At 46.4% G+C, this 68,184-nt stretch overlaps 2 protein-coding genes across 7 annotated transcripts; both read left to right on the forward strand.

The window, feature by feature from the left end:
- Nucleotides 1-4,430: 4,430 nt before the first annotated feature.
- Nucleotides 4,431-47,763, forward strand: FAM117A (family with sequence similarity 117 member A). 4 transcript variants are annotated; one of them, XM_012789719.2, is made up of 8 exons: nt 4,445-4,733; nt 29,570-29,739; nt 38,501-38,596; nt 40,023-40,133; nt 40,559-40,693; nt 41,845-42,046; nt 43,225-43,375; nt 46,531-47,763. In XM_012789719.2, exons 1-8 carry the CDS (start codon nt 4,538-4,540, stop codon nt 46,829-46,831), a joined length of 1,362 nt encoding a protein of 453 aa, XP_012645173.1. In that variant the 5' UTR covers nt 4,445-4,537; the 3' UTR covers nt 46,832-47,763. The 4 variants fall into 4 exon arrangements, with proteins under 4 accessions (XP_012645174.1, XP_012645173.1, XP_075850598.1 ...); XM_012789723.2 differs by lacking the exon at nt 4,445-4,733 and adding an exon at nt 18,024-18,071; XM_012789720.2 differs by lacking the exon at nt 38,501-38,596 and having other exon boundaries at nt 4,431-4,733.
- A 2,768-nt stretch (nt 47,764-50,531) lies between these two features.
- SLC35B1 (solute carrier family 35 member B1) lies at nt 50,532-56,617 on the forward strand. 3 transcript variants are annotated; one of them, XM_012789724.3, is made up of 9 exons: nt 50,532-50,782; nt 51,469-51,572; nt 52,122-52,285; nt 52,567-52,597; nt 53,165-53,322; nt 54,265-54,391; nt 55,125-55,231; nt 55,416-55,569; nt 56,030-56,617. In XM_012789724.3, exons 1-9 carry the CDS (start codon nt 50,568-50,570, stop codon nt 56,080-56,082), a joined length of 1,113 nt encoding a protein of 370 aa, XP_012645178.1. In that variant the 5' UTR covers nt 50,532-50,567; the 3' UTR covers nt 56,083-56,617. The 3 variants fall into 3 exon arrangements, with proteins under 3 accessions (XP_012645178.1, XP_012645179.1, XP_012645180.1); XM_012789725.3 differs by having other exon boundaries at nt 52,155-52,285; XM_012789726.3 differs by having other exon boundaries at nt 50,643-50,782; nt 52,180-52,285.
- The last annotated feature ends 11,567 nt before the right edge of the window (nt 56,618-68,184 follow it).

A 68,184-nucleotide genomic window follows, 5' to 3' on the forward strand; every position in this document is an offset into this window, starting at 1 on the left:
ATCAAAAGTCTAAGCATTTGCTGTTGGAACTCCATAAGGCAAATACGTCTCCTATAGGTGAAAAATAATTTACTAACATACTTGGTATATGTAATCCTCCACTTTTGATGTTTTTGGGTGCCTTCCTCCAACCCAGAGTCCCTGAAAGCAGGAACCAGGTCATGTTTCTCAACTGAAATAGCATCTAGCCCAGTGCTATTTCTGTATACATGCTTCAAGGCCTGCTGGGCTGTGAATTTAAGGTAGAGACCATGTCTCTGGACATTATTGTGATTCCTTAATGCCTAGCTCAGTGTCTGGCACATAATAGTCACTTCAATAAATTTGTGATGGGTGAATTCATTAATGGCAATATTGATAAGGATGACAGTGGGGACTGTGACAAAGGTTTTCTCACAAGCTGCCCTGTGATGTAAGGAATCTGCCTTAGCAGTACACAGCCTCCCCAAAGCTATGACTTCTTCATTGGAGGAAACAGGGGATGATCTCCAGATGAAGTCCTTCTCCTCCCACCATGTGCTTGCCAGGAGAAGCTATCAGTGATAGCGAAGGGAATAAGAGACAGCTGGCTGGGCATGATACCTAGTTAGGAGAAGAACGAGTTCTATGCGTGTCTGCTTCTCACTCCTCCAGCTGGGATCAACTTTACTGTCTTTTGCCAGCAACTTATCAGGAAAGACCATGACTTTATGGACTCAGAAGATCCATTTCTTCAGCTGTGTCACCTCCACTAGCTCTTTTTCTACTGTACACGTCCTAACTTTCTGGTACCTTGGCTTTGGAATAAAGTTTAAACCTTGTATCTTTGTTTGTTTGTTTAAGACAGAGTCTCACTTTGTTGCCCAGGCTAGAGTGAGTGCTGTGGCGTCAGCCTAGCTCACAGCAACCTCAATCTCCTGTGCTCAAGCAGTCCTACTGCCTCAGCCTCCCGAGTAGCTGGGACTACAGGCATGTGCCACCATGCCCGGATAATTTTTTTGTATATATATTTTTAGTTGGTTGATTAATTTCTTTCTATTTTTGGTAGAGACAGGGCCTGGCTCAGGCTGGTTTTGAACTCCGGACCTCTAGTGATCTGCCTGTCTCGGCCTCCCAGAGTGCTAGGATTATAGGCGTGAGCCACCGCGCCCCGCCTAAACCTTGTGTCTTTGGAACCACACACATTACTCTCCTTTCTCTGAGAGAAGAAAGCATATGTACAATATATCATTTTATCTTTTGAACAAGTCTGTGAGGTTGATGGAGCAGGAATGATTCTGACACAGAGGGGAAATCAGTTGCCCAAAGTGTTTTGAGAGTCTTCATCTCAGGGCTTTCCCTCTAACACACGTTATATCACTTAACCAATAAAAACCACTCATCTCCTAAGACTGAGAATTTACATGTTGAAGGGTCCTAAAATAGTGTAAGTTGTCAGGCAAGAACTCATTTCAAAAGACCAACTAGCTCATGCTTTTGCTGTCAGGCAGGGCCCATGGTCTAGAATTTGAGTGTTGGTTGAGAAAGTACTTGAGTCTGGAGTCAGAAGACCTGGGATGTAAGTCCTGGGTCCACCAATTACTAACTGGATGCTCTTGGGCAAGTCATCTAGCCTCTGTGACTTAACCTCCTGAAAAATGAGAACAGTAATATCTGCATTTTCCACCTTACATGCCTATTGTGAGAATTAAATGAAATGATGTGAGTGAAAGCAATAAAGCTTTCTAAACAAATGTTAATTTTAACATTTTGGTCAGATTTGCATCTTTAGAGATTCTCTCTTTTTTTTTTTTTGAGAAGAGTCTGGCTCTGTTGCCTAGACTAGAATGCTATGGCATCAGCCTAGCTCATGGCAACCTCTAACTCCTGGACTCAAGCAATCCTCCTGCCTCAATCTCCCCAGTAGCTGGGATTACAGGCACATGCCACCACTCCTGGCTAATTTTTCTATTTTTAGTAGAGATGGGGGTCTCACTTTTGCTCAGGCTGGTCTCGAACTCCTGAGCTTAAGGGCTCCTCTCACTTAAGCCTCCCAGCGTGCTAGGACTACAGGTGTGAGCCACTGTGCCCAGCCACTTTGGAGATTCTTTATAGAAGATATAAATAGTAATCTTTCTGTGTTCTTAAGGAAGTTTTACAAGCATAGAGATTAGGAGCTCAGCTCTGGAGTCAGGCTGCCTGAGTAACCTTGGGCATGTTACTTCTCTCTCAAGCCTCAATGAAGAGGAGATAATACCCATTTCACAAGTGTGATCTTGAATATTAAATGAGATAATGTATGCACTGTGCTTAACATGTACCTGACATGGAGAAAGTAATTCAAAGAATGTTAGTTGCTACCATTACTGATTTTATTAATGGCGATATGAAGCAATATGATGTGATAGAGATCTGAACTACGAATAAAAGGACTCACCCTTTGAACCTCAGTTTCCCTACCTGCACCACAGTAAGAATCCATGTTTTTCCTCTTTCAGATTGTCATGAGAATTTTTTTTTTTTTTTTTTTTTTTTTGAGACAGTCTCACTCTGTTGCCTGGGCTAGAGTGCTATGGAATTAGCATAGCTCATAGCAACCTCACATTCCTAGGCTCAAGCAATTCTTCTGCCTCAGCCTCCTGAGTAGCTGGGACTACAGGCATGTGCCACCATGCCCGGCTAATTTTTTCTATATATATTTAGTTGTTCAATTAATTTCTTTCTATTTTTATTAGAGATGGGGGTCTCACTCTTGCTCAGGCTGGTTTCGAACTCCTGACCTTGAGTGATCTTCCCACCTCGGCCTCCCAGAGTGCTAGGATTACAGGCATGAGCCACCATGCCTGACCATGAGGATTTTTTTAAGTATATGAAGACTGAACTAGTTGAAATTAAAGAACAATATATATGCAATATTTTTTTTCAATTAATTTGAGTTTATAAAGACTGACTTTTTCTTCATTCCTCTCTGCCTTTAATTAGGTTGTTCTCTTTGCGGAAAAGAAGTACAGCGTTTCTTTAATCAATAAAAAAATGTTCAAATGTCAGATCTTGAAGTAAATCCTTCAAACTCACAACAGTACTTTCTTTGCAAAGAAAACTTTCCTTGAGTATGTTCCATTGCCTCAATTCATTCAGTGTATGTAGGCTAATTTTAATATTCAACCAACTCTAGAATTTCTACTTTGGGTATTATCTGCTTTCAATATTTAATCCCAGAATGACCTCTCCTTGCCTTGCAGTGTGCTCCCAGATTACCTCCTTTTCTCTGATTAGCTAGTATGGCTTCAGGGAATATCTTCCTTTTAACATTAAACTGGGCAAAAACAGAAATAGTAAGATAAATCTGTAGCAAGATCAAAAATAGAATTCATAGCTAAATATAAATCTGGAGGGAATTATCTAATTATTTGGATGGCCCCTTACCGCAGGCAATCCAGGGTTGATTGACGTTTGCTTTTTCCACATATAGAACAAAATCGTTAGCAAATACCAAGAGTAATATTTTTTTTCTTTTGAAGAGTAGAAATTTTTAGTAGTACCTTAATTTCTTTCCCAAATGCCTTTCTCTATATTATGGTATGTGATTTTCACAACTACGTGCATTCTCTTTGGGGACCATCCAGTCTCATTTTGACTTGTAGGTCAGAAAGCATTGAACTGGGAAGACCAGGATTTGCTAATGGAGTCACTGTGCAAACTCGGGCAAGTTTCTCAGCCACTTTGTTCCTTCCACTCTGCTGAGCTAGACTCGAATGGACGACTCTGAAGGGAAATTCCCCGCGCCTTTTCAGAGTCCCAATTTAATTTACAGGCTAGCAGCTGTTTTGTTAAGGTTGGATCAACACCAAGTAGGGACTTGGAAACGTGGAGAAAGACAAATGTGGGTGTCACATGAGGCAAGGTAGCCATTAAGTGCACAAATATAATGCAAATTGCATGCAAATGACATGCAAACTTAGCATTAATTTGTAGGATCTTAGTTTGGAGCTTGCAAGCAGCACTGAGATCCTGTGAGGATTTAAAACTAATGTTTTTAGGTTAAACTAAATGTAATGTTTTTTGAAGTTATCCCTTTCTCCATACTGCTGAGATTCAACTTCTTGAAGTTTGACACTCCTCTCTACCCCCGTCCCCCATAATGATTTCACTAATGTTTGATTCCAACCTACAACCAGCACCGCCCCTAGTTCGGGCTGACGTCACGTGACATATTTGCATACTACCTGGGACTGGGTGTGACGCTCCCCTTTTCTGCATCTTATCATTGGTGGTGCTGGAGAACCAGCCCTCTTCCGGACGAACCAATCAGCGGCCCTTGGGACGTAGGAAAGCAGAAGGGGGCGTTATGAGGGTGGGATCTTGACTTGGATCGCTAGGCGTGCTGACCAATCATCCTCAGGGAAGGGAAGAGTAAGCCGCGGATTGGTTGGGGGGGAGGTCTGGGTCTCCGTAGGCCAATGACAGTTCTGGGCTGAGGGGCCGGTCTCCGCCCCGTAGGGCAGATAAGCAGCGGCAGCGGGGGTTGGGGGGCCGTGTGGTGCTAGCTGTGGGGCCGAGGCGGGTAGTCGGGCGGGCGATGGCGGGGGCCGCAGCAGGCGGCAGAGGCGGAGGTTCCTGGGGGCCAGGGCGCGGAGGGGCCGGGGGGCTCCGGCGGGGCTGCTCTCCTCCAGCCACCGCCGGCTCCCCCCGAGCTGGGCTGCAGCCGCTCAGGGCCACGGTCCCCTTCCAGCTGCAGCAGCCGCACCAGCGCCGGGACGGGGGTGGCCGCGCAGGTGAGCTGGGCCTGGAGCGGGTGCCGGGGGCGGAGCCGTTGGGGGAGGGGGGGCGCGTGACGGGGGGAGGGGGACTGCAAAAAGTGTGAGGGGAAAGTGGATGGGGGCGAGGGATGAGAAAGGGGTCGCTCAAAGTCTGCTAGGGCGGTGGGAGCGAGACGAGGAGCCGCGAACGTCGGGTGCACCGTCGGGACAGAGAGTGCAGGGAGTCGGGGCCCGGAGGTGAGGGGAGGGACCTGGCAGATGGAGGCTGGCTTTGGGGGCGTAACCAAAAAGTGGGCAGAGGTGTCGTGTGGGGGTGAGTGGTAGATGCAGGGGGTGGGAGCGAGGTGTGAGAAGGAGTGGCGCGTGGTGGGGGCGCCCTGCGCGGAGGGCTGGCTCTGGGAGCGAGGAGCCGGTGGGCGCTGGACGCCTGCACCGGAGGGGGAGGGGCATGGAGGAGAGCCCCGTGGAGCCATGTGTTACTTCTCCAGCTTGAGTTTGGCCCCAGCATCCCTCTCTGCAGCTCGGGAGTTCCATTCACCACTTCACGTGCGCTTCCCTTTATGCCACCTCCTGGAGCTGATTTCATCTCAGCCCGTTGGAATAAGTTAGTTTAACGGCTTTTGCCGCGGTGCAAACGCTACGTTCCCGATTCCCTACATTCTTCTCCGTGTGGCCCAGAAGTTGTATGTTCCCAGATCATTGACCTGCTTAATATGGCTGTCTCATTCCAACCATTGCGTGTGTGTATAGGACCTGGGCAGTTTGCCCCCTGCCTTTCCCTCCTCCCCCACCAAGGCTGTTTTATCCTGTGCATTGCCAGCCAACGTGGCAGTGAGGGTGAGGGCTACAATCGAGTACACTGTGGCAAACACCCCACTTTCTGAACAGCACTCGAACGGTTTTTTAATAACAGCTTGATGTGGTGGGTGTGGGGAAACCAGGGAGGAGCAAGCCTAACCTTGCTTTCACACACTCAAAGCTGTGACGGATCCCACAAATGCAAGTACTTAGGAACGGAAAAGGAACCTACTTGCATGAGGAGGCTGGCAATAAGTTGAAAGTGAGGCTTGCATTTGATTCACACCAGATGTGAAAAGATCACTGAACACTTCCACAGCCGGAGTCTCTCCCAAATGTACAAAAGTCATGGTCCCTGCCATCTTAATGGTTAGTGACATTCTCTAAACTGGAGTCCCTTGAGCTTTTGGTGATTACTAAACTTAGTTGCTGCACGTCCACCTCTTGCTGCTACAGTGCTACTATAGGTTCTTGCTTGGTAGAAATGGGATTAAGAGGGTCTCTGAGGTAGAAAACCCCCAAGTCTATCTGGACATCACTGTATATGTTAGCCTCACATCTTGGAACGCAGAAACTTGGTCAAATCTGGCAGCAAGATGGTGACCAAGTAGTCAAAGTATGTGTAGAATCTAGTGGTGTAGAATAAGACAATGCCCAAACTCATGCCTATCATGAGGTATAAAACAAACCACAAGGCTACAAACCTGTTGGTTTTGTTTGGGCTCCCTTGGAACCCAGAGAAGTTAGCAGAACAACAAGCACCAGAACCTTAGTTACTTTCAGTAGAGATCAACAGAAAGCCTGCCTGTGTAGTAGCAAGAAATTGATCAGTAGTCATTAAGAGCAATTATTTGGGGTCTACTATAGAACTAATATTAGAAGGACAAACACTGGTAGATGCTGTGGAAGTGGGGAATGTGGCCTGCTCCTTTTATAGGGCCAGAGGCCATAAGATACTGGTAAACATGTAGAAAGCTAGAGAGTTCTGTATAACTCGTCAGGTGATTTAGGGCAAGTAGGGTGGATTATTGCTTATGGAGTGGGCTGACCGATCATTTCTGCACCGATTAATATCCCAGAGGTGTTAATATGGCATTTGCCTAGGGGGTAGTGGGATTATCTGTAGTTTTTCAGGAAGGCAGGAAAGAGGAAAAGTGGAAGGAAAGTGGCCTCGGTTGTCTGAGCATGTGGCTTTCTTTGTGGTCAAACATAAGTAGAATGTATCTGGCCTTTGGTTTGGGGGCACATCAGATCTTCTACATGTTAACTTCAGCCTTCATGTGTGTTCAGATTATTTCCATTCCTTGGCCTTGGGAAGCAGCAGGGGTGGTTTTCCCTAGGACATAGGATATATGGGCTAGAGGGAAACCCCTTGCAGTCAGGAATCCTTAAGAGAATGGTGCTGGGAGCCAGAATGCCTGGGTTTTAAATCCAGGTTCTGCCATTTACACCTTTGTGTGGCTTTGAGGAAGTTACTTCTGTGCCTCAGTTTCCTCATGTGTGGATAAGAATATCTACATTATAAGAATCCAATGAGTTAATAAAGTGCTTAGAACAGTGCCTGATACATGGAAGGTGCTATAAAAGTGTTTGCTGCTGCTGCTATTATTATTCCCTCCACCTAGCTAAGGTGAGAGCACTGTTGGCCAGAGCCCATTGCCTTTTCAGGCTTCAAAGAACAAATCCAGATTGATCTGAAACCAGTACTGCAGGTTTCAGAATTTCAGGGCCTCCTCTTGCATTTTTATTCCCTCATCTTTTAAAATGAGCTTTCTAAACAGGGCTCTAAAACCCAGCTGTTTAAAAAGGCATGGGAGCTGGGACTGGGTTTCAGGAACAATTAAGTGTCGTCACTGGTTCTCTTGCCCATCTCAAAGTGATGTAACACTGAGGGCTGTGCCGTTATCTGCCCACCACACACCCTGCTATGTTCTTGACAAGATATAGTAGACCTTGTGAAAAGGGTTATGGTGTGAAGAGTGGCATCTATCTTCAGTAACCCTGCATCCATGAGGATGTCTTCATAAAGTGGGGAACAACTTCATTTTTGAGCCTGGGCTCAAGAGAGTGGAGAGAAAAATGAAGGTCAACTATAAGAAAGCTACTACTAGTGGGTAGTAGAGGCTGCTAACTTTTATGTTCTTGCAGGACCACTGATGATAGACAAAACAGGACTAGGAGGTGAATTGTTCTGGGTTCCAGTTTTACCCATCCTGTTTAGAGTCTCTGTCTCCACATCTCTAGAATGAAGATAATGTTTAATCAAGCTTTGCAAATTATTTCTCCAGTGGACCAGCCCCACAGGGGCCATCTGAGTACCAAGGAAGCCAGTGCTACCTCGGAACCTCCTCCACCCACCAGAACCTTCTTAAACCAAGGGTTAGCAATTATGGCCTATAGGCCATATCTGGCCTTCTGCCTGTTTTTGTAAATAAAGTTTTATTGGAACATAGCCACACTCTATTTCGATATTATTTATGGCTGCTTTTGTGCTGTCAGTGGCAGATTGAGTAGTTGTGATGGAGACCATGTGGCCTACGAAGCCTAAAATATATACTATATGGCACTTTGAAGTTTGCCTACCTTTGTTTTAAACAATGTGCCTGATCATTATTCCTATAGAAAGATCAGTTTTCAATGTGTGTAATATACACCTCCTCAGAAAATCCTAAGAGAGTAAAGAAAACTAACAAACCTGCATCCCCACTCATGTTTTAGGGAAAAAGAAAAGAGGTCATCTGCTTCCAGTCAGTTCGCAATCTTTGTGGAAGATCATCACGTGTGAATCCAGACTCCCCACCCCCACCATTGTCAGGTGACATGTGTTCAGTAGACATAAGCTAATTTGAATTTACATAAAAGCTTAACTGTTAGGCAAATTTGCTCCCCCTCCTTTCTTATATTCCCCCTTCCCCCAACCTAACAACCCACAAGTACAGTGAATACAGTTCAAAATCAGATAGAAATTACTTTAGGTTCATTTCCTGTTTTGAATTTTTCTCCATTACCTTTTATTTTTCTGAACAGATCTTTGAGAGCTGGCAGTAGTTATGGTTGCCCTAAAATATTGGCTTCCCCACAGGGACATAGGAAAGATAGTTTATATCAAATGTTGACAAGGTTCCCTGGATGGCTGTTTCATGAATGTAAGACGGCATTGTTATTAGCAATGCTATTGATAATTATTAAACTCACTCCCCTTGCAATGCTTTGAAAACTTAGTCCTTGGGGGATGGGTATTTAGATAGGTCTGGAACCACATAAAGGAGGTTGCATATTAGAGGCTCTGAGAGAAAGTTCTCATCAAACTATGGTCTCTGTGGCCCCTGGTGCCAGAAACAGCCTGGAGATTCCAGCTTTTCTATACCAGAGGAGCCATCTTGCTATAATGAGGCTTGGGGGTACAGTTAAAATCCTTTAAGAACTATAGTTGTCCTAAAACCTGTGAATGAGGCAACTTCTATTTGGGAAACATTAAAACACCAGGCACTTCCTAGCCCAACACTGCTAACTGTTGCTTTGACAGCTCTGCCAGCCCCAGGCACATGGTCAGCAAAATGTACTGCTGAAGCATCTGACTCTTAAATGTTATCACCAGCGATGACATCCTTGAAATTGGGGGCTAGTTGCCTAATTGCTTTATCTCTTTCGTACCCGAAGGAGTATAGGTCCCTGTATTCTTCAGTCTTTTGGCTAGCAAAGGATTATATAGTATGGGAAGATTGTCACTTATGTACCTTAGAGCTAAGAGATCTTAAACCATTCCAGGTCAGTGGAGGAGGAGTAAGAACGACAGTGGGCTGTGGTGGCAAGAGGACATCATTCTCTCTGCTTTCAAATGTAGGTCTATAGAAAATTTGAGGAAGGATTGCAGAATTTTTATAGTGATGGTGCTAATTTGGGTGTCACCAAAGTGGTTGGTGAGATTTAATAGCCAAGAGAACAGCATGCCTGCGTTTTCTGTTGAATTCCGTTTATATGGAATGACATGATAGGCACCAGGGCCTCACTACTCCTTGATCTTAATAGAACTATTAGAAATAGAGTGTCCTCCAGATTCTTACAAAACTCATGTAGAGCTTTCCTGCTGAAGGATTCAGACTTCAGGCTGTATCATATTCTGGGGCAGGTCTGGTTTTGAAATTCTTATTGACACTATCACATATATCAAATGCTATCTGCCACTAGCTCAAGTGCTCTCACTAGACCTACTTGGGCTTATTCTTACTCCAAGGGTGGTTTAGAGCCCTTTTAAGGGGCTAGAGGAGAAAACCTTGTGTTTCTTTTCCCAGTTCAGAGCGAAAGAGGATGCCAGCCAGCAAGTTGCTTTAGTGAGAGTGGACAGTCTCTTCTTGGGTTAATTAAGCTCTGCCGTCTTCTGAGATGGATGTTGCCCTTCTCTGTCACAGAAGAGGGAACAGGGAAGAGCAGAAGCAAAGAAAGGATGGACAGGAAATCTGGCCAATTTTCCCCCATGCCTAAGTTGAATCTTTCCAGAGGGCTCCTGGAATAATTTGGTTTTCAGGGTATGAATGAACAAAATATTAGCCAAATCAATTCGCAGTGTTGGGTCAAAACCAAATCTTGATCTCAGAAAGGAAAGAGTTGTGGATGCTTGAAGTTTATGATTTATCTGTGCTCCAGTTTTTCTCCAGTCGTGAAAATGGAGCTTGTGAAGGGGCCCTTGTTCTTGGGAACAGCTGTATGGTGGGAGGTTCTCGTAACAGCTGGCTGCTAACACTCAGGCTCCAGCTCACAGTCCCCACCGAACCTCTTGGTCTGGAAAACTCTTCCTGGTACTTTGCTTTCCCCTCAGGGTCACTACAAAGCTGAGTGCCCAGCTTTGCAGTCATTTTAATGCTTATCCTCAGGCTCAAATAAGCCTCACTTGACTTTTACTGTGTGGGAGCACTGTAGCCAATCAAGGGTGGCTTTAATGAACTTAAAAGAATGCTATCAAAGTATTTCATAATAGGAAAACTTCAAGTCCAGCCCCCAGGGGACCTGGAACCAAAGTCTGGGCCATGTACAGACATTTACCCTGCCCTGCTCAGGCGCACAGGTTTGTGGGTTTGCTCATGAGCCCGTGCAGCTGACCTGGGGGTCAATGGCACGCCTTCAGACCAGCCCTGGCCTCGTGTTAGCAGTTCGAGCTCCCAGCTCCCTAATAAAAGGGGTGGAGGTTGTGGGGGAAGCCTGGGAAGACTCCTCCCAGGGTTTTGGTTGCTCTGAAGCAGCTGGCCTATGATTAGGGCTTGAGGAGTTTTCTTTCAGCGGGTGCCTGAATGTGACTTCTTAGAGAATGGACAGTATTTGGTAGGGCAAAGTTGTAAATTTGGGGTGCCTCCTCTCTGACCCCTGAGCTCCCTATCCTGTGAATGGCAGGCTCCTTTGCCAGGGGAGCCATGCTTGTTAGGGGACAACCTCGTCCACCACTGGCTCTGCGCTTGCCTCCCTTATCATTTGATCCTAGATGATGACACGCAGGAGAGCACTGAGGTATCACCTCCTTAAAGGCCAAGGTAGGATTAAATGTACAACTCTAAAAGCAGATCGCTAGCACATCCATATGTGAATAAAATATAAATTGAAGCTGGAGGAGGCATAGAATGAAGGAATATTCAGTATTTGGTGAGGCTACTTAGAGAACTACTGGGATGTTTTGAGTAGACTTTTTTTTTAATCGGCCAATGTATTATTCTCCCTAAGGTTAAATTAAGTTTTTATTTCCTTTTCTCCCTTCCCTTTCAAAAGTGACATTGTTGTAGCCTTGTCTAGTCAGCTATGTTCATTAATTTTCTCAAACCTCATGAGTCCCTCCTGCCCATTTTGGAAATTGTGTGCCTGCCTTTTTAAGAGGTAGGCACCTCATGTTTCAAGTTCAAGAGCAATGGAACTCACCCTGCAGCTTGAACAGATTTGAGTGTTTTTGCAGAGGGAGGGCCAAGGCAGTTGAGGAGTGTCATGCTCAATAAACACTTGTTGGATTGAGTTGCTGGAAAGGCAGTGGAGTGGGGAGAGTGAGCCACACCTCCCCCAGGCTCACTCCTAATGGTCTTTCCCACTTCTGGTCCCCACACGCTGTTCCCCCTCAAGACAAAACCCCCCAAAGTGTTAGTATTCTCTCTTTCTTTAAATCACTGGTCTCCTATTCATCCTGGTCATTGGGCTTGAAGCCCAGCTGGTGGCAAAGACGTGGCATTTCCATGGATGTCATTGGTAGGCCTGTAGGTTCTCTTCCTAACACACTTAGAGCCAGAGGGTGAGCTTGAGTGGTTACCAGGTTGATCCATGGAAACAGCCAATGTGTAGGATTTTGTTATGATTTTGTTAAAAAGCCAGACTACCTGGCTTTAGGCTTAGAAGTGGATACGGGTGAGAGGCCAAGGAGACGGCAGTGAATGCCGGATGTCTTTTCACTCCATGTTGATTTGTACTAACTTCCTAGTAATGTTCTGCTGTATAGCAAGGGGACAAAGGAAAAAAGAAATCTGCATCAGTGACTTTTCTAGGCCAGGGAGCAGAATTATCTGTTGGCCCTAGGGTGGCTTTAGAGGTGCCATCAGGCTGGAAGTCCACTCCTCCCAAGCCAGGCACCATCCTGTGACACCAGGCACTGCTCTTTGTCCTTCTCCCCCAGCGAAATGGGGAAATGCAGGAGAGAGATGCTGATTATCATTCCCCAAGTCCTGGACATTTACCCTGTCATCCAGAGTCTGTGTTCCCTGCCCTTAAGGTTGCCAAGCACGGGGTCTGGTGGCTTAGTGAAAATGGTTTTATTAACCTGCCCGACTAGGTGTAGCTTTGAAGAGTAAAAATGTGATTGGGAGGCTAGGCAGCTTATCCTACCCCTTCTCCCTCCTCCTCTTCCCCACCCCACACTCCCTTCCCTTTAAGAGTTTTCTGTGCTCTGTGCATGTCTGATCGCCCACACAGCTTTGAGAGAACCACTGCTGATAACACGTGCGCTCCCTACCCCACAGCTGCAGGCTGGCAGAAAACTGCCACGCAGCCCCTTTTGGGGGATTGTCTTTTTTAACTCGTGCCCATCAGATATGACATATAAGCCTGGGGTGGGGTTGGAGTGGGGGTGGATGGTTTTTGGCATGGTAGAGGGGATGCACCCAGCGGGCTTTCACAATGTTCCATAGTCTGGATTTCGAGACTGGGGAGAAGAGGGCAATGTGAGCCTCGTCCATGGGGGATGCGCACAACTCAATGCTGAGAGCAGCACCTAGACTTTCCTCACTGGATCTGCAACCTGGGTAGTTATGTGTTCATAGGGGAAGACTAAAATAGCTGCTTCCATAGAAAGAGTGTGACTCCCAACGCTGGAAGGCCCCTCCAATTTATTTATTTATTTATTTATCTTTTTAGTCAGAGTCTCACTCTGTTGCCCGGGCTAGAGTGCTGTGGCTTCAGCCTAGCTCACAGCAACCTCAAACTCCTGGGCTCAAATGATCCTTCTGCCTTAGCCTCTTGAGTAGCTGGGACTACAGGCAAGCGCCACCATGCCGGGCTAATTTTTTTTTTTTTTTTGTATATATATTTTTTAGTTGTCCAGCTAATTTCTTTCTATTTTTAGTAGAGACGGGGTCTTGCTCTTGTTCTGGCTGGTTTCAAACTCCTGACCTTGAGCGATCCTCCTGCCTTGGCCTCCCAGAGTGCTAGGATTATAGGAGTGAGCCACCACGCCCAACCTAGGCCCCCAAATTTATCTATATTTTTCAGGGAAATTGAGAAAATAGATAGCTTAGTTTTGACAATGTGTTCCATTGTTTAGCTCATTGGTGCTTCTAATCAGAACTTTCAAATATTTCTCGTGCATCCTCACAACAGTCCTGCAGGTGCAGGTGGCATTTCCTTGTTTTTGCAGATAAGGAAACTGAGGCCCTGGAAGGAAGTAATTTTCCTAAGACCATGTGACTAATAAAGCCCCTTTGCTTTATTAGGCAAAGGGCTCTTCATATATATATATATATATATATATATATATATATATATATATATAATCCATTGTGGGTTTCATCCCAGGCTGACATCTGCTGCTGCCTGCCCAGCATACCTCCAGCCTTTGTTTCCCTTCTATTTATATACCTATATTCCAGGAGCAAAGACTTGTGTGTTAAATGACCAAAAGAGATTGGAAAAGGGGCTGGAAAGAAGTCTGTTTCTTCCTTTAACATCCCAAAGTGACTGTCCATACCATAGGTACTCACTTGGAAAATGATAGTTACTACATTATTTTATGTATGATATGGTGGTGACCTTGAGTATTTCCAACTGTTTTGTTTTTTTTTTCCAGCATATTATGGGGGTACAAATGTTAAGGTTACGAATGTTTCCCATGGCCCCCCTCCCCCCCTAATTTTCCAACTGGTTTAAGATATGCAATTTCCACATGGAACGAGTAGCTAACCAGGGACAGAGAGGGCACAGGAAGCAGACGGGGTGTTTCTGCCTTTATGGGGTCGTTCGTAGTCATGGTTACTGAGCTCAGGGTCATGTCAGGGAGACATGCTAAGATGGAGGAAAGGATGTCTTTCTTATGTGTGATGTGAAACCCAAAAAAACATCTGGGAATAAATGTGGGTGGTGAATTCCTATGGCAAAGAGTAGGTTCAAGTGGCATTATACCATCATGACAGTTTAGTCTTCCGTATAGGGGACCCCTGGTGTACCCCCTCCCACTTCTGGTGGAAAAGAAGCCTGAGGGGCGGGGCATGTTATCGATCTTAGCATATCTGTCTCTCTGAGCTTTAGGCTCCCTGGGAGTGGGGTATTGTGATATGTGACAGTGCTCTTCTGAGACAGGCATGTGCCAGTAAGGGGAGTAGCATGGACTTGAGCTCTGGCAGAAAGTTCTATCTAGGGACTTGGTATCGTAGAGAATTGCCTAGCTTGCCTCTTAGAGGTTATCTAATTCTCCTGGGAGGCTTATGTATAGAATTCTTTAATGTTTCAATAACCATATGTTTGTGTGAAACCTTTTTTCCCAGTTCTTCCCAACATTATAAGGTAAAATCCCATTATAACAAATACTACAAAAACACTTCTGTATAATAAAGCTTATTTCCATGGTTCATATAAATGTTTTGTTGTTGTTTTTTTGTGGGGTTTGTTGTTTAAAAAACAAAAACAAAAAGAAAAGAATAACCAACAATCTTATGTAACCACTACTTTTTCTGGTCCTTATCTGTATAATAGTTCATCTGTCGAGTAGAACACTTGAGTGTTTGCCATTTGCATTGTAGACACAAAGATGGGAACAGAACTGTGGAACCATCACCAAGTGGTAATGCCTCTTGTGCTTTCTCTTCATCTCGAACCTCCCACCCTCTTATGGTTCCTGTTCTTTTCAAACAGAACACTACACAGAACCCAACAAAGTAGTGTGTGTGTGTGTGTGTGTATCTGAGTGTAATTGTGTGTTTGAGTGTGTCTTGAGTGTGAATGTTTAGGTGTTTAGTAAGAAGTGCATGTGAAAGAAAGCAAACAGTAATGCAAATGGGCAAATATTAATAGGTAATCTGAGTATAGATTATGTAGGTGTTCTATGTGCTATTCTTTTTCTCACATCTATAAATTTGAAATTATTTCCAAATAAAATGCTTAACAAATGAATATATGCTAGACTAATTTGACATACCAGATGTTCTTTAGAATGGAGGTTTTCCTCTACATCCTCATAACATCTCTTATTCTCCCCCATTTAACAGATGGAACAACTGACATCCAGAGAAGTTAAGTGACCCATCTGAGTTCACTGAGTAGCACATTGGGGCGGAGGCAGGATTTGGGCCCAGGTATTGACCATTATAGTAGGTCACCTCTCAGGAGACTGCAGCTCATCCTTACTACTTGAGCTGGACAAAGTTGGCATCAGATTCTGAGAACTGATTGGGTGCCCGCTGCCATGTGTCCGAGCCCAGTCCATGCCCTACATTGACCCAGCAGTGGAGTCAGCAGGGTTGCAGCATTCTGCTGAAGCACACTGAGCATATTCAGGATGTCCAGGTACCGTCTAGGTAAATCTACTACTTTAAGAAGCGCTGTCTCACTTTGCACTCAGCTCTCTTGGTTTCTTTTTTTTTTTTTTTTCTTTTTTCTTATATTTTTTGAGACAGAGTCTTGCTCTGTCCCCAGGACTAAAGTGCAGTGGCATCATCATAGCTCACTGCAACCTCAAACTCCTGGGTTCAAGGGATCCTCCTCTTCAGCTTCCCAAGTAACTTAGAACTACAGGCACACACCACTACACCTGCCTAATTTTTCTATTTTTTTGTACAGACGGAGTCTTGCTCTTGCTCAAAGTGATCTTGACATCCTGGCCTCAATCCCCCTGCATCGACCTCCCAGAGTGCTAGGATTACAGGCGTGAGCCACCTTGCCCAGCCCATTTCTGGAAGGCTCTGCTATACCAGAGCCATGGAATACTATTACTTCATATGTACATAGTAGAGATCTGAGGGGAAAAGGAGTTGAGTTTGCCTTAGAAAGTGATGGCAGGTATGAGCCTAGGACAGACTGCTTTTCTCTGCAACTTGCAGTCAGTCGGATGTGCCCACCGCCTACCCACAGGAGCCTCGGGGGAAAAGGGAGGTGTTTGTATGGTTTAGCACAGCATATTGTCCCAAGTGGGTCAGGAGTTACAATTTCGTGCGCAATGGGATGGCTCACTTTTAGTCAGTGAAACCCTTCCATTAACCATAGGGCCCAAGGAGGGGTGGATCTGGTAATCATTGCTAAGCAAAGAGTTAGAGGTTCAGACTCTGATGTTTGGGCGCCAGCCCTCTCTTCTCACACCAAGCCACATGTTACACATCTGTCTGTGCTCCCTGAAGGCCCTCGAATTATTCTTGTCATTTTTGCTTACTGATATTTTCCCTCAGCTTGCAGAGTTGGGTAAGGGAATGAGCCCTACTCTACTTCTTTTTTGTTTGTTTATAGCAGCCTCTCACATCTTGACTACTACTTAACATAGAAAAAACAGTTTTTTGAAAATCTTTAGTTTTAGCATGTGTCCTTTATCTGAAACACTTACCTGTAGCCACCCTAAATTTAATTAGTGCTAACAGTGGTTAACTTGTCATCAAAAGCTTTTTTTTTCATGGGCCCAGCCAGTTTGATGAAATAGATGCATAGATGCATGAGCATTTATTATATTATTACACCAGCTTTTATATTTAGATTGTTTTTCTTTAGGCAGCTGTGCAGTTATACAGACTGATGCTTCAGGCTTTTTCCGACCCCAAAGTAAATGCCAAGTAGATGACATCCAGAATCAGGGTAAGATGGAGGAGGAAGAGAAAAGGTTGTCCCCAGATTGTTGTTGGGTTGTCTGAAGCTTAGGGGCCTGTGTTGGAGCTGCTACGCAAATGCAATGCTATCTGCTTAGAGAAGACCATGGCAGCTGAGCCTGGATTTTCCAGTCCATGGAGGCTTGGATAGGACTTATTGGCAATTAATGTCTCACAGTTTCCCTGGATCAAATTCTCCTTCTGCTTTATCAGGGATAAGCCTTTTCTTTACCTGATTTATAAAAGAAGGTAACATTACCATTAAGCAGCTCCTGATTTCAAAGCAGATCCAAAGCCCGTCGTGTACGGGGGAAGACAGTGTAACTTACCTTCCAGTGATGTGTTGCCACCCCTCTCTTCTGCCTCTTCCCCTGCCTCTAGAAGCACAGGAGCGGTGACCTGACTAGCATCCTTCTGATATGAGGCCATCAGTGGTCTCGGGCACATACTGTGGGTATGAAGGATCTTTCCAGTGTGATATGTCCAAGGCCCTTTCGGGAAGGGCCATCTAGTCTTGCTTTTCAGACTAGGTGTGCCCTGGAGGCACTGCGCAACCTTCGAGCCTCCCTGAGGAAATCTGAACAACTGGCAAGGCCAGGGCTTCAGAGCAGGGGCTGCCCTGGAATGTTGCCCAGCACACTTTGGGGTTTTTCCACAGCTAGGGCACAGCAAGGGAATTTGCCACTGATCTGAGGTCAGTCCCAGAATGTCATGGCCTAGGTAGGGATGTAGTGGATTCTTAGGTATCTCTCCTTTGAAGGTGGGGATGTAGGAGAGCTTGAGTAAGGAGGTGGAGATGATCAGAGAAGACTTTCTGCATGTGGGTCAAGATGGTTCACACAGGTTTTTAAGGATGTGGTGTTGAAGAGAGTAACCCTCCTAGGATCTTTGACCCTGAAGGCAGAGCAAACTCTGACTGTGACCTTCCTGGCCCTGAGGAACCTAACTGAAAAATTCTTCCTTGTAAGTGCCCTCCCAACCCTACCCCCTAGCCCAGAGCAGAATGGATCAGAGTCAGGGTTAAGAGCAGAGGGTCCTGACAGAGTCCAACCTAGTGAGGTGTAGCAAGTGAACAAACCTGCCCTCTGAGCTCTGATGCCTACTTGGTGGTTACTCCCAGCTTGTCCAGTCATGTGATCAGACCTTCTGCTTGTGGCTAGCCACAGGTAAATTGAGCACTATTTATATTCTACTTGGGGGAGGCGGTGGGAGAGATCACCTGGGAGCCCACAACACAGCTGTCTGATCAGCCTAGGTAAGGCAATGCCCTTTGACTTTGTGCCTTTTTTCCCCCCTCCTTAACTTATCTTGCCCCAGATAATACCATGGGCTCTGAGTTTTCAATTTAGCTGAACTGGTCAGTAGCCCTCTCTTATTTACCTTTTAATAGTTGGGGAATTCTAGACCTAAAGAAGGCCCAGACTCCTGTGGTACAATCTCCTGCCTTCAGGGTTGAATATTGAGACATCTGGGGGCTTGTAATTATCTCTTCCTAGAACTGTTCAGGGGTGGACTCTCCCTCTTTTCAATTCTAATAAGCAAGTTCTTCCTTTTATCTAGCTAGACTCTCTCCTATTCTAACTTAATCCTTTTTATTGTCCTTCATGTTTGTACCTGCACAAATGACTACTGATATATTCTAATTCATTTTACCTTCCTCCTGGGATTGAGCTACCTTCCTCGAGCCATTTTGACCTCTCTTCCCTGGGATTCCCCTCAGTCTTGCTGGTTTCTACATTCCTTTTGAAGAGCAATAATAACAAATGATCATTTGGCCAGGTATTCTGAAGTATATCCAACTCCAGTTATGTTTCTGGAATACAGGAAGCCCTTAATTCTGCCTGCAGTCTCGGTCTTGCTCCTGGGGTGACATAACACTTCTTTATTTAGTTTGATGTCTCCTTCACTTAGTATCTTGATTCTACCTTGCATTAACTTACATCTTGTGAGTTTCAATTCCTTGCCTCAGATTAAGCCTCATGCTGCTTTTAATTCTTGCCACCTTCAATTCCCCAAATTAGAAGTCAAGAGCAGTGACCCAGTTGAATTTGTCTACCACCTGCCAAGGTTGAAATGCTGAAGGGTTTAGGTCCTTGTTGAAGAGCAAATTGAATTTCTGTCTTCCCAAATGAAGCCAGTTCTTTTTTTTTTTTTTTCTTACAACTTTATTTAGGAAAATTTCAAACCTACAGAAAAGTTGGAAGCACAATGCATACTCACTTATCCTTCACCTAGACTTGTTGATATCTTTTCATCACAACTGTCTTATCTCTCTTCTCTCCTTCTGTGTATGTACATATATGTGTGTCTAGACATAGCCATATATGTGCACCCATGTGTGTTTTTTGGGTACACTATTTGACAGTAAGTTGCGAATGTCATGACACTTTTCTTCAGTGGCATCTCCTGAGAATAAGGACATCTTTCTACATAATCATAATATCATTATTACACCTATTGAAATGAACTATGATTCTGTATCATCTAACATCTAGTCCTTTTTCAAATTTCCCCTTTGATGACTCTTGTTTTTGATCCAGGACCTAGTCAAGGTTCTCATTTGATTATGTCTTTTTAAAAAGTCTCTCAATCTGGAACTACTACCCACTCCCATTTCTTTGTTTGGTTTGGTTTTTATGACTGATGCTTTGAAAAGTGGGTACCAGTTATCTTCTAGCTGTCCTACATTCTGGATTTTTCCGTTTCTTCATGGTGGCATCTAGTTTGTTTCTCTATCCCCTGCATTTCCTATGAATGGAATGTTAGATCTGAGGCTGGAACAGATTAAGGTTAAACATTTCCAACAAGAACATTTCATAGGTAAAGTTGTATACTTCATAAAATATCACTTTAGGAGGTGCACAATGCCAGAATGTACATTACTAGTCATGCTAAGTTTGATCACTTAAGGTGGTAACTGCCAGATTCCCCACTATGAAAGTATATAATTCTCTTAGTAAGTGGTTTATGGGGTGATACTTTGGTATTATGTAAACCTTCTGTTCCCTATAATCTTTGGCCCTGTGGTTTTGGCTTCTATTGATGACTCTTCCTGATTGAGATATTACTTTGGGAGTTACATGAAGCCAGTTCTGAATTAACACTAATGGATGTAAATTTTGTCATGAGCAATTCAAAAGAGGAATAACAAAAAAATTTTATTTTGGCTTTTGAAATAACTGTGGGGAAGATGACAAAATGGAGCCATCAAATTCTGCCAAAATTTATAGGTATTTAAATTGAGTATTAGTTGCTTAAACATATACAGGTGGCTTTCCATATCTGTGGGTTCCACATCCATGGATTCAACCAACTGAGGATCAAAAATATTTGGAAAAAAATATTGCATGTACAGAACTTGTACAGATTTTTTACCTTGTCATTATTCCCTAAACATAGTTTAATAACTATTTATATATCATTTACATTGTAGTAGGTATTTTAAGTAATCTAGAGATGACTTAAAGTATATAGGAGGATGTGCATAGGTTATATAAAAATATTATGGTGTTTTATATCAGGGACTTGAACATCTGTGGATTTTGGTATCCACAGGACGTCCTGGATAGAACTAATCCCCCACAGATACTGAAGGACGACCGTATATTGCCTTCTGGCAGTTTGCTTTAAGTCAGGAAGAAGGCAGGCTGGATGGAACTAAAAATAAGTCATGGTTTGTTCACAAAGCAGAAGTTATTTTTATTATTTGAAGGTTATCTGTAATCCTGTTCTTATTTCCTTTTCTTTCTTTCACTTGCTTTGCACATTCTTCACTGGAAAAGGGATCCCTCATTTTTTAATTGTCCTCCTCTTCGCTTGGCCCACCCAGCGCTCCCAGTGAGTGAAAATTAGTGTTCCTGAGACCCAGGTGTGTGACACCATCCTGGTTCCTAGCAAGGGAAAGGAATAGAACCCTTCCGACCTGTGGAGTAGTTCCTGAGGCAAGGCAGCCAGGGGGTCACCACGCAGTTGAGTCTGACCACAAAGCACATGGGTGGGACATGCACTTTCTCTAGTCTTCTCTTTAGGGAATAAAGGGCCTCAATTTGCTCTGTGACCTTGGAGAAATCAGTTCACCTCTCTACCTGGAGGTTTGTCATGGGCTTCCCCATCTTGCAAGCACCTTGCAAGCTCTGCCCCCTCTTCCATAAGAGAATTCATGAGTATGTTGCAGTACACATTCAAGACAGAAGTAGATGTACAGTCTCAATCACAGTTGTTCTCTTGTAGGATTTATTGCAGATGAACTCCCTAATCTCTGGTTCTTCCTTCACCTTACTTATCTTTAAAGGCTACTTAAAAGCTTTCTGGGCGTCACGATTTCTTTTCTACTTGATAGGAATCAGATTGCTGTGTGAGGTGAAGACAGAAAGGGTTTATGCCTATCCTTTGAGTTTATAGGCCACCCAGAAATTTATCACTCCCAAATAACCATGAGATGAAGATTCTTTTAGGGATACGGGGGGCTAGGCTATGTGCTATTTATGCTATTTTTGCAAAGGCCATGTAGATCCCAAAGGAAAGCATGTTCCAATTAGTAAATGCTAGTGTTTTGTTTTAAGAATGTTGAAATCCTACAGAACTTTTCTTCAGAGAATTCAGATAAAAGGTGAAAAGTTCACACCACTTCCTTTTCTTCTAACTGCAGCTTCTTCAGAATTGAACAAATGTCTAAGTAACTGCTGTCTATTCCTTTTATATACACACACGTACACTTAAGCATTGATCTTTTTCTCCTCGCTGATACAAGAGTTAGCATATTCCTTATTTTCCCCCCACAGTGACATCTCCAGAAAAGTCTCTCTTGGCCCATCTCTCCAGCTGCCTACAGATATGGTCTGCATGTGGGGAAGTCAGACATGCAGCCAGAAATGCTTTTGGTGGCTCTCACTTGAGCTGCACACTTAAATACAGAATCAGTAATTAATTGAGGGTTTGACTGAGAAGTTTTTCATGTGTATATAAATATCATTGTTCTTTTTTCATTTGGGGTGATCAGCCTTCTTGGTAGGGGAAACATGTTACTCTTTTTTCTTCTTTCTTTTTAATCTAGTTTCTTTAGTTTCTTCTCCTTGTTAAGGTTGAAATTAGGTATTACTTACTGCTGAAAGAAACGTTCAAAGCTCCAGATTTAATTTTCCCAGCTGGGATGGATGGGGTCTCCTTGGGCTTTCCAAGGAGGGCTTCTAACTCTTGTACAGTCATATTGGGGATTTCAGTTTCACCACAACTTCCTCCAAAACCCACACGGCCCTGAGTTAAGCAGTTAAGCAGCACTGGACCACAGGGAGCTCAGAAGACTGCCTGCACTGTTTAATCCCAACACATGTACTGAAATAGAAAAATAATCCCTGTGAAGCTGCAAGGAGGAACTTCTACTTACTGCAAATCTGTTATTGGGGAAATGTTTAGAAATTCTGAATCCGTGTTTTACTTTGTTCTTCTCCAGATTAACATTTCCCTCCAACAGAAGTGTGCATCACACAGCTAGGGGACAGGAAAAGGCATTCCTCAATATCCAAGCATGCTGCCCTGCCTCAGCCCCCTTGGTTGTCCTGGGCCTGCCTGCTTCTCCTTAAGTGAAGATCATTGTAGAGAAGTATGTATAATATGACCTCATTTTATTGAAATTGTATGTGCATACATATGTGCATGGAGAAAGAGGATAGATGTGCACAGTGGTGGTCTCTGGGCACATGCATAGTTTTTGTTTTTTAGTTTTTGCTCATCTGCATATTCTTATTTCCTCTAACATATGCACAGCTTCTGTTATAATAAGAGTTATTTTCTCTTTAAGAGGGGAGGTGAGAATACTAGTGCTAATAATGCTTCAAAGCCTGACGACATGAGAAAATGACTCATAACTTGTTTGTTGGACCAGCTAGTTATTGAGTTTTTGCCATGTGTAAGATCTCATTGGCTGTCTCTCTATTTTTCCTTTTGTAGTCCTTGAGTATTTTGGGATGACTAGGATGGGTGGAGAGAGTAGCCTTGTCTTTATTTCCCAGGCTTCTCTATCCTACATTACCCTAAAGATAGTGAAGTAGGTAGAGTAGGTGCTCAGCCAGAACCCATTGGTAAGGGGCTGGCTTCTCCTTGTAATTTGCTAAGCCCCCACCCACAGTCTATCTCTGGCTGTGCTGAGAAGAGTAGCCATCATGCCTCAATTCCTGTATCATCTGCTGCCTTCCTCCTTCCTCTGACCCCATTCCTGCGTTTCTAATAGCTGTCACCCTCCTTGAGGTACCTGTGGTGGTGGTGGAGTGCTGGTGTGGTCAACCCTGAGCTGATCTTCAGCAAGGGATATTGGGAACAGCAGAGACAAATTAGTGGTCCTGCTGAAGAGGCATTTGCTGGGGGGTAACCCCCAGGTAGCCTGGCACTTATGCATCCATTGCATCAGCCTTCCCACTTCAACTTCAGCAGCAGCAGCTTGTCTCAGCCTTCCGCGTCACACGTGTTTATCACAGAGCTGGCTCATAGTGGGCACTCACAATCTGTTTGCTGAAGGAATCAGTCTGGTCAGTCTGCTGCAGTGTGCCTGGCCCATCTCCAGCCTTGGTGTCATATCTTGTCTGCTGTCTGCGTGTCTTCTGCCCTGTCCACTATCCCCAGCAGCAGACACTTGACCGCTGGCCCTCTCCACTCATGCCCCCCTGCCCCAAAGCCATGCAAGTGGAGCAGTTGGGAGACAGGGACAAGTGGCTCTGGAAGATAGCACCTAAGGCTTCTTATCTCCGGTGTGTACTGTTTTGTTTTGTTTTTTCCATTCACCGTTGCCCAAGAACCAAAGCATCCGCCACTGCTCAGCCGCATGGTGAAATGGCCTGGCCTGGTGCCAGGGTACTTCGCCAGGTGGTTGGGCTGTGGAGGCTGGTGCATGCGATGGGCCGATAATACCCCGTGGTGCTGTAAACAGGACACTCCACCCTCCCGCAGCCACCCAGCCGGTGCCCCAGCAGCCTGCTGCTTTGTCATGGCTTGTCATGATATGGGCTTCTCTTCTCTGATAGGGAAGCCTATTGTCCTATTTCCCTCCTCTGTTTCCTAAATCTGAGAGGGGTGCTTTCCAGAAATGAAACAAACCACAAGCAGCCGTTGTGACTCCTCAGTACTTCTTTAACAATAATCACACAAGTACAAGGCAGAACTCAATACCCAGATCTTTCCAGTATGCCCATGAGAGACAAGTCCAAGAGTCCCTATCCCAACTACACTCATGGGATTTCTTAGTGGACGTTCTCATCTGAGGTCGGTCTGGCTGGGCAGCAGAATTTGAGTGCTGACCTGCTGCTGCTGCTGCCCAAGTCCACAGGCAGCGTTGCATCCCCTGCGTCATTTATTCCAGGTGGTGTCCATGGCTGGGATAGACTGTCACTAGTAAAGGAAAGGGCTTTGATACTAAAAATGTGCACCTTCCCAGGGACCTAGGAGAGTGTACACCTACGGATAATAGGGACTAGAACTTACTCTGCATGTTTTAGGGTAGTCTCCTCTTTTCGGACTCCCTCAACCCCACCTTTAATCATAAAGGGCATTGATTGGTTTGGCATACTCTTTCTAACAAAGGCCTTAAATTGTATTTGCATCTCTTTTTTTCTTTCCAGCATCACTAAGAGGTAACTTAGGCCTGGATTGTTTTCCTGTTTGCCAGAGGGAGAGCAGGCCAGCGAAGTGCGGAGTTGGCTACAGTCCCACCACAGGGAGGGCAGCTGCAATCAGACCTACCCTCCTCACAGATAACCTGGGGGCCACTGTGTGCTAGCCTGCAGCCCCGTCAGGGATGGCACAAAACATGTCAGCGTCTGATTTTGGCTTTGGTTGCATTGTGCATTTGGAGGAAATTGACGTCCTGGTTTACCCCTTAATCAGTTTTGTGTCCAAAGAAGCAGGTGCTCACCAAACCATCTGCGAGATTTATGAGATAAGTGGTAGATTTTTTTTTCCTATCAAAGTCTAATTTTAAAAAAATGCCCCCTCCCTTATTTCCTAGGTATGAGGAAGCATGGCATTTTAGTCTTCCAAAGGGGCTGGGACATGCCAAGAATTTGGAGATTTGAGAGGGGAGCAGAGCCTTGCTGAGGGCAAGGTAATTCTGTAATCCTGTGGCCAGCCAGCTGTGTCAGCACCCCGCATGAGGAGGTGGCCAGCTGTCTCTTCATTTAAGGAAAAGAAACTGAGGCAAGCCCAGCCTTTCGATTTAGATGCAGTGAGACCCTTCCAGATCTGCTGGTGGAGAGGGAGTCAGAGGCTACTGATTCTGCATTGGGGTTACTTGCTTTCTCCTCATGTCTTTCCCTTCCTTCCTTTCTTCCTTTTTTTATTTCTTTGTTGCTGTTTGTGTTATTTTTGTATATGGAGGAATGAGTCAGGACCCATGGTGTCCACAGAGTCTTAATGAATAACTTTGGTCAGAAGTGGCTGGAAAGAATGTAGAACTGACCAAAGTGGGTGGTTGGATTCTCATCCCAAATTCCAGGATTCTGGGTGCTCCCTAGTCCTATGAGTACTGGGAGCACAGTAGCACAGTACCACCTATGATTATTGCCCTCAAGATTGGATTCCTGCTATAGCTCATTGAATAGGGGAGATATTAAGGGTGATATAAAAGGGGTCAAAATTGTCCCTAGGAGATAATTTTAATAGAATCCTTTAACCCAAGTTTTGAAGAAAAACAAAAGCAAAAAAAAAATAAAGGTCATTGGAGATACTAGAGCCAGGCCTGCCATCTCCTCCTTTACTCCCCATCCCTGAAAAGGAGCTAAAAAAGCAATCCGTCCTCCAGGTGTCTAGGCAGGTGTCCCAGCAACCTCAGAGGGTGTTCCTGACGCAAGAGAGAGATGAGCCTCAGTGAATAGTTGCAAGAAGTTTGATTTAGGAGGAAGGAGGCTTAGATTTAGATCTAGGACTGCTGCTGACTTAGAGGGTGGTGGAGTCTAATCAGAGACTAAGCCTCTTTGTGCTTTAGTCTTCCTTATCAGTCTTTCAGAGCTGACAGGAGCGTAAAAGATTATACAGCACACCAAAGTGCTTTGTGCAGATGGGGCGAAACTCGAGAGTACCATATAAACACGAGATAGTACATAAGGGTCTCAGGTGGAAAAAAATCTACAGGGGATTTTTCTTTTTGCAGGGACTTCAGCTGAAGTGATGGGAGAGGTGGCCCCAAGAAATCTTTCTCCCCATCACTTAATTCTCAGGCCTGGAGTCGTAATCCTCTTCCCTCAAAACAGCCATGCAACAGCCTTTAAGATTATGACATCCTGGCCTTTATGCCAGTCGCTTGCTCATCTGCTTCCCATATGCCTCGTTGATTATCTGTCATGTAATTTTCTAAATCTACTTTCCAGAGTACCTGCCTCATCACTGGACTCAAACAGGCAGTTTTGGAGGCCCACAGGACAGCATTTTGGTGTCTGAGCTGCTGATATGGGTCAGAAGCTCCCAGAAATATCTGGATGGCCACTTTTCGATAGGAAGATGGGTGTTTGAAATGCCCATATAGGAGATAAAGTTGGGGTTTGAACCCAGCATGCCTGTCACTAACTTACTAGGGGACAAGATCACAGGAAGGGTAAAAGAGGTTGAGCCCTTGGAGGGAGGAAAACAGACAAGCAGCTATGGGATCTTCCCTCCATGTGAGTGGGTTCAGTATGGTTGCTTAAAGGAAGCCCAGAAGCCATGGTATAATTCGTTCACTTTTCTAGTGAGGGTTTTTCAATTTTACTTAAATACTCAGGTGCCTGCAGGTTGTTAGCCTGGTGCTTTAGGCAGTGTGGGGTATACAAAGAGAAATCAGGGCCAGTCCCTGGCCTCAGGCTGTTTGTTATCTAGGAGTTACAGAACCCATTTCCCACAGAAAGGGTGTTAGGGGTAAGAAATATTGGGGAAACTCGGAAAATTCTGAGACATTCCTTCCAGGGGATTCTAGGGATACAGAAAGCTTGGTGAAGTGGAGGCAGTAAGGCTGGCCTTGACAGATGGGACAGATTTCAACCCCAGGCATATGTGTAAAACCTCAGAGGAGGGCAGTCCTAGGACGTGGGTGGGAAATGATGCATGGTGTGGTTTGTCCAAGATCTAGAGACCTTGAGGAGAGTGAGGTGTAAAGGAAAGGTAAGTGGGCCCAGAACCTGAAGGCTTTGATTCCCACCTTCGAAAGATGGTTTGAAGAGGTTTAACCTAGAAATGTTAAGATCATTTAAAATGATCTGTTGTAGGTCAATATATATTGATTTGGAAAGATGTTTATGATATAAGGTGAAACATATAGCAAAACAATATGTGCAGTATGATCCCATTTTTAATTTTAAAGTGCATATACATATATAGAAGGTAAGGCCTGCAAGAATATATATCCTATAGTATATTAATAGTCATCTGTGGACATTGAGAGTTGAGGGTTTTTTTCTTTTTGTTTATATGTTTCCTGACTTTTCTATAGATATAATTTGTACTTACTATTAACTACAAATCATTTTTCACTTGTTTTAAATGAGCATACATTATGTGATGGCTGACAGCGATGACCTAGAAATATGCTGGGGATTAGATAAAAACAGAGTAAAAGTTGGTCATGCAATAATATTTGTGATATCCAAATTGGAGAGGAATCCTTCAAGTGTCCAATAATGTGGGAATGGCTAAGCTCACTATTGTGCTAGTGGAATATCATACAGTCTTCTAAAATGACAAATATGTAGATTGTTGATACTTGGAAATGGGTATATGAAATGGGTAGAACCAGGCAGAACATAATGTACATTTCACATTGGTTACAACTATGTCAAAATGTATGTAAATATTCAAATAAATTTGGAGAATGAAGATAGCATTTTTAGTCTCTTTTTATTGTCGTAAAATACAAATAAATAATGTAAATTTTACCATTTTAAACATTTTTTTTTTATTTTGATTTATTTTTTGAGACAGAGTCTTACTCTGTTGCCCAGGTTAGGGTGCCATGGCATCATCCTAGCTCACAGCAACCTCAAATTCCTGGGCTCAAGCCTCCCGAGTACCTGGAACTACAGGCATGTGCCACCATGCCCGGTTTATTTTTTCTATATATTTTTAGTTGGCCAATTAATTTCTTCCTATTTATAGTAGAGAGGATGTCCCGCTCTTGCTCAGGCTGGTTTCAAACTCCTGACCTTGAGCGATCCGCCCCGCCTCGGCCTTCCTGAGTGCTAGGATTACTGGCGTGAGCCACCGCGCCCGGCCTCATTTTAAACATTTTAAGTTTATGTTCAGTGGTATTAAGTACATTCACAATGTCGTGCAACTGTAATCACTATCCATTTCCAGAACTTTTTCATCATCTGAAATAGAAACTCTGTATCCATTAAACAACTCCCATTTCCCCCTCCTCCTAAGCCTCTGGTAACCTGTATTCTATTTTTTGTCCCTATGAATTTGCCTGTTCTAGGTACCTCATATAAGTGGAATCACACAGTATTTGTCCTTTTGTGTCTGGGTTATTTCACTTAGCATCACCTGTATTGGAGCATGTGTCAGAATTCCCTTCCTTTTTAAGACTGAATGCTATTCCATCATATGGATACACCACATTTTGTTTATCTTCATCTCCTTGGGTGCTTGGGTTGCCTCCACCTTTTTGGGTATTGCAAATGATGCTGCTATGAACGTGGGTGCACAAATGATCTGTCTCAGTCCCTGCTTTCAGTGCTTTGGGGGCATATACCTAAAGGTGGAATTGCTGGGTCATATGGTAATTCTATGTTCAACTTTTTGAGGAACTGCCAACCTTTAGTGTCTTTTTAATATAAAGTTCTTCAAGTTTATTTATACATACAGTCCCCAGTTCTTTTTGCTGTGCTTAATATCCACATGAATTACTAAGGGATTACTGCAGATGTGAAAGCATTTCGTTCTGTTTAAAGGAAAGAACCTTTATACTCTTAAGGTGGTTTGAGTGCTTTGAATGTGGCTGTGGAAAACGGGGTCAACTAAGATGATTGAAACTTCCAGATGATTCTAGAACCCTTATAATATTTTATCAACAGTTTCAACTTTTACCTTCTCCCAGAAAGCTTTAACCAGGGTAAAAATAAAATGAATGGATTTATAATTGCTTTTTTAAATTTTGGTCCCATTTAGATAGAAGTCAGAGGTAGAGAACTAAAAGACTTGGGTATTTTCTTAACCTGGATTTCTCAATCCTGGATAGTTGAAAGTAGTTACAGTAAATCGTTCTCTTGTTTCAGTCACCTAGGTTCCCTGGTCACTAACCAGCCCTGAAGGAAGTACGAAGAGGCCTTCAGTTAATGGGTTGAATTTGTGCAGTGCCTAGGAGCCCTGCAATCGTGCTGGAGGGAGGGAGGAAGAGGGGCAGGAGATAAAAGATGGAAGAAAGCGTGGTTTTTGTCCCCTTAGAGCGCCCTCTTTAATGCTGGGAAGCAGTGCTGCACTCAGGAAACTCAGTGTGGAAACCTAGGAGTTCACAGTTCATAGTCCATTAGGAACAGGAAAAGGATAGAGGACATTTATAAAGTAATCCCTAAGTCCAAAGTAGAATGGTATAAATTGTTTCCCGGGATAAAGGCTAACTGGTTAAGTCAGGAAAGCTCTTGTCAGACCTATTGTGCTTTTGCAGGCAACTCCAAATTCTTTTAGGAGGGAGATAGGTCTGAGTGAAGACATGGCAGTTAGGCTCCCTAGAAAAGAGAAGACTGGGTCCCGTCTCCTTCCTCCATGCTGATATCAGGGTGTTCGGGCTGTGCTCTCTTCCAGCCAGTGTCCCGTGTTCTGTGGCCCCAGAAAAGCCAGTGTGTAGGCCTCAGCCACCCCAGGTCCGACGTACGTTCTCCCTGGACACCATCCTCAGCTCTTACCTTCTGGGCCAGTGGCCACGAGATGCTGATGGGGCCTTCACCTGCTGTACCAATGACAAGGCCACTCAGGTAATGGAGCTCTTTCCTAGCGGGATAAGGGATAAGTAAGGGTGGGGTGAAAGGGTTGGCTGAAAGGGCGTCTGGTCTAGTTAACTCTGAATCATTGCAACGATTTGTCCTGGGTTTTGGGTACACATATCCACCATGCAGTGTTTCATCTTCTAATGTTTGCCAGCTTGTTTTTCTTGGTAAACTTATAGGAAAACAAGTTTGCATTTCTCCCAACTAGTGAAAGAGAGGAGTCAATCTGGGTCTTTCAGTCTGGCTTTGAGTATGGTGTGTGGGTAATCAGAAACTGACTTTGGAATTTATTCTAGGTTTTAAAAAATGAGACTTACCTTGCTAAAATTAAACCAAGGCCAACATTCAAATGAGTTTGTGTTCCCTAGACAACTGCAATAAGTGGCCAAAAAGTGTGCTGAGCCAGGATAGGTACCATTGGAGCCATAGGAATGGAGAGTCTTCAGTAATGGAGAGTAATTCCTTGCCAGCAGCCCAGCCTGGGATTTCAGAGAACTCATTCAAGTACTGAGGAACCTAAGTTCTTCTTCAGTATTTTTTGTTTGTTTATGGGGTTTTTGTTTTTGTTTTTGAGACAGGGTCTCACTCTGTTGCCTGGGCTAGAATGCAGTGGCATCATCATAGCTCATTGCAACCTCAAACTCCTGGGCTCAAGTAATCCTCCTGCCTCAGCTTCCCAAGTAGCTGGGACTACAGGAGTATGCCACCATGCCTGGTTAATTTTTCTATTTTTAGTAGAGATGGAGTCTTGCTCTTGTTCAGGCTAGTCTCGAACTCCTGAGCTCAAACAATCCTCCCACCTCAGCATCCCAGAGTGCTAGGATTACAGGCATGAGCCACGATGCCTGGCCTCCAATATTTGTCTTTAGGTCTGTCTTTTCATTAAAGAATATCAGGGTTGAAGTCTCTGTGGATTATCCAGTCTGCTGCTTGTCAATTTTTGGATAAGAATAGTGTTAGCCTGGGGAGAAAGTTATCTCAAATGTGAAATTTTTGTTTTGTTTAGAGACAATGTCTCACTATGTTGCCCAGGTTGGGCTGCAGGCTGCAGATCACAGCTCACTGCAACCTTGCACTCCTGGACCTAAGCAACTTCTTACCTCAGGCTCCCAAATATCTAGAACTACAGGCGTGCCACCATGCCCAGCTAGTTTTTTTAATTTTTTGTAGGGATGAGGTCTCACAATGTTGTCCAAGCTGATCCTGAACTCCTGGACTCAAGTGATCCTCCCGCCTCGGCCTCCCAAAGAACTGGGTTTATAGGCATGAGCTACTGCATTTGGCCCCTCATATGTGAAATTATATAAAAATATTTCTTAATCTGATTCAGGACTTCAGCATTCATAGTAGTTAAGTTGATAAGAGTCAAATCTCCCTTTTAATGTAGTTTAAGCCCATTCATTCTTGTTAAACTTCAAAGCAATTGAGCTGTGCCTAGATAAGTGGAAATAGGGTGGAAAGGATGCTGGGCTCAGTCAGCAGCCCTTCTTCACCTCTGTGATGTCGGGCAAGTCAGCTTTTCCTTTGCAAACTGGGTGGAGTGTGCCCGCTTTACCTACTTTGTTGGTGGCATTATGGCCAAATGACACGTGAAAGTGCTTGGTACAGCTCAGTTCACCTCCTCTTTTGAGCACATCATGTTGATTTCTTTCATTTTTTTTTTTTGTGTGTGTGAGATCCATTTTCAAATGTTGTTAGTGAATGTTTGAATGCCCAGTACTGTTCTTGGCATGTTGGAATGAAGAATAAGGAAATGAGGACAAGATTTGGCCTCTGCAATTCTGGATTGCAGTTCTGTGAAGCCCAGTGAACAGACAGCCAAGGGATGAGATGGGGCCAAATGTCTGGCAAAGTTTAGAGGAGGGGAATTCTCATGGGAATACCCCACCTTGAACCAACAGGAATTTGCTGCAGTTAAAATGATGGCGCTCTTTAGATCTATGAATAGCACGTGAAGGGAGAATACACTCCAGGTAGCAAACAGAGCAGGCCTAGTTCCTGGGAGCCTCAGGCATTGTTGTTATTTGGGAGAAGCAAATAGGATAAATTATGCTTCCTCCTCACAGGCCTGGGAGCACACACCCCATTCTCTTTTGAAGAGAGTGCTCAGTTCAAATAATGTATCTAGTCAAGGAGGACTTCCTGGAGGAGCAGGACTTGAGGTTGCTTTGAGCATGTAAGCTCATGGTTGCATCCGCTTTTGTCAGTCCATCTAGCTCCGTCTCTGTCATTTCCTGCTATCAGCCTTCTAGGAAGTCACCATCCCACTCCTCAGATAGCTTTCTCTTTGTCAACTCAAGGCGGGGTTGGCCTCAGATGTTCCCTGGCTGGGTTTAGAGGCATGGGCTCTAGGCTGTGTGTTTGTGCTGAAGCCCCAGCTGCAGGCCAGATCTTTTATATAACAAGTCTGGGCTTCTTGCCACAGCAAGACAGAGGTCAGTGATGCGCCTCTGTGGGTCTGGCAAGGCCAGGCCATACCGCTTTCCTCTTTCCCTGGGATGGGCTCCAGCCCTCGAGGAACTCTTAGCAACCTGTCAATATTATGGCTGCAGTCAGGAGGTGGGAGAATTCTGACCTACGTAGGCATCCAAACCAAAATATGCGCTCTGCACATCTTTCATTCCCGGTCCTCTGGGAATTTTCTGCTTCTAGGTTTTGGGCTCTATTCAAATTCCTGCTTGAGCCCCCGGCCTGGCACAAGCTAGCGTCTTCAACACTGCCATTGCACTGTAAGGGCCTGGGGCTCTCCTGACATCTCCCTAAGTGACTGGTGTTCCTTCCTACTGAGCACTGGGATATCACTCAGAAAGGCCTGGAGGTGAAGGCGAGGTTTTCCTGGGGAGATACGAGGGCTTGTGGAGAAGGGGAGAGGGAAGGGAAGGTGGCAGGATCTACCAAAGTCCTTGGGAGCTTTTAAGCTGTTAAAAATTGACTGATGCCAGGATCCTTCCCTAGCGGCTTTGAGCCTGAGGAGGGCTCTTCACCTCTCTCCTCACCTGTGCCCTCCTTCTCTAGCCACACTAGTGTAGTCACTTATTTTCTGCTGCAGGCACTCACGACTGGCTGCTCTCTTATCAGCCTAACCTCCAGCCCACCCAGAGCCAGCAGTCAGATTATGTGTTTGGGCCCCTCGCCAGCCCTGGCATTCCCAGGCATTTCTTGCAGTGAGGTCAGCAGCCAGTTGAGGCTAAGCAGCTCCTTCCTCTGAACCCCCAAGAGGAGGCCAGGGCCCTGCCCTTCCAAACCAGCTTCAGACCTGGGCAGCAGGCACAGAACGCTGCCGTTTAGATAGCCAGGCATGCTGTGGACTTGAGGCTTATTTATAGGGCAGAAGATGGAGCTAAAATCTCTCAGTTCTTGAATATATTCCAATATTGCCAACAATCCCGGTATTTCCTTCCTGGTTGAGTTTTAAGCCATTAGGCAGGTACAAAGGATAGTCTTGGCAATTTACAGTCTGCTATGAAGAGCTGGGTTACCAAATATTTGGGGCAAGGGAAGAAGAAAGGTGTGGATGGATCTTATTTGGGAAATTTGTTGTTTTAGGAAGGATGAGAAAGTGTGAATGTGGTAACTGGGCAAGAAATGCTTTGGAGATACTGCATGTTTTGAGCCAGGAGGAGCAAGAGGAGAGAGAGTGACCAGGTCAGTTGGTAAACCAGAGCTAGCCACCACCTGCTGTGGGCTGGCCCCTCCTAGTGGCTGGGTCCAGGCCAGGGTGGGTGATGACAGCACATGCCAGTGTCCGTGGTCACCTCTCTCCATTCTTGCTGTGCAAAGCCTTTGAATCTTCCTGTACTTTTCTGGAGAGAGAAAGTGGTCTCACTGCAGCTGGATTGACTGTTTGGGCAAAGTCCCCCTCCTTGTCTCATCCTGCCTACAGATGGGACCCTGGGTACCTGGCCTGCCCAGCCCAGCTGCCTGTTCTGCTCAGCCCAGCCCCGTTTCCTCTGCATTCTGCAGGTCAGGTGGGGAAGCTGCCACCATATAATTTTTCTTTTTTTAGCCTTGATTTACCCCTTGGGAAAAAAATAGCTTAAGTTCTTACAAACCACATTCAATGTCATGAAGGCCAAAGGCAAAGGTGAGCATACTTGTTGGTGGACTTCCCTTTCTGTGTCTTTTCTCTCCCTGTGTCACGCTGTCCTCCCCCACACGGTTTAGTCTGACGATCACAGGCCTTTAAAAAATGTTTTTCTTTGTGGGTGTAGGGGCCTGGGCACAACGCCTACTTTCCAAACTGGCAATCAGGACCAGTTGTTGGCATATGGTTTGACAACTGTACCAAATATTTGAAAATGGAGCCATGATGGAAAATCTGAGGGTTACATAGTCACCATCAGGCCAGAGGTGGTGGCCTTGGCCACCTGCAGCCAGAGTTCACAGGACTGGTCTGTGGACCCCCTCAGAGCCTTTTCCTGCCTTTTTGTTTGGCCAGAGTCCTAAGGGACTGGTTCCCTGCTGATTTCAGTTGAACACATAGTTACTGGCCATCCTCACCAGGCCAACACCATGCCACTCTACACTCTCGCTCAGGTGCAGCGGGTTATGTTCCCAGGGCCGGCCCAGCTCTGCACGTGGAGCTTACTTAGGTGCCAAGGTCACTGGGGACAGCGAGGGCCAGGACTCTTCCTGCCTGTGGTCATGGAGTGCAGGTAGAAACTTAGTTCAGCTGGGGGCCAAGAAAGAGACTCCGGTGGGGGTGGTTGTCACCTCCATCTTGCCCCTCCTCCTTAGTATATAGTAGGTGGTTCTGTGGGAGGCTGTCCTCTGCCCTATGCCCAGTTGTCCTTCCACATGTTGCTTGGGGATCTCAATCCCAGGCCAGGCTTCCTGGGTCTAGCCACGTCCAGTTTTGCATAATCCAGGCATCAGCTGCACAGCTGGCTGATAACACTTGTAGTTAGCAAGCAGCCCTGCTTGTCCCTCAGCTGCCCCCCAGGCCAGGGTGTCAACTAAGCCTGTTCCAGCGCATGCGTACCCTGGGCAAACATGGCCTTTTGGCTGCTGAACTCAAGCTTTAACCCACTTCCAAAGGGTCATCTAGAATGAATATTCACAGTGCTGCCACGCAACATAGCTTGACCCCTGTTGTGGCCAAAAGGTTAGTAGTTCTTAGAAGGGTGGCCTTCCTTACTGTGACTTTTCTGTGCTCTGAGACCTCAGTCTGGACCCCTGGTCAGACCCAGAAGAGGAAGGTCCTGTCCACCCAAGGGCACAGGGAATAGGGGGCATAGTCCCCACTCTTGATGCTCCCAGTCCAGTGGGAGGGGCTAAAGCCCACACCCGCATACACTGCTGCCTTAAGAACACTCAATGCCAGCATGCAAACTGCTTCAAGCACAGGATAACCTACCGTATTAGGTTTCTGAGGCTGCTTTAATAAATTACCTCAAACTTAGTGGCTTAAAGCAACAGAAATTTATTTTTTCACAGTTCTAGAGACAAGAAGTTCATGTTCAGTTTTTGTTTTTTTTTTTTTTTTGAGACAGAGTCTCGCTTTCTTGCCTAGGCTAGAGTGAGTGCCGTGGTGTCAGCCTAGCTCACAGCAACCTCAAACTCCTGGGCTCAAGCGATCCTGCTGCCTCAGCCTCCCAAGTAGCTGGGACTACAAGCACGAGCCACCATGCCCGGCTGATTTTTATATTATATATATTAGTTGGCCAATTAATTTCTTTCTATTTTTATGGTAGAGACGGGGTCTCGCTCAGTCTGGTTTTGAACTCCTGACCTTGAGCAACCGCCCGCCACGGCCTCCCAGAGTGCTAGGATTACAGACGTGAGCCACCGCGCCCGGCCCATGTTCAGTTTTGCTGGCTGAGATCAAGGTGTTGGCCGGGTCTTGCTCTCTCAGGAGGCTCTTGGGGAGATTCCATTCCTTGCATCTTCTGGTGGCTTCTGGCATTCCTTGGCTTGTAGCCACATCGCTCCAATCTCCGCCTCTGTGGTTATGTTGCCTTATCTTCTGTGTGTGTCCAATATCCCTCTGCCTCTCTCACATAAGGACATTTGTAATGGCATGGAGGGTGCACCTAGATAATCCAGGATAATCCTCCCATTTAAAGGTCCTTAACTTAATCATATCAGCAAAAACTTTACCAAATAAGGTAACATATATAGGTTCCTAATATCTTTGGGGGGCTATTTTTTAACCTGTCACACTTACCTTACCTCCTGCTACTCTGTTCCAGCCACGCTGGCCTCATCAATCTCTAATATGCCAAGCTCACTCCTGCCTTAGGGCCTTTGCACTTGTCATTCCCTCTGTCTGAGTATCCACATGACTCACACACTGCCCCTCCCTCATGTTGTTATTCAGGTGTTACTTTTTCACTAGGGACTTCCCTGACATTTCAAATCATGTCCTCCCTGCCTGGCATTCCTATCCCCTTTCTTTGCTGTATTTTTTTTCCTTAACACTTATCACTGTTTAAACTGTCTCCCCAGTTAGAACATGAACTCAGAGGTGACAAGGGGTTTTTGTTGTTTTGTGCACTGTTGAGTCCCCAGCACCCAGCACATGGTATGCATTCAGTAACTATTTGTGGAATGCATGAATGATGTACACCCGGAGAGCAGGCTTAGAGGTCAGGGATAAAGTAAGAAAAAGTAGATGGGGACGGGTGTGACTGAGTAGGACAGAGAGCCAAGTCTGGAGAGCTGATGGCATAAATGATCACATGGTGATCTCTATGACCAGGGGGTGGGTGTTGAGATCAAGTGATGGCCCTGGTAACACAGTTCACATGGAGCAGGCAATACTTGGTAGAAGATGTTGCTGAGCAGAGAGACGTGGGGTAAAATGGGATTGAGAGAGATCATCCTAGCCACCATGATTTCCACCACCTTCCTAAACTCCTGTACCAGCCTACGCATCTCCTTCTACCCCTCACGTATCCCAGAAGAAAGAAGGGACTTGAGTTTGCACGAGATCGTAGTAGAAGCGGTGGCAGCCTGGGTGTGGCTGCTTTTCCCTCCTTCTCCCTGCCCACCTGTGAGCAGTGTCTTCCCGGAGGGAGGGAAGTGGGCATCATGATCACCTTAGCTGTAAACATCAGTCCTCCATAGCCTCTGCACCTTTCCAGGGACAGTGGGCTTGCACCGGGCTCCGAGCTTTGACTGGCAGAGCTAGCAATCTGCAGGGTTGGCTTTGGAGCCCGCAGAGAGGAGGACCGTTTTTGTGTCCACTGGGTCGGTCGAGGAGAGATGGACTCCCTCCTCACTTTCCAGTACCTGAGGCAGCCTTTCCTGAGGCTCTGTGTGGTGACACCTGGCCTGGAGAACACAGACATTTGGGAGTAGAGCAGCTGCTTGGTTTCCGTATTCTGTCAGAGCCAGCTTCACCTTGAGGGCTCTGGGGTGCCTGGAGGATGTGCTGCCTGCCCTCTTCCTAAAGGAGGGGATGGTGGGGGAAGGGGATCTCTGGGTGCTCTCCCTTGTGCTGCTAGCATGAGGACAAGGCAGTCAGGGTGGTTGTCTCCCCCTGGCTGTGTCACACAGCCCAGTAAAGGTGCTGATCCCCGGGCAGCTGGGAGAAGGAAGAGCCAGGGAGCCCCAAGCCGCAGCGGCCCTTCTCCCCTGCAGCTGTCACACTGGGCTGTCTGCTCTCACAGCCCGCTCAGACTCCCCCGCTGGGCTCCTCTGAGCAGCTGTTGGGTGGTGAGTAGTTGGGTTTTTTCCCCTCTGTCCTCCCCCTTTTCTGTTTGCAGCAACCTCTCAGGGAGGTCAGCAGATCTCTTGGAGGAGACGGTTCCCAGGCCCTCATGTTTTTGGCAGCCTGCGCACAGAAGTTAGACAGGAACTGGTTCTACTGGAGCATTCCCCCTTGGGCCCCTCCCTTGGAATGGAAATAGGGATACTGGTGGTGGGGAGGGAATGGGCCTCTTCAGCTTTATGCTCAGAGTCACAGCTTCCTCCCTTGGTTGGGGGCCCAGGAGGTAGTTTCACAACTCCCCAGCTTCCATCCTGGGCGCTGTCTTCCGTGCAGCCCGGGAAGAGGACGGCTGACAGAGCCCTGTTCTCACGAGGGGCAGGGCCGGCCCAGGAGAGGAGGAGTGACAGGGCCAAGAGGGGTCAGAAATCTGGGCTGGGCTCAGATCTCTGGGCCCTCCTTTCTGAAAATGCCCCCTTCCTGCTTATTCAGGAATAAGCAGGGGGGCCTCCAGCACTTAACTCAGTGTGCAGGGAAAAAGCAAGAAACAAGCTTGAGGCATCACACTATAAGACCTCCTGCTTCGGTCAGGGAGATCTATGTTGACCTTTTTCCTGTTGTACCAATTAATGATTCCTTAATGCACTCTTGTCTATTAACTTGTTTTCATTGGGCTCCCGGGAGCCTGGGCCTGTGCTAGGCACAGAGGGTGAGAAAATAAAGAATGCCAGCGATTCCCTGGGCCTGTGCTATTTTGGAGCTCGTTGGGATATCGAGGGCAGTACTTGTCCCCACCACTGGGGAGCACCTGGAATAACTGGGGATATATTAGAGAATACATGTATAAAAGTCATAAAAGAGCAAAGGGAAGGTCAGCCCAATTGGATCACCAGGCCATGTTTGCTGGAGGATGCTGGAAGGAGGCAGTGCAGGTGGAGAAGCTCAAAAGAAGAAACAGGCTAGGAGCGTTCAGGAGATTGATGAGCAGATGAAAGAGAAGCCTTCAAAGGGCTACCACCTCTACCCAGGAACTGGGTTTCTGCTTGCCCAGCGCCTGCCCGAGAAGCTGCTCTGTCTCACTGTGTTTCTCTCCCGCAGACCCCCCTGTCCTGGCAAGAGCTAGAAGGTGAGCGGGCCAGCTCCTGCACACACAAGCGCTCAGCGTCCTGGGGCAGCACAGACCACCGAAAAGAGGTAGCTGCTCCCGTTCACTCCCTGGCTAGGGTAGCTGCCTCTTCTCTCTTCCCCAGCACCACGTGATATGTTTGCTCCAAAGTGAAATTACATTTCTAGCCTCACTTGCCTCGACCTATCCTTTTCCTGGTGAGCTGGCTCCTTCATAGTTGACTCCCAGCCTCCTGGTGGCCATGTCTTAGGGCCCCAGATCTTCCTGCTAAGGAGGGCTTGGCCAGCAACCGCTGGTGCCAGCAGCAAGCACAGGGCTGGAGCTGCCTTGTTCTCCCTCTACTTTGAGGTTGGATCCAGATAGGCAGTTCAGAGACTGGAGCAAGATGGGCAGTGAGTTCTTCTATTTCACTATTCATTCAGCCGCCTTCTTAAAAGAAGAGAAAAACAATTATGTGTTCCCAAACACTTTTTCCTGGCTCTCCCTCTCCCTCAGGAAGGCTAAAGTTGTTGAGGTTGAGCAGGGAGAGCCATAGGCTGGAATATTCCAGGGCTCCCAAATTAGCTGCTCCTAACATGCTGTGTCCTGAGAGGACCAGCTTGCCAAGACTCACCCTCAACCCTTTGCAAGAGGAAGTTGCTTCTGCCTCCTTGTTGCTGAGAGCAGTGAGAAAATAGGAAGTGAATGCACTGTGAGTTTAAGATGAGGGGGAAATAAAAAATATTTAAAGTTTTCAATAATCAGAGCACACAAGTTATTCACACTAAGGATGGGGGCTCGTGGTGTGAGTGACCCATAATAGCAAATCTAAACAGCACTTTCTTCTTGGCTATAGTTGTAAATCTTACGGGTAAGGGCAACAGAGCTACTCCCTGAATTCCATTTAATTTAGGCTCATATTTAAATCGCTCTGCATGCCCTAAGCACTTTCCAACCGAGGGCAAGGAGGTCCAGAATTACACATGTGATAGGGATGGATAATATTCAAAATCTTAATGATAATCTATAATTATTACAGGATATGGACATTAAGGCGAAATCTGATATTATTTCTTGAGGGCCTAGTAGTGTAGTCTACTTTAAAATGGGGGAGAATATTTCCATCCTTCCTGGTCTCAGGGCCTTTGAGATAGTTGTGAACGTACTTTGAGGAGTGAACTGCCGTTGGCACTTAGAGACATCATCTTCCGTTGCTATTAATAGAGTTGTATCCCAGGCCTTTGGAATCTGTGAAAGACAAGATGGTTTCAGTGTTGCATATTTTTAATTTTTTGGAAACTGATCCATCTAGTTCGTAAGGTATCCAACTTGTCTGAGGAGCTTATCATCACGGTTTTTAACACCACCACGCTATTTTGGGATGGAAGATTAGCTCCCATCTTCCCTTTCCATATTTCGATGGGCCTCTAGCAGGAGCCACACCTGGGAGGAGGGACACAGTGCACTTTTGCTTTGCTTCACCTCCCTCTCCTCCCCCTCTCTCCTGGCTCCTAGATCACCAAGTTGAAGCAACAACTGCAGAGGACAAAGTTGAGCCGCAGTGGGAAAGAGAAGGAGCGGGGCTCCCCTCTGCTGGGGGACCACGCCGTGCGGGGAGCACTGAGGGTATGTTTCCCTCCCACCCCCAGGGCCCTCCCCATTGTCTTCCTCCATGGCTGGCCCCTGTGTGGGCAGAGTCTTCCCGGGTCTCCCAGCTACTGAGCCCCCTACCACAATGCATAGTTTTGTGAAGCTTTAGTCTGAACTTGGACTTGCTGGGTGACATTGGAAGGGCTTCTTTGCTGTTCTAAATTTCTCTCACCTCTACCCCCACCACTGTACAATTGAGTCAATGACTCGAAAGCACATTCCAGACCTCACTAGGCTCTGACTTCCGGAGAAACGCCTCCTGAATGGACCTATTGCATGCTGTAACTGTCCCCAAACACTTTATTCATTTGGTTCTGTTGTGTAGACATGACCACTACCCCCCATCAGAACTGATGACTCGGTGGGGCCTTGTGTGATGGTGTCATTTGCCTCCTCCTCAGGCATCCCCTCCCAGCTTCCCCGCAGGGTCCCCCGTCCTGCGACTCAGCCCCTGCCTGCACAGGAGCCTGGAAGGGCTCAACCAGGAGCTGGAGGAGGTGTTTGTGAAGGAGCAGGGTGAAGAGGAGCTGCTGCGGGTGAGTGGCGGCTGCGCCCTGCGTGCAGCGAGTGTCTTGCTGAGCCTGGATGAGGGGAGCTGGGAATCCCACTCAGTGAGGCCTCATGGGCTGTGGCTATGTAAAAAGCAATATGCAAACACCAGCCTGCGAGAGCAACACGAACAGAGTTTATTAGTCTCAGACAGGCTTAGCCACAAGGCCAGCAGAGATGGGTGGGTGTCACTGGGGAAGTTTGTGAAAGAGAAGGAGCAAGGATTGGCAGAGAGGAGGGTCCCCAACTGGGGACTTCAGGCTAGGCACCATTCTTCAGCCAGACCGCTGATGCTCACTGTTCTCCACGTGCTCAGCACTGGAACCCCTCCCCCCCCCTCAGTTCCCGCCACCCCACTGCCTGTGTGACCATGTCCCTCCCTCCAGCACCACCTGGTGATGTGCCTTCATTCTTCATGCCCAGTTGCCCTGCTCAGCCTTCTCCCCGCCGCACTCCCAGGCAGAATTATGTGCCACCTTTTCTGCAGTCTTGGGCACATTTTTATACTGACACAGTACCACTGGGAAATGCCAGTTGGGCAGTAGTAATATAATTATAATGGACACACCTCTTGGTTTATGATTTACCTATTGGTTGATTGTTAATGTGGATGCATAGAGGATTTTATATACACCCAAACACATGCATGCTATTTAGTGAACTGTGGGTACAAGTACCATTGAGCGTTTAAAAAAGGAGGGGTCAGGAGACATTTCATACCTGACAGTCATCCACATGCTGGTCCTGCAGTGGCTCACAGCGCTTAGGTTTGCCCCCATCGTGTCCCCTGCACATACTATTCATCTTTGTGTTCCCAGAGCCCAGCACACAGAAGGTCCCTGCCCTCGTGAGGCTTACACTGATCGAACCATACAGATGAATATGCAGTCAGATGTGGGACTACAAGTGTTGCTAGGAAAAAGAACAAAGTGCTACAGGGAGAAACAAGAGGGAGTTTCTCCTAGATTGAAGGTTGACCAGGGAAATAAATGACCTGAGAAAATGGTGCTCTGCTGTCATTGTGTGTTGCGGATAGAAGATGAGAACAACGGCAGGGAAAGGACCCTTTGGGTCACTGCAGTACTGCAGGCCTGGGAAGACTCGGGACTGAGAGTCTTGACCCCCCTTTTCCCATCAGATCCTTGAGGTCCCTGATGGGCACCGCGCTCCTGCTCCTCCGCACAGTGGCAGCTGTGATCATCCTCTCCTCCTCCTGGAGCCTGGCAACCTTGCCAGCTCTCCCTCCATGCCCCTGGCATCCCCCCAGCCTTGTGGCCGGGCCAGCCGTGAGGAACACCGGGGTGCCGTGGAGGAGCTGGCATCCACTCCTAACGACAAAGGTAAGCTGCGAGGCCCCGGCAGCAGGGCTGACTCTGGGCTACGGGGGGTTCCACTCCCTTTTCTGCCTCTACTCAATTTCAGGCTCAGCATTATCACTCACTAAACTGACTGTATGAGTCATCTTTATTCCATAGGTTATACCAATAATACATCACATTCTGATTTGGAGTTTATAAAGTCTCCGCACCTATACTTTCCTTTCATCCTCACTGGAATCCAGAGAAGCAATCCCTCCCATCCCCATGTTTTGGCTGAAGTTCAGCAAGCTGTAGGGGACAGTCAGAGAGTCTCTGCTCAGGTGCCCACTCTACTCATTACCAGCAATAGGTTTCAAGCGGGCTGTGAGTGATATCAAATAAGAGAGCGTGGTCTCTTGCCCAGGGTCCCACAGTTTGACCAGACCCAAACCCCATCTTTTGGACTCCCAATCTCCACTTTCTCCTGTGCTCTGGCTGTTTCGTGGAGGGTGAGATGCGACTCCTGCCTCCTAATATGACCCTTATGTTACAAAGCACCGTTGCCTGCATCGCTGACTTGGTTTTCACAGCAACCCCATGGGGTAGGCTGGTCGAGGGCATGACCCAACAATACACATAGGTAAACAGAGCATAGGGTAAGAAGGGATAAATGTGAGATAAATTCAGAGAAAGTCAATATTTGCAACCTAGGCAAAGTACATTCACTGTGTGGAAAGCGAGAGGAATTTTATCCTACAAGTAGGGTTAAGTAAGGACTGCTTCTCTGAGTCGGAGAGGAGCTCCTCCTGGAAACAGGGACAGATTTTCGAGGCTGTGGATGGGAGGAAGCCATGGTGTGTTGGCAGGCAGGGGCTTGCAGCCTCGGAAGAAGGCAAAGAGAAACAGCAGTTGGGATTCCTTTAAGTCTGAGATTTGGAGTTCCAGTCCCACTCCTCCTGGGAACATAGACTTGATATGAGACCTCACTTTCCCATCAGTTTGTTTTTTTTTTCTGTTCTGTTCTAAACTTTGTATTTTTGTAAGCTGCCTCAAAGATTTTATAAGGTGGAGTTCAGACAAACAGACTGGAGTAGCATAACTTCTGCCACCTCCCTTACCGTGTGTCACTCAGCCTTGCCCCTTTCTACCCAAAGCCTGAGCCAAGGAAAGGGGAGGCCTTTCCTTCGTCTCCCCCAGACTCAGCCTTGCTCTGTTTGCAGCCTCCTCTCCAGGCCACCCGGCCTTCCTTGAAGATGGCAGCCCATCGCCAGTCCTTGCCTTTGCCGCCTCCCCCCGGCCTAATCACAGCTATGTCTTCAAACGGGAGCCCCCGGAAGGCTGTGAGAGAGTGCGTGTGTTTGAAGAGGCCACGTGAGTACATCAGGAGGACGGGGCGTGGGTGGGAGGGACGAGGGTGGAGGGTGAGCCCCACATTACCCCACCTGCCCGGCCCTTCTTCAGTCTTGGACTCTTGTCATCACAGAGGTGTTGTCAACTCTAGATTATCAGTATTGCGGTTTTTCCTTGATCAAACTTGTTGACATTACCTACTCTGAGCACTTAAATCTTTGCTTATCATTATCTCCATAGAAACCTGCTCTCTGCCCACATGCCAGCCACAAGCACAGCAGGAGCTGGAAAGGAAAGATATCTGAAACCTAAGCCCTTCGTTTCTTCTATTTTTTTTCCATCCCCAGGGAAGGTGTGAGAATTTGCTAGACCATAATCAGAGAGGGAGCGAGACATGTGGGGGGAAGGGGAGAACACACTAGGAGTTCTCGTCAGTCAGAGATTACAAGCCTTTCATCCCGCCAGAGTAGAATGAGGACCCCAAACAGCTTTCCAGTTGCTTCCAAGTCAAGTCTTCATCCTGTGGCTGCAGTGGTTCAAGTGTCTTGAACTCCCAAACAGAAATTTCTAGTGCTTGCAAGTAAGGACTAGAATATTCCCAATGATAATTATGCTGATTATCAGATTGGATAATCCAGAAGCCCTTCTTCTGTTGATTTCTTTACAATTCCCTCCCATTGGCAGAGAGACCTTTCCAGATGTGCACACTGTCCCACTGAGCAGGCACCAACGAGCCCATTTCATTTCTCCCGGCCAGCTTAATATTTGCCGGGGCAGATTCACACTGGAAGCTGTGGTTTCAGTGGCAGTCAGGAAGTTTAGTCATGGTGTGTGAGTGAAGATTTAGCTGGGACTGGGTTTCAGGCATTGAGAGCACCATTTGCATCTCCAATAAGGGAGAGGACACCCTATTGTGGTAGCCAAAGGTACACATATAACCCATAGTAGGTGTTATGGAGAAAACCATTGCCACTAGGGCTTTTGTTACTGTTATCACTGTTGCCTGGTGTCCCTCCAAGACACCTAGGTCCTCTGAGGAGCTGTGGAGGGAAGAGGCCAGATATTGTCACTTAAGCAGACTCTAGGCTCTTGTGCCCTCTCTCAATCCATGTTATAGTTGAGTAACTACAGCTTGGAAAGGCTGGTGGAAACTAGGCTGTGGTTTGTCTTGCTTCTTCCATAAACCCATAATGCCAGAAAAAGTTTTTGTGTTTGTTTGTTTTTGAGACAGAGTCTTACTCTGTTGCCCAGGCTAGAGTGAGTGCTGTGGCATCAGCCTAGCTCACAGCAACCTCAAACTCCTGGGTTCAAGCAATCCTCCTGCCTCAGCCTCCCAAGTAGCTGGAACTACAGGCATGCGCCTCCATGCCCAGCTAATTTTTTTCTATGTATTTTTAGTTATTCTGCTATTTTTTTTTCCTATTTTTAATAGAGACGGGGGTCTCACTCTTGCTCAGGCTGGTCTCGAACTCCTGACCTCGAGTGATCCTCCCGCCTCGGCCTCCCAGAGTGCTAGGATTATAGGTGCCTGGCCCCAGAAGAGGTCTTAATGGCATCTCATCTTGCCTCCTGCCTCTGCGTTAACCTTTGAAGAGAGGTGACAATCCATCATTATTTTCTAAGATATCCTGGGATTGAAATTCTACAGCTTATTGGGGTCTCTTCATTTTATCAACTTTCCTATTGGGAAGTTATTGTGTTTAGCCCTTCTTTTGCCACATTTTCCTCTTCCTAGCTGTTGTCCCCTCAAAAGTAGCCTGGATTTTCCAGGCAGGGAATCAAGCTGTTTGGGGTCCTGCTAGTTAAGTTGCCTTTATGTTAGATGTTGCTTGGTTTCCTTTTGGTTACCTTCCTCACATGTACAAGCACACACCCAGAACATTCCTTCTCCAGCCATTCCCCAGCCCTGGCCCCCATAAAGTGGGATTCTTTTAAACCCTTCTCCGTTAAGGGCAAGGCTCCACCTTGCCACTGTGGAGCCTCAGGCCTTCCCAAACACGCGCAGCATATGGACCTGTGACTTCCCTCCCCCGATTTTTACTCTGGGCCAGATCTCTGCTCTTCTTCCTGGGCCTTGGAATTATTAGAATTCTAGAATTAAAATGGCAACCAATTGTGTCAGTCTGCACATTAAGTGTATTTTTCTGAGTATATATATTATACTTTAATAAAAAGGAAAAAAGAAAAAGGTGATTGATGGGAACCACTAATGACAGAGCTTCATCACTCCCCACATCTTTGTTTTCTTACCTAGAATCTTAAAACCATGAGGTTCTCTGAACACCGCCAGACACTCTACTTTTTTTATCATAAGGATTCCTTACCTAGAGACCCTATGACCTAACCTCCTTTTATCCTTCCACTTTTCCTAAATGATCAGAAGAGAAGGGATGATTCTTCCCACATTAAAAGTGAGACAGATATGGCCAAGGCCACATGGTGAATTAGAACCTGGATCTTTTGATAGACTGCCTTTCTCACAGTGGTGCTATTCTCCCCCCCCCCCCCCCCCCCCCGGCCAAAGTTTTGAAAATCATGCTTTTCAAATGTGCTTAAGAGTTAGATTCTTTAGGTCCACAGACTTCAACAGGGGACATTTTTTCCACAAGGGAATATTTAGCAATATCAAGAGACATTTTTTAGTTGCTCTATTGCTTAGAGGCCAGAGATACTGTTAAATGATGCACAGGACAGCACCCCCATCCCTACCCTGCAACAAAGAATTATCTAGCTCAAAATGTCAATAGTGCTAAGGCTGAGAAACACTGCTTTAGGCTATACAGAGTCTTCGAAAGTCACTTTTCCTTGATCTCTGCTCTCAGGCAAGTGGTCTGTCCCCAAAATAGTAATACTATTCACTGATGATATCTTTCAAATGAAAAGATCCTTGGTCTCCTAGAATCACATTGTCAGGAAATTCTCCTTCCTGTCTAGCTTCAATCCCCCCTATTTCTAGCTGAAGTGTATTTCCTGTGGTTTAGCCATATTTTTTAAAAAATGGAGAGCTGAGGGGCCTAGAGAATATAGCCTTTTAGTTTTTGGTCAAGTTACTGCCCTGTTTGAACAGATATCCAGCACCCCCGCTCCCCTGATGCCATGACATCTCCTACCCTCTCTCACTGGCTGTTTCTCTGTGTGTGTACGTGTGTGTCTGTGTGTCTCTCTCCATTCTCCAGGTCCCCAGGTCCTGACCTGGCCTTCCTGACTTCCTGTCCTGACAAGAACAAAGTCCATTTCAACCCGACTGGCTCAGCCTTCTGCCCCGTCAGCTTGATGAAGCCCCTTTTCCCCAGCATGGGCTTCATCTTCCGAAACTGCCCCTCAAGCCCAGGCTCTCCCCTTCCTCCCGCCAGCCCCAGGCCACCACCTCGGAAGGATCCAGAGGCCTCCAAGACCTCCCCGCTGCCATTCGAGCCGTGGCAGCGCACCCCACCATCAGAAGAGCCCGTGCTCTTCCAGAGCTCCCTGGTGGTCTGAGGGTACCACCCTCCACACTTAACCATGGAGACCAGTGCCTTGGTGGCAGGCCCCTCCCTAGCTCCCCTGCGATGGGAGATAGAGGAGCCCTTCCCTCTCGGCCTTTGAGCACTTTCAGTTATTGTGTCAAAGCCCCAGGTCCTCTTTTTGATGGGCACCAGCCCCTCGGAATGTGAGGGGACCTGCCTTCTCCACTAGCAGCCGGGCAGCTCACAACTCACACCTGTGTACCTGCCGCTTCCTCACGTGGTGGAAAACTCACCCCCAGAAGGTCCTGAGTCTCCCACCCCTGGGTGTGAATCCAAATGACTATATAGGAGACCCTTGTTTTTGTCACGGAGCAAGCTGTCCGTGACCAAAGGAGAGGAGATGCCACAGATTTCCTTCCCTCTCCTCCTCCACAGTCACAGAAGAGGAGACCAGAAGACAGATCCCCCATCCTCTCAGCCCCATCCCCATCCCTCCCTCTCATTGGAGGAGCTGACCAAAGCAGCCCTGAAGGGCCATCACACTTGACCAATTCAGCTGCTGGCAGAGGAGGGAACCAAGCATTTTCCCAAGTGGCATTTTCATCTCGCTTTCACCCTGACTAAAGATTGTCTTAAGCAGCAGCCCAGCCTGCCCAGCCCCAGGTGGGTAGTGAGGGGAAGAGCTGGCATTCCTCCAGGTGGCAAATGACACCTCTACACCCCCCACCTGCCCCAGGGCTAGGCTGGATTAGAAAAATGCCTATTTTTCTTGTATCGATGTAGAAACTCTATTTTCTCCCAAAGACACTATTTTTGCAGCAGTTTGAAGTTTGTATATTTTCCGTACTGCAGAGCTTACACAAATTGAAGAATGTTAATGTTCGAGTTTTCTTATCTTGTGTTTAGAGGTTGTTTTTTGCAGATCTTGGTGTTAATAGACCAAATAAATAAGTATTCCCAGCAGTGTGAGGTTCTGTTAAATATCTGGGGTAGGAGGAGTGGGGTGGAGATTTGAGGGTATTATATTGATCACTTTATCCTTGTCTTCAAGAGATGGAGCCTTTAGTTAGCATATCTGGTTGTTATATGGATGGACACAGTTCCTGTCCTCTGGACACCATGCTTGAACACTTACATAGGCTTATAAACAGCAGACTCATGAAAAGGCTGTCCAGAATGAAGAGTGTGGTGTGTCCTGGAGGTAGGATGAGGGAGCCACTGGGGAAGTTACCCATTCTTGTGAGTCTGGAAAAGCTCCCTGGGGAGAGTGGATTTCATCTTATTTATTTATATACTTTTGAGACAGGGTCTTACTCTTTTGCCCAGGCTGGAGTGCAGTGGTCCCATCATAGCTCAATGTAACCTCAAACTTCTGTCTCAGCTCAAGTGATCCTCCTGCCTCAACCTCCTGAGTAGCTGGGACTATAGGCATGGACCATGACTCCCCACTAATTTTTAAATTTTTTGTAGAGACAGTTTTGCTATGTTTTCCAGGCCTGTCTTGAACACCTGGCCTTAAAGGAGCCTCTGGGTTGGCCTCCCAAAGTGCTGGGATTATAGGCATGCTCTACAATGCCTGGCCCAGAGTGGATTTCAGAGAGGAAAACAGGGTGACCAAAGGGAGACAGTTTGACATGGTGGGTGTTCCTTGCTCTGGCAAGGAGAATAAAATCAGCGAATAACATTCAGATTGAACCTCTTTGCACAGTTTTAGGGACGCTTTGGCTCGTTTTGGGTACTCTTCCCATCTCAGAGAGTACCCACAACAGAGGGTGCAGCCTTGGAGGGTACAAAGAAACTGTCCTTGTCCTTTTCCAGCCTCTCAGCTTTATAGTGCTATACCTGTAAGAGCTTTGGGGAAAATGGGAAAAAAACATCCCAACATTCTATTCTGATAGTGCTTTGGAATTTCCAAAGCATTTTCACATTATCCTCATTGTATGAGTGAGAAGTTGGCTACCCTAAGGACAATAATAAGTGCAACTGTATCTAGCTCATAAGACCTCACCACAAACACTGAAAACAGGCTATCCTAACCAACTATTCATTAGTTTGTTAAACACCAGATAGTGCATTAAGTGCTTTACATAAAATGTCATTGAAATATGACGGTCACCCGATGAGAGAAATGTGGTAAGTCCCACTGTATAATGAGGGAAGGACAAAAACGTTGAATAACTTTCCCCAAAAGACATACAAAGTCGGGGAGCCAGGATTGGAAACCTGATCATTTGAATCCAACACCCATGTTTCTGACCACAGTCTCTTGCTTCTTATTGTATTCTCATTAATTTCACAGGAGGAAATCTGACTCAGGGGACAAGGGAATTGTTTGAGGTCTCAGCTGGTGAAGAGACAAAGCTGGGACTGGAACCCAGGTCTCTCACCCCAGCTGCTGTTTGGTGCCCTAGCATAATGGGCTGATTCAGTACAGTAAGCTACTGGGCAAGAGAGCAAATGTGTGGGGATCCCCTTCCCCACTAATATAAAGGAGACAGTGGGCTGGGGACGGACCCTATCTTCTATCCCTTATCTCTCCCCCTGAAAGATGTCTGGCTTGCCCCCAAAGCCTTAGTGAGTCAGGCCCGGAGTGATGGGTGTGGTGCTGCCCAGAGTTTCCTTCCTTTGCCTGAGGCTGTGCCAAAGCAGCAGGCTACTGTAAGAAATCCTCTACTAAGACAGCAGCCCAGAGCCCACCAGGCAGCCTGAGATTTGGGCCAATTAAGTGTGGGGCTGAGGATGGTAGTGGAAAGACCCGGGGCCAGTCTTGCACCAGCAATTTGTGCTAGCAGGTGGAAACCCAACACTTGGATGAATCCAGTGAGGAGCTCATTAACGAGAATGATTCCAAAGAGCAGCCGAAGGCTTGCTCCCATTGTCCATGAGTTGTAAGACCTTGAAGAAAATGCACTTCAATAAATTTCCATTTCCACCTCCAGGATGTGAGGAAATAAGATCAGAGTTGAGAAAGAGTAATGACTAATAATATAATACCTTAAACTTGCACAGCACACTTTACAGTTTACAAAACACTTTTGCAAACCTCAGCTCATTTGCTCCTCAAAACAGTCAAGAGGCGACAAAGTGGCTATTACTAATTATTCCTACTTTAGAGACTGAGAAAACTGTGGCTCAGAACGTAGGTGACACGGGAAGGTTACCCTAGTGCCTTTAAGTGACCTAGCAGAGGCTTACTGTGCTGCTCACCCCACTGAAAGCCTAGTGATGCGCCCACGGAGGAGGACCGCTGTCAAAGTCAGGCCTCCAACGCTCTTCTCTTAGAGCAAGTAGAGTCGCTGACGCCGGGAAGCCTCTAGAGGGCGCCAAGGCTGCAGCGAGAGTTTATCGGCGTTAGGACCCAGCAGAAGCCTGGCCGCCTGCCGGGAAAAAGACTATTTGATTTGCTTTGCCTGTCGCACCGCCTCCTTCCCCGCCCACCTGCCTATCTTCGCACAGCGCAGCCAACTGGTGACCTCCACATTCTTAGACGTCATCACTTTACGCCCGGACATCTCCTAGGCCACACATCGAGCTCCGGGTCGCAGTTGTCCTCGGAGTTGCCTGACTGGAAAATCTCGACAGCAAGAAAGTAGCCTTAAGACAGCTGGCTCCTCTGACCCCCAAGGATGGAACCAAGGTCGCAACGTGGGTTTTCTTTCCTAGAAGGGTTTCTGGGTTCTGAGGAGTTTCCCCCTCGGCAGCCCTGAGCTGGCAGTTGTGGCAGTGAACTGCTGGGCTTTGCTGAGCGGCGGTCGCAGGCAGCTCCTATGAGGCCCCTGCCGCCGGTCGGCGATGTCCGGCTGGAGCTGTCTCCTCCGCCGCTGCCGCTGCCGCTGCCGGCTGTGAGCGGGTCTCCAGTCAGCTCGTCCGGTCGTCTCATGGCCTCTAGCAGCTCCCTGGTGCCCGACCGGCTGCGCCTGCCACTCTGCTTCCTGGGAGTCTTTGTCTGCTATTTCTACTATGGGATTCTGCAGGAAAAGATGTGAGCAATTCCCCCTCCCCGCCCCCCAATCCAGTCCTCTATCCCCATCCTGTGGTACATTTCTTGGGCCTTCTGCCCCTGGACCTGGGCTTTCCTTTTGTCCTCCCGCCTGGCTCTCTTGCCCTCCCAGCAACCTGCTACCTTTGCCCAGAATTCCAAAATGCCAGAGTTGGTCTCTGGATTCTCGGAACTTGATTATTTTACTTCCTTTAGCTGGGTTTTTATTGTTGTTGTTTTGTCCTATTGGTTGTAAGAGCCTGAATTTTACAGGTTGAGACTTCTACCACCAAACAGCCCTAAGTTGGCTCCTGTTTGGAAGTTCCAGATGCTTGCAGACAGCCTCTTCTTTCGCCCTCAGCCTCGCTGCTGTAACCCAAATACCTTCTTCTCCTCCTGCCTGGGGTACCTCATTTCACCAACTACTTTTTTATGTTTCCTCTGGCACCATCCTTTATGGATATTCTCTTCCTAGGCTGTGGGATTAGTAGGCTGGGATGTCTAGTTTCTAGATCCAATAAAATCAGCCCCTCTTTTAGATGAGCCTAACCTAACGGTCCTTACAAACTCTCCCTACATCCAAAGAGGCAAGATAATTTCCAAGCTTTCAGTGGCTGTGGACATACTAGATAACAGTGAGTGAAATATACTAATTTCTCTTCTCTGTTTCTCATGCATTTCATTCTTAGAACAAGAGGAAAATATGGAGAGGGAGCCAAGCAGGAGACTTTCACCTTTGCCTTAACTTTGGTCTTCATCCAATGTGTGATCAATGCTGTGTTTGCCAAGATCTGTGAGTACCTAGATACTAACTTGTTGTATATAAAACCCCTCTGTATCCTGGGTGTTAGTCATTGATTAAAGCTTAAGTTCTAACTTACAGTTTCCACCCCTTTTAGTACTCACACAGCCTCTCTGTGCAGTCTATAAAACTAATGACTTTGAAATGGGGCAAAGTAATATTTCTTTAAATTATACCAACTTCTGAATCAGAAATGTGCAGAGAATGGGTCTTTGTGTTCCAAATCCCTATTGAGAATACTTAAAACGTTTTTTTCTTTCCCTTTGACGTTCCTTTATGTGTCAGCTTCAAGCATGCTTTGAGCTTTCTCTCTTTGTTCCCTGGGCACTAGCAGCAGGGCTAACTTGTCCCTTGAACTGATTGAGACCCCACCTCCACCCTGCATGTGGTCTTGTGTTAGGCTTAGGGGCAATTGGAGAGTTGAATAATTTTCAGAGATTTCCCATCTAAGAAGACAGAAATAGCTTGTGTCTTATTTGATAGACAAGTTCCTTTCATGTGGCCTCATCTTGGCTTTGTGGTCCATCCTAGCCCCACCAGGTTTCTCTTGTATGTTTTTTTGTCTTCTCCCAGTGATCCAGTTTTTTGACACTGCCAGGGTGGATCGTACTCGGAGCTGGCTCTATGCTGCCTGTTCTGTCTCTTATCTGGGTGCCATGGTCTCCAGCAACTCAGCACTACAGTTTGTCAACTACCCAACTCAGGTGAAACCTTAGGGTGGGATGAGGGTTGGCTCAGAAATTATTTGAAAAGGACTAAGGGTTTTTTCCTCAGGTCTGTGACTCCCAGGAGAGTGTGTTTGAGAAATTCAGAGTGTTTAGAACCATAGACCTGGGGTTTAGTGGTGGTGGGTTGGCCCATGATAGGGTGCTTTCTGAGGCTGAGGTCCCTGGTGCAGACCCTACTCATCTTAATTGACACAGTAGTTTGCATTGTACCTGGCACATCACAGATGTTCAGAAATATTTGCCAAATTTAATTTCAGGTCCTTGGTAAATCCTGCAAGCCAATCCCAGGTAAGTAAAGAAGATGGTCTTCCTCTTCTGTCCTCACTTTTCCTGTGGTAAGCACTCTCTTCTGCTAGAGCTTTATGTCCCTCTGGGCTTCATCATCCCATCATAGCTATCTCCAGGGACTTTTATTTCAGCCCTTGCCCATGTCTGTCCCGTCATCTTTGTCACTTCCTGTGGTGTGCATAGGCTGGTAATCCTTAATGGAAGTTAGAGGCTGACCTAGTCTGTGTCACATGGTCAGTCATTTCAGTGTCCCATGTGTTTACAATGTCATTAGACACCCTAAATCCCTCTTATCCTTCCCCACTGTTCCCCTCCCTTACTTACCCTGTTCCTTCCTGGACCTTTCACCTTTGTCCTCTACCTTTCCCTGTCTTACACTCTGTGCAACTCCATTACTCAGTCATTTTTATCTAGTTGCTAGCCTGGCACCCTCCTCTTGTCCTCTATAGGCCTTTCTTCTCAGACATTCTTTTCTCCCTGTGTCTTTCCTTGGCTCCTGGGAGAAGGGTATTGGAGTCATCAGTGCCTGTGGGTACCTGAATTTTCTACTTTGTTTTTTCCCTCTAGTCATGCTCCTTGGTGTGACCCTCTTGAGGAAGAAATACCCACTGGCCAAATACTTGTGTGTGTTGCTAATTGTGGCTGGAGTGGCCCTTTTCATGTACAAACCCAAGAAAGTAGTTGGGATGGAAGAACGCACAGTCGGCTATGGAGAGCTGCTCCTGGTATGCGATCCTGTTGGGGAAGGCAGCCTTTTCCAATAAACTTAGCCAAAGGACAGTCCACCTAGGCAGGCAGAAGCCTAGTTATATGTCTCGAGGGAGGTTGTGGTACTCCTTGCCCCCCATTTTTGGTCTTTGCTGCAGGGCCCCTGGCTCTGCTGAGGCCATAGTGGGAAACCCGAAATATTTTAACTACAGCTTAGCTCTCTTTTTGAGGAAGAAATAACACTGAGGCCTGTGTCTAAATCTTGGTGTGAGGTCAGAGATCTGAGAGCCAAGAGGGAAGCGTAGTGTGTCTCTCACTGTGGCTTCCCAAGAAATCTGGAAGCCAGAGTTAAAAATAATACAGGAGTAGCTATTGCTTATGTCTTAGGCACTGTTCTAAGTGTTTTACATATTATTTGACTAATTTGTACAACCATAATCCTATAACATGGGTAGTATTATCTCTATTTCACAGATGATGAACCTGAGACACAGAGAAGTTAAATGACTTGCCCGTGGTCACATGGCCATTTAAGTGGCAGTCTGAATTCCAATCCAGACAGTCTGACCACAGAATCCAATTTCCAGAGTACTATACTCCAAGCTAGGAAGCTAATATTCTGGGACTAGCCTTCCCCTCGCCAGCTTTAATGGCAGAATGTGTATGGCTCACCACACCCTGTTTTGGGTCCTTGCACATCAGCTTCAAGGCATTATGTTGGGAAACAGTAGGCTTTCTGTTCTACTCTGATTACAGAATCATTATGTGGCTCAGTTAGCCTATCAGTCCAGTGCCTGGGGAGGGGGAAGGGAGCTAGCATGGTCTCTCCCCACCAAATGACTCTATCTTAAGGCAACAGCTTTCTGAGGAGCCTGAGAGTGAGGCTCCCTGTGTTCTGGGTTAGGAAGGGTCCCTGTTGGTTGGCTACCTCACAGCAGGCCACTTCCATTCTTTCCCAGCTGTTGTCTCTGACCCTGGATGGACTAACAGGTGTTTCCCAGGACCACATGCGGGCTCATTACCAAACAGGCTCCAACCATATGATGCTGAACATCAACCTTTGGTCAACGTTGCTGCTTGGAGCCGGTAAGGAGCAGTTCTGCTGTTCTTTCCATGTGTCACCAGAGGGCAAACTGCATTTTATTTAGTTAGTTGATTTATTTAGTTTATCATTTAGTTGATCCCTGTATTGGCCAGTTGTCCTTGTGTCCAAGCCCCTGTGAAACCTTCCTGGAAAAACTTGCACCAGCAGGATGTGCTTGCTACTTGCTACTAACACAGTGAGGGTAGACCTGTGTCAGTTGTCAGGGCAAGATGCACAGTTGTAAAACACATGGGGGACCTGGGAACTTTCCCTCTCATGAGGGAAATGAGACACAGGCATAGTGCTCACTCACAGGAAAGAGACTTACTTCCTACACTGAATACAGCTCAAACATAAATGCATTTGTTTTGAAATCAGCACTTCATAACTTTTCAAATCTGGGCACAGGTAGAAAGTGTTTTTTGTACAGCACACTGGGGTTAACGGAAGAGCTGCACCTCCACGACATCTGAGGATCTCTGCTTTTGGTCCATTTGGTAGAAGTAACTCCTTAACTTTCAAGCCTTTCTCCCATAATTGAGTCTTTAGTTAGTTTCTCTACTCAGAGAAAAATGAGAAGGATGCATGATTAGACAATACAAACCCACTTCATATATTTTCCCACACTCTATCCCCACCCTCCTTCACAGTACGTTAACAGGCCATGTGCAGGAGTGTTTCGGGGTGGTATGGGTACACAAGATGTGCCATTCGTCTTTTGACATTTCTTCCCAGGGATCCTGTTCACTGGGGAGCTTTGGGAGTTCTTGAGCTTTGCTGAGAGGTACCCTTCCATCACCTATAACATCCTGCTCTTCGGCCTGACTAGTGCTCTGGGTCAGGTGAGTGCTTGAGAGGGGACAGTTTGGCTTCCCCACTGTGGTAGCTGGTTCCCTAAGAAACACTGGCTTGGCTGGAAGAAGGGGGGGGGTGGCAAGATTAACCCTGTTGTCTGTTAGAGACTTTAGACCTCATGGCAGATATCTGAGAACCAGCCTAACTCCACCTTTCTCTGTCTCTCTCTAGAGCTTCATCTTCATGACAGTTGTGTATTTCGGTCCCCTGACCTGCTCCATCATCACTACAACTCGAAAGTTCTTCACCATCTTGGCCTCTGTGATCCTCTTCGCCAACCCCATCAGCTCCATGCAGTGGGTGGGCACTGTGCTTGTGTTCCTGGGTAAGTTCCATTCAGAGCAAGTGTCTTTCTGGGCCACACGGACAGAGAGAGAGAGAGAACTTGGTTTAGTTATTTTAGAGAGCACTTTTGAAAGAGAAAAGGAAGGATTATTTCTAATACAGCCTTCCTAACGCACATTTCATCTTTGTGATTTCCTTCCAATGACCTGCATTTCCCCAGACCTTGAGCAGGACAGAATTATTATGCTTTTTCCCCACCAGCTTATGCTACTAGAGATGAGGGGTGTATGTGTAAGTGATAAGCAGTATCTTGATGATTTTTGTTTTATTTGATCCCATTCTGTTATCTCTGAGGACATTTTATAGAACCAGTGTTCTGAAGTTTATTTTATTTAAAGCCTCAGTTTTGGAGAACAAAGCCTCACTACTCCCGTACCCCCCATCATTGTTAGGTTTCATTTCCCCCCATAAAGCTAAGCCCATTTTCTCCCTTGTCATAGGTCTTGGTCTTGATGCCAAGTTTGGGAAAGGAGCCAAGAAGACATCCCACTAGGAAGAGAGAGACTACCTCCACGTCCAGAATATTTAAGTTATTATCTCAAACAATGACATCTCTTGGGAAAAGGGACTTAGGAATAAGGATCTGAGTTCCAGTCTTTTTTAAAAAACAAAAACGACAACAACAAAAACAAACAACAAAGGAAGCAAAATTACATATTCTTAAAAAAAAAAAAAAACACTTCTTGGATTTTAACAAGACAAGAGTTGGCAGTTTTTGTTCTTGATGCCCTGGAGCACAGTCTGTGGCAAATAAAGAGAGAAGGAAGAGGCAGAGCCTGATGCTCAGCACCCAAGCTGCTTCCCTCTCAGGTGTGGTTAACTTGGGTGGGTGGGTGATTCCCCCAAGAGCTTGTGCATTACAGGGAGGAACTTTAAGAGGTCGTATATTGTGCCAGCAGCTTCCGTTCCAATGGGTGAGGCTCTACATATGCTAAGGCAGGTGGCTGTCGGTCAGAGCCAGAGAATGTAAAAATCACTTTATTTCTTAAAGCTCTGGTGAGCAAATATTTTATAAAAAACTGAAGACATGTTCTGTCCTTAAATGTTTTTTGAAGTTGGGGTAAAAAGCCAGAGCCTCTGAGTCTGCTTTGTTTTCCCTTTTCCCCACTGCCTATTCTTTAGCCGAGGCTCTACCAAGACCAGAGTGGAGACTCAGTGCATATAACATGAGCAGCTTTGGAAGGTCTGTGCATGTACTTTTCCCAATCCTCTCCCTCCGTCTCCCTGTCTGTTCTCAGTCTACCTGGTCCCTTCCTTGGGAAACTGGATTAATCCCTCCTATTCCCCTGCCTCCTTCAGCTGCTAAAGCGTTGCAGTCCTCTGCCATCTGGCTGTGCCAAAGTGTCACCATGCCAGCTTCTGCTTGTTGAAAGGGATGCTGGCGGAAGGCATGGTGGCTGAATCCTGGCACTGCCGCTGTTGAGTTGTCTGGGTGGCAACAGGGGGAAAAGGCGGAGCATGGAGCAGAGCCACCTGCCCATTGCCGCCTTCAGAGTTGGAAATCGCAATCCTCCAAGGACCAAACTTTACACATGAAAGTGCATTTCCACCAGCTGCAACTTTCCCTCCATCTGTTCAGCAGCCCCAGCCCCTTGGCTCTCCAGATGGGAGCCCGGCCTCCTTCCTGAACGGCTGCCTTGCCACCCGCCCGCCTAGCCTTTCAAGCCCTGCCTCACTTGCAGTCATCTTGCTCTCTAGGGGCCCAGGTGTCACTGCAACCCTGCCCCCAAAGGCCCCACTAATTTTGAACTCCTCGAGAAGAGAGGCTTTAAGTACATCTGGCCAAACTTCCTTTCTCCATCCCCTCCCCTTCCCTTCTCTTTTCATCTTGAAAGTTGCACCAGTTAGCTTCTTTCCTACTAGATTTACAGTTCTTCCCGACTGTTTTCTTCTGTGGATTGGTTAGGTGGTTAGAGCATGTTCCCAGGGCCAGGGACCTACAAGCAATGGTCATCTGGGCCTGTTGTTTTAAGAAGAGACATCTTCCCAGCTATCAGACCAATTCCCTCTACCTCCTCCCCTGCCATTCCCACTTGGCTGTCTCAAAAATGCCTAGTACAAGCCATCATGACCTACACAGAGTTTTCCACAGCTCAGCATGGCTCACCTGATACTAGAGAAATGGCTTCTAGAGCAAGCCTATCCTACCAGTAGTGGGCTGGGAGCCCAGTTCTGGTATATGTGTTCAGTCCCCGGTCCATTTGGCTAACATTGATTTCCTTTTGGGTACCACACTCTGAAAATGCTGGAAGTTCAAAGTTAAGTAGGACTCACACTTATCCTCTAGGGCAGGGGTCCTCAAACTTTTTAAACAGGGGGTCAGTTCACTGTCCCTCAGACCGTTGGAGGGCCAGACTATAGTTTAAAAAAACTATGCACAAATTCCTATGCACACTGCATATATCTTATTTTGAAGTAAAAAAACAAACGGGCAAAAACACCCGCATGTGGCCCGCGGGCCCTCGTTTGAGGACGCCTGCTCTAGGGCGTTCACAGTCTAGTAGAGAGATGTGAAAACAAATCATTGCATCTTAGAAATGCAGGGATCACAATGAAGGAAGATGCCTAGGCAAGGTGAGGCTTGACCTGGAGAGCGTAGGAAGATGAAAGTAGTAGGAGGAGATGAAGGGTTGGCTCCACTGCCAAGCAGGAATGGGTTTTAAACTGCCTGACTGCTCTCCCTTTCACCCCATGCTCCTGCTCCGTTAGTTCAATTGAGAACACATGACAGGAGAGCAGCTTTTATGTGTGGTGTTTTGTTCAACTCGAAGATATCAGAAAATGTTTTGTAAGCTGCCAGGGTGTTCAGGGTGGCATGTGTACCTTCAGGATCAGGATCACAGGGACTGAGAGTGCCAAATTTGACTAAAGTTAGTAACACTGTTAGCTTATAATAGGGCTGATAAATGTGAAATACCAGACAAGTTCAAACAAAAGTGGTGTTGAGCACTAACCCTGGGCGGGCTGATGCTTCAAGGTTTCTAAAGATCAAAGGACTTTCATCTGCTGTTAATTCTCAGCTATGTGTAGGAAGTAGGGAACCAGCATGCAAATTTCCCCAGACACTGTGTTTTTAGTTTGGGGTGTATTATACTTATGTCTACTTTGGTCAAAGCATCAGGTCTGCCTTGTCTGCTGTTTGTGCTCATGCTTGTGGTAAAACGATTTTTCATTTCCTGTGCACTTCTTCGTCTACGGCAAGGGATGTGACCTGCAAATGTGATTTGGGGTACAGTCATAGGGAAAGTTATTATGGAGTTAGACATTGTTTTTAAAAGGGCTTAAGGTGGCAGGAATTAAACATTAACTGGATAATCTACCAAGCAAGGTGTTTAGGAACGGATGTTGTGTTTTCTCACAGCCCTGCAACACCCTCGTGAAAAGAGGACTGAGCAAACATCTGTACTTTTTAGAGATGGAAAGACCTAAGTAAGGGAAGGTTAGGTGACCTGTAGTAGGTCCCTAGGTACGTCTCTGAGACCTGAACTAGAACTCAAGGTTCCCTGAGTTCTAGTTGCGTCTTGGACCTGTACCCTCTGAAGGAGGAAAGTGAAGCTCCTCAGGAGGCCCGTTCCGTTGCTTCTGCCATCTGGCCCTGCTTGTCAGTAGAACAGTTTGCACATTTTATGAGTAGTGCTGGTCATTTTCCCCAGATGCCCTGGCAAAGAAATTGTTCCGGGTCTCTGCGGGATCATTCATCCCTTCCCACCAAAAACACACCAGCTGTCTTTCGGAACAGTAATCTCACGTATTTATAGAGCTCCTTCTTCCCCAGAGCTCTTTAGTACATGGCATTTTATCCTTAGAATGCTCATGGGAGGAGGTTAGGCTAGAAACCAGTCTCCCCATGTTTGGAATAGGGAGCCTGAAACCCGCCAAAGTGCATCAGCTGAAGGTCGCACAACTCTGAGAGGGTGGGAGCCAGGGGTGGGCCTGCCATTTCACTTTGTCAGAAGTCAGGGAGCTGTAACCCTCAGTGAGCTCAGCCAGTGGTTCCCAGCTGTTTGGATTTTCTGGAGATCCCCGGTAGAATTCCCAAATAATTTGGGAGACAGACATGGGTATGCTGACTTAATTATTTCAAGTAAGGACATTTTTTAAAAATCTGTTAAATAATATCACCATTATGGTTTTAGAAAAGGACATTTCAACCTAAAAAATTTTAGGAAAAGCTATCCACTTCAGAATAAAGGACCCTTCCAAAGAAGTTATCATTGGAAATCATACACTATATTAATAAAATCAATTAGTTTTTTAATGGCAGAAAATGGTCAACATAAAATGTTATTCTATAATACATTGTAGGCTTTGCCACTGTGATTATCTGATACAACTTGGTCAGTTTGAGGCCTGTATTCTACAACGCAGTCCAGTGCAGCTGGAACATCACATAAGCATGCTGAGAAAGATGGAAACAATCCACAATGAGATTTTCTATAATTTAGAACATTCTGAGAAAGCCCCAAACCAACATCTCCCTGGCCTTGGCCTCTCCTGCCTTCCCTCTATGGGGCTTGGAGGACAGCCGGCTGTCGAGGCTCAGAGGGCTTGCCAGAAAGGGCTGCAAGAAAGAGACTCTCGGCACGCTGCTGAGACCTGCCCCTACCATGTTGAGACCATGGCTTTGGTCATCCAGCCCAGAGCATCCAGAATATATTCGAGAGGGTTGTTACTAACTGGTGGAAGTCAGTTTCTACCAGGCATGGCCCTCACAGTGGGAGCTGTGGGCTGTGGCTGCCATTGGCAGGAAAGGTGGGAAGGAACAGAGGAGCTGGGACAAAGACTGGCTTCGTTCAGTGCCTTCCACTCAGCTGAGGCCCAAGTCCACAAGGGCTGCTGGTGGGCTTTTTGTCTGAATAGACCCGACCCCCTGTGATTTCTGGGAGAGGTGGAAGAGGGAAGTGGTTAAAGGCATTCACCAAGGGGAAGAATGGTATGTTTCCTCCTGCCCACTTCTGTGTTTTGTCATGGTGTGTGGGTGGCGAGGGCTAACAGAAACACCATGTTTCAGCTTAGGTTCTGACCAGACGCCATTTCCTCCTACTCAGGATCCTAGAACTGCCATGTTCAGACCACAGCCCTACAGGGAATGTGCAACTGTTACATGAAGGCTGGGAACTCTCTGAAATTTTATGTAAAAGAGTGTGTGTGTGTGTGTGTGTGTGTGTGTGTGCGCGCGCACGCGCGCATGAGAGGAGAAAGAGATATGTGAAGCTGATAGGTTCATTTTTCTGTAAAAAGTGTCCACAACTCTTGAGATTCACAAAGGGACCCATACACAGGATCCACCACAATCATGGGACTCATTTACTTAAAAGTGACTTCCCAAATAGAATTGTAGAACTTGGAACCACTACAAAATGTGAAAAAGCATCATGTCCAGCTCTGCTTAGGTGGAGGGTTGAGGTTGCAGAGATACCCAAGGAGAGTAACCTGCCAATTTCATCTCTGGTTTTCTCCTAGTCCCTCCACACACTATCTAGGGTTATCAGATTTAACAAAAAAATAGAGGATGCCTGTCTGAATTTCAGATAAATAACATAATTTTTTGGTATAAATATGACCCTGGATTCAAATTAACCCGCCTTCTGTATTTTATCTGGAAACATGTGGCATTAGACATTATCACAAATGTTCTCATGGCTCTTCTCTTCCTAGGAAAAGGAAGGCACTCTCAGATACATCACTTGCAGTTCTGAGCAGAAGGCTTCCAGGGTTTATTTTTTTTCAGGGCCCAAAATTGTATAATTTTCCTGATGGCCCAGGGAAGGTGCAAGGCCAGACTTAGTCAGCAGGGGGCATCATTCTCTTAAAATAGATTCCCAGGCGAATTTCAGGGGCTTCAGAAAGGGGAAGGGGGGCATTGAATCCAAGGTTCTATTTGCTGCTTCTGTCTTCCCTCTGGAGCGCACTTCTCCCACCTTGCCACCTGCCAGAGCTATTTCTGTGCAACAAGAATCTGATCCTGTCACTCCACTCTTAAATCACTACCTAGATTCCAGTTACCTCCCTAATTCGGCATAAAAAGCCCGTCAAGATCCCACCGGAGCCTATTTTCTCTGCCTCAACTCCTGCAACTTACACCCTACTTGATCCCACCCACCTCACACTCCCAGCACCCCCATTCACCAGGAACTATTTGCAGTTTCCCTGTGTGCTATTTACTGTCACGCGTTTGTGCCCGAAGTTCCTTCTGCTTGGAATTCCCTTTTTCATTTGGCACTTGTAGCAACTCTACTCATTCAACATTTTTCACAAATATGTCTTGAGTCTGACCGTGTACAAGATGCGCTGGCGATACTGTGGAGAAAGCTGACTCGAGCCCTTCCCCTGTGACTGTCACAATGGGGCAGAAGGCAGAAGGGGTAATAAGCAAGTAAACAAATAAACAAGGCACTTATCCTGAGTTCAAGGGCTAACTGATCTGCCTTCCTCAGGTAGAGTTGATGATTCTTTCTTTTGGGTCCTCTGATGGGTTTTCATTTTAAGGGTCCTAAATTCTAAGACCTGCACAGTCATTGCAGGGAACATAGATGAATGGAGCATGCTAGTTTAAGTAAATAGGAAGGGGATTGGGTGCAGTCTGTGAAAAACCGAGAGTGCATGTCCCAGCTAAAGGGTGCCATGCCTTTTCACCTCCTCCCAATTGTATGGTCAAATGTGTTATTTCAAGAGAAGGTAGGAATCCTGATTTTTACATGAACTCCTCTAATTTTCTGAATTCTTTGCCTGTTTAAGGATGCCTGCAGGTCAGATTTGGCCTAGGGCCACCTGTTTGCCACCTACTATATTGCAACACTTATATCATTGCCTTGCATCTGATTAGTATTTATTTGTATTTTCTCCCCCAACCCCCAACTGTATCTTTGTATCTTTAGCCCCTAACACGGTGACTGGCACATGGTAGGTGTCCAATAAATGTTTGTGGAAGGGAGGAAGGGAGGAGACAACCTAGAAACAGCAATTTGTTAATGAAAATTCTTATGGCTGCGGCTCTGGACATGGGACAGGTGGAACAAGAAAGCCTGACACTAAATTTATTGCTGAGTGTGAGTGCATGCATGTGAGTGCAAGTTCCATGTTAGCAGGTGTGACAGCTGGGAAATATGTCTAAGAATCATCAGCTTCTTTCTTGGTGGGCTCCCAAGCTATCCCTCCTCATTCCTGGAGGATGAGGGGGAGGAGAAGAATGCAGGGCTCAGGGTGGACTTCCTGGCTTCCTTCCAGGACCTGTAGCTGCTGGCATAGAGATCAGAAAGAGCTTACATAGGCTTTTGGCACCAATGGTGCATCCTCGGGGGAAAGTGCCTGGCAGCTGCTGCCACCCACCACCTACCCACTAGAGTGCCCACTGCATATCAAGCAGTTGTGTGGGTCAGAGTAAAAGCCTTTCTCTTGCTTTTCCAAAATGAAATAATCAAAGTGACTCTTTACCCTGCGTTGGGGAAGGAGACTTATGAGAGATCAAAAGTCCCAAGCTTAAGAGAAGGGTCGGGGTGACTTAGCCTCCCCATCTTGGCCCTTAGAAGCAGAGCAGGCACTTGACCACCAGAGCGAACAGGCTGCTGATTTCTGCTAATGGCATGCTGTCCTTTCATCAGAAGAGGATGCTGTCTCACGCCCACGTGGAGTAACCCGTATGCATTCTTGCTGCCCCAGTGAATAAGGACATATCTTTGCAAAATAAAACATCTCAAACTTAGAAAATATATTTTATCTGATTTTTCAGGAGAAGTAACTAGATCATTCAGGAATCAGGGCCTCCATCTTGGCCCTGAAATCTCTTATGAGGCTTGGAAAATGTGATTTTCTGAATGGGACAGAGTAGAGAGTGTAGGGGCAGCCTCAGTGGGTTATAGTCATTAGGCTGAACTGTGGAAATTTGTGTCTCATGATTCTCTCTCTGGTGAGAGGTACCTTGAAAGTCAAAGCCACCCACAGCCTCCATGGTGCCTTGTGCTCCCTACCCAGCACTTGGCCAGCCAGAAGCTTTGAAGCAAGGCTTTCCAGGAAGCAATCTCTCCCACAGGCAGTGCTGACTCAGCCCAGATTCCAACGTCCAAGTCTGGTTCCTATCCCAGAGTGGCTGACAGAGGCAGAGGGACCGAAGGGGACTGTGATCCTGGACTGCAGGTGTGTGTTTCCAGGAGTGGGAATGTGGGGAGAAGAGTAGACAGCAGGGCATGGACCTTAAGTTGTTTATGGTCCCTTTTGCTAAAGGAACAGGGAGAGAGAATCAGCAGTGGCTCAAATCCCCTGGGTTCCAGCACCCTCTGACAAAACCTATCTTTCCTAAATTTCCAGAAGCAGGGAAGGTGGCAAAGTCAGTGCTTGGAATCAGGGAGTGAGAACATTCCTTGATATCTTTCCCAGCTCTCATTTCTAATCCGCACATCCTGATTTCTAGTCACATCCGAGGGTGTGACTGACCATCTCTCTGGGGATACCACCTGACTCTCTAACGCCTTCTCTCCCAATTTACCCCACTTGGATTAAAGGGAAATTGCATGCCCCCTCTCTCTTCCCCTTCTCCCAAAACCATCTGTGATGCCTTCCATTCCTGCAGGGCTTCCTGCTTCCCTCCCCCCTACCCTTCTTTCCCCAGCTCCTTCGCTGTCTTTTTCTTCTCTCCATACTCCTCCCTCCTCTCTCTCTCTCTCTCTTTCTCTCTCTCCCTCTCTCTTTCTCTCTCTCTCTCTCTTTCTCTCTCTCTCTCTCTCTCTTCTGCTCTCACTGTCTGTGGTTCTGAACATGAATCCTTTCCCCGGCAGAGGCCCTCAACTTGCTCACCAGCCCTGCTGGGTTACTCTCCTCATTTTTGTAGCTTCTGTCCAATTATCTCTCTGGCCAGGCTTGTTGGGAGCCCTCCCCACTGGCCACCCTGCCTCCTTCCTTCCATCCTCTAAGATTAATTTCCACTTGGAGAAGGGGGTTGGAAGCTAGTTTGAATAAACTGGAAGATGCTTGCAATCTGCTCAGTGTCCTCCTCTGAGGGCCCCAGCAGAGTTAAGAGAATCCTAGGGAAGATGACACCATTGCACAGACCATTAAGGGCTGCAGGATCTAATTTTAACGAATGCGACATCAAAAGCTTTTTAGAGTCAGCCAGTCCTTAAAAACAAGGGCCCAATGATGGGGAGGAACTGAGGCCCTTGCCACAGAAAAACAAAGCTGTGACTCAAAGGCATCACGAAGATCCTTCCTTGCTCATCTACGTTCCTGAGTTTAATGTCTTTGGCTTGGGAATTAACTTTGAGGCTTTCCAACATAGATAAAAATAGAGCTCATAAATGCCATCACTGGTACTTTCCGATAAGGTGGCCTTTTAAGGGAAGACTGGGCTCCCAGCAGAAGGTCTGAGTCAAGGAGACTGTTGGATGCATGTTCGGGGTTCTCACAGGCTGCTTGTGGCCAAACGGGGTGCAGGAAGAGGAAGCTGCTGGAGGCTTCTGTGCCTGAAACTCTAGGAACCAAGTTCTTGAAAGGATGTTTATTTCACTCATTCATTCATTGATTCATTTCACAAGCATTTATCCGAATACCTATTATGTGCTAGAAATGCTGATTGGCACTGGGAACACAACAAAGAAAGAGAAAAGGAAATCCCCACCCCCAAGGCTCTTATGGTTTAGTGAGGAGCACAGGGAGGGAGTCAGGCAACCATGACACAGGGCACAATCCCAGCAGGGTGCCGTGGGAGGGGAAGTTTGGGAGGACCTAGCTCAGGACTGTGAGACACTTGCACAGCTTCCTGGAGGAACAGATGGATAAACTGAAGCCTGAAAAATCAGCAGAGAATTAACAAGGGGAAGAAGGGTGGGGGGCAGGGAAAGGTGCAAAGAAGACTGTTCTGGGAAGAGGGAACAGCATGTGTGAAAAGAGAACATGTTTACCCAGGGAGTTGAAAGTACTTCTGCATATCACTGGAAATCATATTGCCAAGTGGGGTAGGGAGGGTGAGATAGCACCTGGAGACAAAAGCACAGGTCACTGGCAAAGAGCCTTTCACCTCTAGGAGTTTGGACTTTATTTTCCTGAGGGCACTGGGGGAGCCATTGAAGGATTGTATGCAAAGAAGTGACTTGATCCAATTGGCATTTTAGAAAGCTCACTCCCACAGCAGAATGGAGAATGAACTGGAAGGGGGAAGCCCAGAGGCTGGTCAGGAGGCTGTTGTGATCCAGGGGAGAACTGGGGAAGTGTCAGTGAAGATGGAAGGAAGCAGGCCGAACTGGGAGATAACTGAAGTACGAATTGTCAGAACTGGGTAGTGAATCGGACGCGGGCTGGAGGAGTCAGGGGTACTTCTCAGTTCTCAGGCCTGAGCTGCTTGGTGAGATAGAGGATCCTGGAGGAGGGGCACCTTTTAGATCTGCCTATATTAGGTGCCTATGAGATGGACATCCGACGGAAGACATCCCGTAGATAAGTCTGGGTCTCGAGAAAGGCTTGGCTCAGAAGAGACTGGGAATGTTCTCTAGCAGATGGATGGCAGTGGAGCGATCTCGAGGATTCAATGCTGTGAATGAGCGATTCAAGGCAAGTGAGGACGGTGTGAAGAGGAGAGGAACTGACAGGAATCCGAGGAAAGCCAATATTTAAGGGATGGCTAAATAAGAGCTCATGAAGGAGACAGAGAAGGAGTAGCCCGAGGGGCAGAACGAAAAGCAAGAGTAGTCGTTTCCATTGTTGGCTTAAGCGTCTTTGCCCCCTTCTCCCATCAAGAGCGCCCTGGCTGTCCTTTGGGGAATTCCCCCTCCCCTGTTCTCAGTCCTGTGGCTTGGATCCCAGGGGAGAAATGCCAGTTCTGCCTCCCCCAACCCCGGCCCACCTCACACAGCCCTCCCACTCTCTGTCCTCCAGCCACACTAATTTTCATGGTGTCTCTCAAAAGCTCTATGCCCCTGCCTGGCCTTAGGATCTTTGCCTGTCTGGACTGGCTTTTCCCCACATTCCCCTTCTGCATTCACTTTGCCTATCAGCCTTCCATTCATGCTTCCAACCTTCGCTCAGGTCTTCTCTGACAATCCAGGCAAGTCCAGGGCTTTCTGTTACCTGTTCCTTCATTCAGTCCGTGTGTACAGAGCACCTCCGGTCCACATGTCAGCACTGCGCTGGATGCTACAAAGGTCAATTCACAAAGCAATTACAAATCGGTGGTGGTATTGGAAATGAGGTAAACAGCACCGTGATAGAAAATGACTGGAAAGTCCTCATTTTGGATATGGCGGGTGGTCACAGAAGGCTCTCTGAGGGTGTGACAATTACGCTGAGACTTGAAAGAAGAGGCAGAACCAGGCATGTGAAGAGTGAGGGGAAAAGTGTTCCAGGCAGAGGGAACAGTAACCACAAAGGCTCCTGGAGGGAAAGAGCTTGATGGATCTAAGAATTGACGGATGGCCGGTGTGGCTGGAGTGAGGACAGGAAAGAAGGCAACATGAGATGTGATTAAAGATGAGGCTCTGGCAGTCAGTGATACAAAGTTTAGATTTTGTTCTTGTTACTATGGGAAGCCATTCAAAGGTTTTAAGGATCATTGCAACATGATCTGACTTAAGTTTTAATTAGATTGCCCTGGTTGCTGAGGGAAGAATGGATAGAGGGACAAGCAGAGAATTAGTCTTCCTTTAGGAAGACTAATTAGGACCCTTTTTCTAGGGTCCAGGCAAAAGAGGATGGTGGCTAGAACTTCAGTGGGACAGGAGAAATGGAGAGAAAGTGCATGGATTCAAGAGATATTTTAAACCTAGAATTTACAGGAATTCCTGATGGATTCAATATGAGGTGTCAGGGGAATAGAGGAGTTGAGACTAATGCCTAATTTCTGAACTGAATGGGTAGAAAGAGAACCAAGTTTGCTTGGCTTGGCCTGTCTCACCTGGCTTGGTCTCCCCCTTCCTTGGAGCTCCTGGGCTTGAGCTTGAGAAGCAAGCAACACTTGAAAACCACTGGGTTGGAGAATCTCCAAGGTCCCTTCCAGCTATCAAATGCCTTTATTCTAAACTGAAAAGTCTGTGCATAGGGACAATGTTTCCATTTCTTCTGACTCATCATGGAGTACCCTGGTAGAGCTCTGTACCTAGGGAGCATTTGTAGTGCTAGTTGACTTTTCACTTTGGCACAGAGCTTCCATAATTGAATTTTAGATTAAATTCCCCCTTTAAAAAAAAAACAAACATAGGATTCTAAAATAAACTTTCAATTGAAATCAATTCACCTTGTTAAGGTAGAGCCATGGCAAGGATAATCTAAAATGGTAAAATTCGAAGTTGTTCCTATTTGAATTGAGGTAGAAAAAAATTTGTTTTTGCTAAACTAATTATTTACATTTAGGTAAATGTTATTTTCGGGCAAATGCCAACAGATGGTGGATCAATCCTATTCGGAATAGGACCAAAACACTGTTGAAAATAATTCATGACAGTGAATACAATCTATTTTTGGTAATATGTTCCTTGTTGAAAACAAATATTAACCTTCTTAAACTTACTTTGAAGTAATGACTTCAGATAATTTTTAGACCCAATTTAAAGATGAACGAGATGGAGATAGAGTTGTATTGTCAGCCAAAGGCAAAAATCAAGAAAAGCTGGAA

The sequence above is a fragment of the Microcebus murinus genome, chromosome 18, assembly GCF_040939455.1.
Source record: "Microcebus murinus isolate Inina chromosome 18, M.murinus_Inina_mat1.0, whole genome shotgun sequence".
In the NCBI taxonomy this organism is placed as follows: Eukaryota; Metazoa; Chordata; class Mammalia; order Primates; family Cheirogaleidae; genus Microcebus; species Microcebus murinus.

What these genes read in the sequence shown, in the direction of transcription:
- FAM117A (XM_012789719.2), top strand. Translation starts at nt 4,538, where the DNA reads ATGGCGGGGGCCGCAGCAGGCGGCAGAGGCGGAGGTTCCTGGGGGCCA. An exon ending in GCACAGACCACCGAAAAGAG is followed by an intron (nt 38,597 to 40,022) that starts GTAGCTGCTCCC and finishes CCTGGCTCCTAG; the next exon opens with ATCACCAAGTTGAAGCAACA. An exon ending in CCGTGCGGGGAGCACTGAGG is followed by an intron (nt 40,134 to 40,558) that starts GTATGTTTCCCT and finishes CCTCCTCCTCAG; the next exon opens with GCATCCCCTCCCAGCTTCCC.
- SLC35B1 (XM_012789724.3), top strand. Translation starts at nt 50,568, where the DNA reads ATGAGGCCCCTGCCGCCGGTCGGCGATGTCCGGCTGGAGCTGTCTCCT. An exon ending in GGGATTCTGCAGGAAAAGAT is followed by an intron (nt 50,783 to 51,468) that starts GTGAGCAATTCC and finishes TTTCATTCTTAG; the next exon opens with AACAAGAGGAAAATATGGAG. An exon ending in ATCCTGCAAGCCAATCCCAG is followed by an intron (nt 52,598 to 53,164) that starts GTAAGTAAAGAA and finishes TTTTCCCTCTAG; the next exon opens with TCATGCTCCTTGGTGTGACC.